Genomic DNA, 72,089 nt, shown 5'->3' on the forward strand with positions numbered 1-72,089 from the left:
GAGTGTGTGTGTCAGACTGAGAGCCACGACGGTAAGAGTGCAGACTGTGTGCAGACTGAGAGCCACGACGGTAAGAATGCGTGTGTCAGACTGAGAGCCACGACGGTAAGAGTGCGTGTGTCAGACTGAGAGCTGAGAGCACGACGGTAAGAGTGCGTGTGTCAGACTGAGAGCCACGACGGTAAGAGTGTGTGTGTCAGACTGAGAGCCACGACGGTAAGAGTGTGTGTGTCAGACTGAGAGCCACGACGGTAAGAGTGCGTGTGTCAGACTGAGAGCCACGACGGTAAGAGTGCAGACTGAGAGCCACGACGGTAATAGTGCGTGTGTCAGACTGAGAGCCACGACGGAAAGAGTGCGTGTGTCAGAGTGAGAGCCACGACGGTAAGAGTGCAGACTGAGAGCCACGACGGTAAGAGTGCGTGTGTCAGACTGAGAGCCACGACGGTAAGAGTGCGTGTGTCAGACTGAGAGCCACGACGGTAAGAGTGCGTGTGTCAGACTGAGAGCCACGACGGTAAGAGTGCGTGTGTCAGACTGAGAGCCACGACGGTAAGAGTGAGTGTGTCAGACTGAGAGCCACGACGGTAAGAGTGCGTGTGTCAGACTGAGAGCCACGACGGTAAGAGTGAGTGTGTCAGACTGAGAGCCACGACGGTAAGAGTGCGTGTGTCAGACTGAGAGCCACGACGGTAAGAGTGCGTGTGTCAGACTGAGAGCCACGACGGAGTAGACTGAGAGCCACGACGGTAAGAGTGCGTGTGTCAGACTGAGAGCCACGACGGTAAGAGTGCGTGTGTCAGACTGAGAGCCACGACGGTAAGAGTGCGTGTGTCAGACTGAGAGCCACGACGGTAAGAGTGCGTGTGTCAGACTGAGAGCCACGACGGTAAGAGTGCGTGTGTCAGACTGAGAGCCACGACGGTAAGAGTGCGTGTGTCAGACTGAGAGCCACGACGGTAAGAGTGCGTGTGTCAGACTGAGAGCCACGACGGTAAGAGTGCGTGTGTCAGACTGAGAGACACTACGGTAAGAGTGCGTGTGTCAGACTGAGAGCCACGACGGTAAGAGTGGCGTGTGTCAGACTGAGAGCCACGACGGTAAGAGTGCGTGTGTCAGACTGAGAGCCACGACGGTAAGAGTGCGTGTGTCAGACTGAGAGCCACGACGGTAAGAGTGCGTGTGTCAGACTGAGAGCCACGACGGTAAGAGTGCGTGTGTCAGACTGAGAGCCACGACGGTAAGAGTGCGTTTGTCAGACTGAGAGTCACGACGGTAAGTGTGTGTCAGACTGAGAGCCACGACGGTAAGAGTGTGTGTCAGACTGAGAGCCACGACGGTAAGAGTGTGTGTGTCAGACTGAGAGCCACGACGGTAAGAGTGCGTGTGTCAGACTGAGAGCCACGAAGAGTGCGTGTGTAAGAGAGCCACGACGGTAAGAGTGTGTGTCAGACTGAGAGCCACGACGGTAAGAGTGCGTGTGTCAGACTGAGAGCCACGACGGTAAGAGTGCGTGTGTCAGACTGAGAGCTAGGACGGTAAGAGTGCGTTTGTCAGACTGAGAGTAACGACGGTAAGAGTGCGTGTGTCAGACTGAGAGCCACGACGGTAAGAGTGCGTGTGTCAGACTGAGAGCCACGACGGTCAGACTGAGAGCCACGACGGTAAGAGTGCGTGTGTCAGACTGAGAGCCACGACGGTAAGAGTGCGTGTGTCAGACTGAGAGCCACGACGGTAAGAGTGCGTGTGTCAGACTGAGAGCCACGACGGTAAGAGTGCGTGTGTCAGACTGAGAGCCACGACGGTAAGAGTGCGTGTGTCAGACTGAGAGCCACGACGGTAAGAGTGCGTGTGTCAGACTGAGAGCCACGACGGTAAGAGTGCGTGTGTCAGACTGAGAGCCACGACGGTAAGAGTGCGTGTGTCAGACTGAGAGCCACGACGGTAAGAGTGCGTGTGTCAGACTGAGAGCCACGACGGTAAGAGTGCGTGTGTCAGACTGAGAGCCACGACGGTAAGAGTGCGTGTGTCAGACTGAGAGCCACGACGGTAAGAGTGCGTGTGTCAGACTGAGAGCGACGACGGTAAGAGTGCGTGTGTCAGACTGAGAGCCACGACGGTAAGAGTGCGTGTGTCAGACTGAGAGCCACGACGGTAAGAGTGCGTGTGTCAGACTGAGAGCCACGACGGTAAGAGTGCGTGTGTCAGACTGAGAGCCACGACGGTAAGAGTGCGTGTGTCAGACTGAGAGCCACGACGGTAAGAGTGCGTGTGTCAGACTGAGAGCCACGACGGTAAGAGTGCGTGTGTCAGACTGAGAGCCACGACGGTAAGAGTGCGTGTGTCAGACTGAGAGCCACGACGGTAAGAGTGCGTGTGTCAGACTGAGAGCCACGACGGTAAGAGTGTGTGTGTCAGACTGAGAGCCACGACGGTAAGAGTGCGTGTGTCAGACTGAGAGCCACGACGGTAAGAGTGCGTGTGTCAGACTGAGAGCCACGACGGTAAGAGTGAGTGTGTCAGACTGAGAGCCACGACGGTAAGAGTGCGTGTGTCAGACTGAGAGCCACGACGGTAAGAGTGCGTGTGTCAGACTGAGAGCCACGACGGTAAGAGTGTGTGTGTCAGACTGAGAGCCACGACGGTAAGAGTGCGTGTGTCAGACTGAGAGCCACGACGGTAAGAGTGCGTGTGTCAGACTGAGAGCCACGACGGTAAGAGTGCGTGTGTCAGACTGAGAGCCACGACGGTAAGAGTGCAGACTGAGAGCGACGTAAGAGTGCGTGTGTCAGACTGAGAGCCACGACGGTAAGAGTGTGTGTGTCAGACTGAGAGCCACGACGGTAAGAGTGAGAGCCACGACGGTAAGAGTGCGTGTGTGCCACGACGGTAAGAGTGCGTGTGTCAGACTGAGAGCCACGACGGTAAGAGTGCGTGTGTCAGACTGAGAGCCACGACGGTAAGAGTGCGTGTGTCAGACTGAGAGCCACGACGGTAAGAGTGTGTGTGTCAGACTGAGAGCCACGACGGTAAGAGTGCGTGTGTCAGACTGAGAGTCACGACGGTAAGAGTGCGTGTGTCAGACTGAGAGCCACGACGGTAAGAGAAGAGTGCGTGTGTCAGACTGAGAGCTACGACGGTAAGAGTGCGTGTGTCAGACTGAGAGCCACGACGGTAAGAGTGCGTGTGTCAGACTGAGAGCCACGACGGTAAGAGTGCGTGTGTCAGACTGAGAGCCACGACGGTAAGAGTGCGTGTGTCAGACTGAGAGCCACGACGGTAAGAGTGCGTGTGTCAGACTGAGAGCCACGACGGTAAGAGTGCGTGTGTCAGACTGAGAGCCACGACGGTAAGAGTGCGTGTGTCAGACTGAGAGCCACGACGGTAAGAGTGCGTGTGTCAGACTGAGAGCCACGACGGTAAGAGTGCGTGTGTCAGACTGAGAGCCACGACGGTAAGAGTGCGTGTGTCAGACTGAGAGCCACGACGGTAAGAGTGCGTGTGTCAGACTGAGAGCCACGACGGTAAGAGTGCGTGTGTCAGACTGAGAGCCACGACGGTAAGAGTGCGTGTGTCAGACTGAGAGCCACGACGGTAAGAGTGCGTGTGTCAGACTGAGAGCCACGACGGTAAGAGTGCGTGTGGCAGACTCACGACGGTAAGAGTGCGTGTGTCAGACTGAGAGCCACGACGGTAAGAGTGCGTGTGTCAGACTGAGAGCAGACTGAGAGCCTCGACGGTAAAAGTGAGTGTGTGTCAGACTGAGAGCCACGACGGTAAGAGTGTGTGTGTCAGACTGAGAGCCACGACGGTAAGAGTGCGTGTGTCAGACTGAGAGCCACGACGGTAAGAGTGCGTGTGTCAGACTGAGAGCCACGACGGTAAGAGTGCGTGTGTCAGACTGAGAGCCACGACGGTAAGAGTGCGTGTGTCAGACTGAGAGCCACGACGGTAAGAGTGCGTGTGTCAGACTGAGAGCCACGACGGTAAGAGTGCGTGTGTCAGACTGAGAGCCACGACGGTAAGAGTGCGTGTGTCAGACTGAGAGCCACGACGGTAAGAGTGCGTGTGTCAGACTGAGAGCCACGACGGTAAGAGTGCGTGTGTCAGACTGAGAGCCACGACGGTAAGAGTGCGTGTGTCAGACTGAGAGCCACGACGGTAAGAGTGCGTGTGTCAGACTGAGAGCCACGACGGTAAGAGTGCGTGTGTCAGACTGAGAGCCACGACGGTAAGAGTGTGTCAGTGTGTCAGACTGAGAGCCACGACGGTAAGAGTGCGTGTGTCAGACTGAGAGCCACGACGGTAAGAGTGTGTGTGTCAGACTGAGAGCCACGACGGTAAGAGTGCGTGTGTCAGACTGAGAGCCACGACGGTAAGAGTGCGTGTGTCAGACTGAGAGCCACGACGGTAAGAGTGCGTGTGTCAGACTGAGAGCCACGACGGTAAGAGTGCGTGTGTCAGACTGAGAGCCACGACGGTAAGAGTGCGTGTGTCAGACTGAGAGCCACGACGGTAAGAGTGCGTGTGTCAGACTGAGAGCCACGACGGTAAGAGTGCGTGTGTCAGACTGAGAGCCACGACGGTAAGAGTGCGTGTGTCAGACTGAGAGCCACGACGGTAAGAGTGCGTGTGTCAGACTGAGAGCCACGACGGTAAGAGTGCGTGTGTCAGACTGAGAGCCACGACGGTAAGAGTGCGTGTGTCAGACTGAGAGCCACGACGGTAAGAGTGCGTGTGTCAGACTGAGAGCCACGACGGTAAGAGTGCGTGTGTCAGACTGAGAGCCACGACGGTAAGAGTGCGTGTGTCAGACTGAGAGCCACGACGGTAAGAGTGCGTGTGTCAGACTGAGAGCCACGACGGTAAGAGTGCGTGTGTCAGACTGAGTGCCTCGACGGTGAGAGTCAGACTGAGAGCGACGGTAAGAGTGTCAGACTGTGGTAAGAGTGCAGACTGAGAGCCACGACGGTAAGAGTGCGTTTGTCAGACTGAGAGCCACGACGGTAAGAGTGAGTGTGTCAGACTGAGAGCCACGACGGTAAGAGTGCGTGTGTCAGACTGAGAGCCACGACGGTAAGAGTGTGTGTGTCAGACTGAGAGCCACGACGGTAAGAGTGTGTGTGTCAGACTGAGAGCCACGACGGTAAGAGTGTGTGTCAGACTGAGAGCCACGACGGTAAGAGTGCGTGTGTCAGACTGAGAGCCACGACGGTAAGAGTGCGTGTGTCAGACTGAGAGCAGACTGAGAGCCACGACGGTAAGAGTGTGTGTGTCAGACTGAGAGCCACGACGGTAAGAGTGTGTGTCAGACTGAGAGCCACGACGGTAAGAGTGCGTGTGTCAGACTGAGAGCCACGACGGTAAGAGTGCGTGTGTCAGACTGAGAGCCACGACGGTAAGAGTGCGTGTGTCAGACTGAGAGCCACGACGGTAAGAGTGTGTGTGTCAGACTGAGAGCCACGACGGTAAGAGTGCGTGTGTCAGACTGAGAGCCACGACGGTAAGAGTGCGTGTGTCAGACTGAGAGCCACGACGGTAAGAGTGCGTGTGTCAGACTGAGAGCCACGACGGTAAGAGTGTGTGTGTCAGACTGAGAGCCACGACGGTAAGAGTGCGTGTGTCAGACTGAGAGCCACGACGGTAAGAGTGCGTGTGTCAGACTGAGAGCCACGACGGTAAGAGTGCGTGTGTCAGACTGAGAGCCACGACGGTAAGAGTGCGTGTGTCAGACTGAGAGCCACGACGGTAAGAGTGCGTGTGTCAGACTGAGAGCCACGACGGTAAGAGTGCGTGTGTCAGACTGAGAGCCACGACGGTAAGAGTGTGTGTGTCAGACTGAGAGCCACGACGGTAAGAGTGCGTGTGTCAGACTGAGAGCCACGACGGTAAGAGTGTGTGTGTCAGACTGAGAGCCACGACGGTAAGAGTGCGTGTGTCAGACTGAGAGCCACGACGGTAAGAGTGCGTGTGTCAGACTGAGAGCCACGACGGTAAGAGTGTGTGTGTCAGACTGAGAGCCACGACGGTAAGAGTGCGTGTGTCAGACTGAGAGCCACGACGGTAAGAGTGTGTGTGTCAGACTGAGAGCCACGACGGTAAGAGTGTGTGTGTCAGACTGAGAGCCACGACGGTAAGAGTGTGTGTGTCAGACTGAGAGCCACGACGGTAAGAGTGTGTGTGTCAGACTGAGAGCCACGACGGTAAGAGTGTGTGTGTCAGACTGAGAGCCACGACGGTAAGAGTGCGTGTGTCAGACTGAGAGCCACGACGGTAAGAGTGCGTGTGTCAGACTGAGAGCCACGACGGTAAGAGTGTGTGTGTCAGACTGAGAGCCACGACGGTAAGAGTGCGTGTGTCAGACTGAGAGCCACGACGGTAAGAGTGCGTGTGTCAGACTGAGAGCCACGACGGTAAGAGTGCGTGTGTCAGACTGAGAGCCACGACGGTAAGAGTGCGTGTGTCAGACTGAGAGCCACGACGGTAAGAGTGCGTGTGTCAGACTGAGAGCCACGACGGTAAGAGTGCGTGTGTCAGACTGAGAGCCACGACGGTAAGAGTGCGTGTGTCAGACTGAGAGCCACGACGGTAAGAGTGTGTGTGTCAGACTGAGAGCCACGACGGTAAGAGTGCGTGTGTCAGACTGAGAGCCACGACGGTAAGAGTGTGTGTGTCAGACTGAGAGCCACGACGGTAAGAGTGTGTGTGTCAGACTGAGAGCCACGACGGTAAGAGTGCGTGTGTCAGACTGAGAGCCACGACGGTAAGAGTGCGTGTGTCAGACTGAGAGCCACGACGGTAAGAGTGCGTGTGTCAGACTGAGAGCCACGACGGTAAGAGTGCGTGTGTCAGACTGAGAGCCACGACGGTAAGAGTGTGTGTGTCAGACTGAGAGCCACGACGGTAAGAGTGCGTGTGTCAGACTGAGAGCCACGACGGTAAGAGTGTGTGTGTCAGACTGAGAGCCACGACGGTAAGAGTGCGTGTGTCAGACTGAGAGCCACGACGGTAAGAGTGAGAGCCACGACGGTAAGAGTGTCAGACTGAGAGCCACGACGGTAAGAGTGTGTGTGTCAGACTGAGAGCCACGACGGTAAGAGTGTGTGTGTCAGACTGAGAGCCACGACGGTAAGAGTGCGTGTGTCAGACTGAGAGCCACGACGGTAAGAGTGCGTGTGTCAGACTGAGAGCCACGACGGTAAGAGTGTGTGTGTCAGACTGAGAGCCACGACGGTAAGAGTGCGTGTGTCAGACTGAGAGCCACGACGGTAAGAGTGCGTGTGTCAGACTGAGAGCCACGACGGTAAGAGTGTGTGTGTCAGACTGAGAGCCACGACGGTAAGAGTGTGTGTGTCAGACTGAGAGCCACGACGGTAAGAGTGTGTGTGTCAGACTGAGAGCCACGACGGTAAGAGTGCGTGTGTCAGACTGAGAGCCACGACGGTAAGAGTGAGTGTGTCAGACTGAGAGCCACGACGGTAAGAGTGAGTGTGTCAGACTGAGAGCCACGACGGTAAGAGTGTGTGTCAGACTGAGAGTTACGACGGTAAGAGTGCGTGTGTCAGACTGAGAGCCACGACGGTAAGAGTGTGTGTCAGACTGAGAGCCACGACGGTAAGAGTGCGTGTGTCAGACTGAGAGCCACGACGGTAAGAGTGCGTGTGTCAGACTGAGAGCCACGACGGTAAGAGTGTGTGTGTCAGACTGAGAGCCACGACGGTAAGAGTGCGTGTGTCAGACTGAGAGCCACGACGGTAAGAGTGCGTGTGTCAGACTGAGAGCCACGACGGTAAGAGTGTGTGTGTCAGACTGAGAGCCACGACGGTAAGAGTGCGTGTGTCAGACTGAGAGCCACGACGGTAAGAGTGTGTGTGTCAGACTGAGAGCCACGACGGTAAGAGTGCGTGTGTCAGACTGAGAGCCACGACGGTAAGAGTGTGTGTGTCAGACTGAGAGCCACGACGGTAAGAGTGCGTGTGTCAGACTGAGAGCCACGACGGTAAGAGTGTGTGTGTCAGACTGAGAGCCACGACGGTAAGAGTGCGTGTGTCAGACTGAGAGCCACGACGGTAAGAGTGCGTGTGTCAGACTGAGAGCCACGACGGTAAGAGTGCGTGTGTCAGACTGAGAGCAGACTGAGAGCCACGACGGTAAGAGTGTGTGTGTCAGACTGAGAGCCACGACGGTAAGAGTGTGTGTGTCAGACTGAGAGCCACGACGGTAAGAGTGCGTGTGTCAGACTGAGAGCCACGACGGTAAGAGTGCGTGTGTCAGACTGAGAGCCACGACGGTAAGAGTGTGTGTGTCAGACTGAGAGCCACGACGGTAAGAGTGTGTGTGTCAGACTGAGAGCCACGACGGTAAGAGTGCGTGTGTCAGACTGAGAGCCACGACGGTAAGAGTGTGTGTGTCAGACTGAGAGCCACGACGGTAAGAGTGTGTGTGTCAGACTGAGAGCCACGACGGTAAGAGTGTGTGTGTCAGACTGAGAGCCACGACGGTAAGAGTGCAGACTGTGTGCGTGTGTCAGACTGAGAGCCACGACGGTAAGAGTGTGTGTGTCAGACTGAGAGCCACGACGGTAAGAGTGCGTGTGTCAGACTGAGAGCCACGACGGTAAGAGTGTGTGTGTCAGACTGAGAGCCACGACGGTAAGAGTGTGTGTGTCAGACTGAGAGCCACGACGGTAAGAGTGTGTGTGTCAGACTGAGAGCCACGACGGTAAGAGTGTGTGTGTCAGACTGAGAGCCACGACGGTAAGAGTGTGTGTGTCAGACTGAGAGCCACGACGGTAAGAGTGTGTGTGTCAGACTGAGAGCCACGACGGTAAGAGTGTGTGTGTCAGACTGAGAGCCACGACGGTAAGAGTGTGTGTGTCAGACTGAGAGCCACGACGGTAAGAGTGTGTGTGTCAGACTGAGAGCCACGACGGTAAGAGTGTGTGTGTCAGACTGAGAGCCACGACGGTAAGAGTGTGTGTGTCAGACTGAGAGCCACGACGGTAAGAGTGCGTGTGTCAGACTGAGAGCCACGACGGTAAGAGTGCGTGTGTCAGACTGAGAGCCACGACGGTAAGAGTGCGTGTGTCAGACTGAGAGCCACGACGGTAAGAGTGCGTGTGTCAGACTGAGAGCCACGACGGTAAGAGTGTGTGTGTCAGACTGAGAGCCACGACGGTAAGAGTGCGTGTGTCAGACTGAGAGCCACGACGGTAAGAGTGCGTGTGTCAGACTGAGAGCCACGACGGTAAGAGTGCGTGTGTCAGACTGAGAGCCACGACGGTAAGAGTGTGTGTGTCAGACTGAGAGCCACGACGGTAAGAGTGCGTGTGTCAGACTGAGAGCCACGACGGTAAGAGTGCGTGTGTCAGACTGAGAGCCACGACGGTAAGAGTGCGTGTGTCAGACTGAGAGCCACGACGGTAAGAGTGCGTGTGTCAGACTGAGAGCCACGACGGTAAGAGTGTGTGTGTCAGACTGAGAGCCACGACGGTAAGAGTGTGTGTGTCAGACTGAGAGCCACGACGGTAAGAGTGCGTGTGTCAGACTGAGAGCCACGACGGTAAGAGTGCGTGTGTCAGACTGAGAGCCACGACGGTAAGAGTGCGTGTGTCAGACTGAGAGCCACGACGGTAAGAGTGCGAGACTGAGAGCCACGACGGTAAGAGTGCGTGTGTCAGACTGAGAGCCACGACGGTAAGAGTGCGTGTGTCAGACTGAGAGCCACGACGGTAAGAGTGCGTGTGTCAGACTGAGAGCCACGACGGTAAGAGTGCGTGTGTCAGACTGAGAGCCACGACGGTAAGAGTGTGTGTGTCAGACTGAGAGCCACGACGGTAAGAGTGCGTGTGTCAGACTGAGAGCCACGACGGTAAGAGTGCGTGTGTCAGACTGAGAGCCACGACGGTAAGAGTGTGTGTGTCAGACTGAGAGCCACGACGGTAAGAGTGCGTGTGTCAGACTGAGAGCCACGACGGTAAGAGTGTGTGTGTCAGACTGAGAGCCACGACGGTAAGAGTGCGTGTGTCAGACTGAGAGCCACGACGGTAAGAGTGCGTGTGTCAGACTGAGAGCCACGACGGTAAGAGTGTGTGTGTCAGACTGAGAGCCACGACGGTAAGAGTGTGTGTGTCAGACTGAGAGCCACGACGGTAAGAGTGCGTGTGTCAGACTGAGAGCCACGACGGTAAGAGTGCGTGTGTCAGACTGAGAGCCACGACGGTAAGAGTGTGTGTGTCAGACTGAGAGCCACGACGGTAAGAGTGCGTGTGTCAGACTGAGAGCCACGACGGTAAGAGTGTGTGTGTCAGACTGAGAGCCACGACGGTAAGAGTGTGTGTGTCAGACTGAGAGCCACGACGGTAAGAGTGCGTGTGTCAGACTGAGAGCCACGACGGTAAGAGTGCGTGTGTCAGACTGAGAGCCACGACGGTAAGAGTGTGTGTGTCAGACTGAGAGCCACGACGGTAAGAGTGCGTGTGTCAGACTGAGAGCCACGACGGTAAGAGTGTGTGTGTCAGACTGAGAGCCACGACGGTAAGAGTGAGAGCCACCAGTGTTTCACTTCTCAATGACTTGCCAGCTGCTGTTCACTTTTGAATGACTTACCAGCTGCTGTTCACTTCTCAATGACTTGCCAGCTGCTGTTCACTTCTCAATGACTTACCAGCTGCTGTTCACTTCTCAATGACTTACCAGCTGCTGTTCACTTCTCAATGACTTACTAGCTGCTGTTCACCTCTCAATGACTTACCAGCTGCTGTTCACTTCTCAATGACTTACCAGCTGCTGTTCACTTCTCAATGACTTACCAGCTGCTGTTCACTTCTCAATGACTTACCAGCTGCTGTTCACTTCTCAATGACTTACCAGCTGCTGTTACTTCTCAGTGACTTACCAGCTGCTGTTCACTTCTCAATGACTTACCAGCTGCTGTTCACTTCTCAATGACTTACCAGCTGCTGTTCACTTCTCAATGACTTACCAGCTGCTGTTCACTTCTCAATGACTTACCAGCTGCTGTTCACTTCTCAATGACTTACCAGTTGCTGTTCACTTCTCAATGACTTACCAGCTGCTGTTCACTTCTCAATGACTTACCAGCTGCTGTTCACTTCTCAATGACTTACCAGCTGCTGTTCACTTCTCAATGACTTACCAGCTGCTGTTACTTCTCAATGACTTACCAGCTGCTGTTACTTCTCAATGACTTACCAGCTGCTGTTCACTTCTCAATGACTTACCTGCTGCTGTTCACTTCTCAATGACTTACCAGCTGCTGTTACTTCTCAATGACTTACCAGCTGCTGTTCACTTCTCAATGACTTACCAGCTGCTGTTCACTTCTCAATGACTTACCAGCTGCTGTTACTTCTCAATGACTTACCAGCTGCTGTTACTTCTCAATGACTTACCAGCTGCTGTTCACTTCTCAATGACTTACCAGCTGCTGTTCACTTCTCAATGACTTACCAGCTGCTGTTACTTCTCAATGACTTACCAGCTGCTGTTCACTTCTCAATGACTTACCAGCTGCTGTTCACTTCTCAATGACTTACCAGCTGCTGTTCACTTGTGTAACTCGATACAGTTAATCCATCAGATATGTAAAAAAAAAAAAAAATAGGCACTTCTACTGAAAATTAATTTATTTGACAAAAAAATATATGATGTAGTATTAGTTTATCATTTGATGGAGTCAACACTTCAACTCGATGCTGAGGGACTGACTGCCTCAAACTCCTCCTCGTCTTCCACCGTTCATCTATGTACCGGACTGAGGATCCCACTTGTTGAGAAAACGTTTCCACAACAGTAGGATTCTGTCACATACAGAACAATAACTTTATCATACCTTAATAACACTAACACCATCAACACGTATTAAACGACTGTAATTACATCATTATCTGGTACCAGCAATTAGTCAGGTGGAAAAAATGCCCTGAATATTTCGTAATTTCGCCTGTGATTTATGGTTTCCGCGGAGAGACAATTTATTATCATTGACAAGAGAATCATCAGGTGGGAGTAATCCCACGCACATATAATGTATCACCCACAAATAAGCGATTAACTCGACCAGGAGGAAAATCCCCAACAGATTACTTATATAGAGATTATTTGGAAATGCTGACAGGTACAGATGTAAGTCGACTGATTGATAAACTGAAAGATATATATATATATATATATATATATATATATATATATATATATATATATATATATATATATATATATATATATATATATATATATATATATATATATATATATATATATATATATATATATTCGTCTATTTATTTATTTCATGTAACTTAAAATCAGTGATATATGTTTTTTGTTCGTGATGTACATATCGATTTTTGCCGATTTAAGGCAACAGAGACCAGAGCTATAACAACTGTCACAAAAATATAGCACCATTCAACAACAATTCCTACCACTATCAGCTACCCCTACAACAATTCCTATCACTCTCAGCTACCCCTACAACAATTCCTACCACTCTCAGCTACCCCTACAACAATTCCTATCACTCTCAGCTACCCCTACAACAATTACCCCAACAAACAGCTTCCTACAACAATTCCCACTACCTACCACCACCTTCTCCAGCAATTCCCACTACCTACCACCACCTTCTCCAACAATTCCCACTACCTACCACCACCTTCTCCAGCAATTCCCACTACCTACCACCACCTTCTCCAACAATTCCCACTACCTACCACCACCTTCTCCAACAATACCCAAAATCCACCTGTCGGTTCTTCTCCATGCACGTAAAACCTTCTATCCGGTTTCTTTCCTCCAGAAACAAAATTTCCCTGAGACCATTTTTTCTACCTCACTGTTTCCCTCTGTTTAAAAACTCGGTCCCTCACTTCAGTTAACAAACACGGTGAAGTTGAGGCCGGAAAATACCCACCTAGCTAGAGGGATTATCCTCGGCCACTCAGACGTCCTTGTCAGAGTACGTGGTATGAAATTCTGATTGGCTGGCTGGACCATTCTGATCATCCTCACGAAGAATAGAAAGGCACAATACCCTGACTGGAACAATACACAAATAACCCCTAAGTAGGAGAACAAAAGCTGTGACAACGCTTCGATCCGACTTGAACCATTAACTGGTTAATGGGTTATTTGTGTATCATGCTCACATAATGAAGAGGAAAAAAAATGAAGGAAGTGTTGCGTTACTTGCCATGGGTGTTCCAGCATCGCCAACACTCTGTCTGATGCTTCTCTGGAAGTTTTTCTAAAGAGCACAAGGGAAAAAGGGCCAATAACAGAGGAAAATTTATAAGGTAATGAGAGTTGTTAATGATTGTCATATATTCTAAGAAATCCTAAAGAGATTTGATTGAAATTTGCGTGTCAGGTTTTAAGCCTAACACGTACATGAGGGTAATTAAAACTGTGAATCACCAATAAACCACATGTAAGAAATATTAAGATTCTTAAACAAGTTTAAAGTAAACTACAAATAAAATACAAATATATGAAATATTATGCTACTTAGCTTAGAAAACCTGAGTTTTCAAATTCCTCAAAAATACGCAGTACATAAGGATCTTTAGATTAAATTTAAATTTCTGTGACTTAAGGTCCACTGTGACTTATTTATTTAACTGTTCGAAATGTAGTGTTTCATACATTGGTAATGCAACACTAAACATTTAAAAGCCGCCTCTCAGAATATGTGAATAGATCGTTCCTTACCAGTCTTCTCTTGTTTGAAAAACACTCTAATAACAATAACTTTTAAAATGGCGAAGGAGTAAGCCAGTGGAAGTTCTTGGTCAGATGACCAAAACCTCCAGTGGTGGGATATCGTATGATTAAGACACACGTCAGGATACACTTGTCCTGTTTCCTGACAAACTTTACCTATCTAAAAAAAAATCAGAAAACTCTAAGACGTAAAGGAATAAGAGAATCTTCCAGCAGATTTTTTATTTTATTTTTTTAAATATTCATAATTCGTTTCTTACCTAAAAAAAATAGCATAACTCAAAGAATGTTTTGGTGTTGAAAGCTTGTTTCTATGATTTTTCTAAGACGACTTTTCGGAAATTAGGAATTTCTGCTCGAACAGCCTCCCTGTGATCTCTGGGAGACTGACTCTTCTCAGCTCAACGTGACAGTGACTCACCATCATCTTCATCCTCGTTCTACACAGTGAAAATGATTCCTCAGCATCTCCACAACGTGACAGGGACTCACCATCATCTTCATCCTCGTTCTACACAGTGAAAATGATGTCTCAATACCACAACGTGACAGTGACTCACCATCATCTTCATCCTCGTTCTACACGGTGAAAATGATGCCTCAACACCTCCACAACGTGACAGTGACTCACCATCATCTTCATCCTTGTGAAGGCTTACTCAGCCCTGTAACAACTTCAGACAGTATTACCCAGGCTGGTTCCTCCTCAGGAAAATTAATGAACAGAAAAAGAAATAATAACAGACAAACATACACTTTATTATATATAAAATATAAAACACTTAAATATGAAATATTAATCCTACATTAAAGAAAATGAAAAATGAAAAATATAAATGATAACTAAATTCAACGCTAATTTAACACTTGGGTGTCTGGTGTTCGTGACACTGCTTGTTGAAATCGTAGCCGTTGCTGATGATGGGGGGGTGGGTCGCAGGTGTTGGTGACCACCACTGGCTAGTTCTTCACAGATTATCGCCGTGAGTAGTATCCCGATGACAGGAAAGCAGGTTCTTTACCGCTGCAATGATGTGGGGTTACGTCCTGCAATTTCATACAGGTGCACAGGTAATTAAATGCAAAATGGAGAAGTCTCTGGACGTTAGTCCTTCTCCTGTTCTTCTCGTTGATTGACAGGTGACCCTCATTGTCATCCAAGCTGAAAAGATAGACAGGTTACCCACTGCTTAAATAATCACTCTCCATGGCAGTGTACATTACTCAAAAGACGTGGTGATTATTACAACAGTCAACCTAGAGCAAGGCTGAAAGGACTAAGTTTATTATTGGTCAAAAGTGAAGCTTTTAACCAATAAATCCACTAGAATACAAGGCAGGCATGTAGTTACAGTAGAGTTGGGAGCTGTGAGTCTAGTGATTTACTGTTTAACCAGAGCCACACACGTCACCTTTCGGGGGGGGGAAGAGGGAGGGGAAGGGATAGCGGGAGCTAGACTGACCCTACGTTAACAAGCAGCCAACAGTCAAACTATCGCTTTAGGGGTGGGGGGGGGGAGAAAAGGCGGGAAAAACGGGAGCTTGACTTACCCTACCTTAACTAGTAGCCGGCAATGAATCTATTGTTACTATATTGCTACTCCTATCTATTGAACTTTTCCCTCACAATCTTCGTTCTACACAGTGAAACTGATGCCTCAACACCTCCACAACAACTATCCACTCCTTCACACATTCAATAATTATATTTTCAGCATGAGTTCAAGATTTGTATTTGGTGTTATGTTAATTTTTCAACTTAGTTACAATAATAACATAAGATTTAGGTGGAATATTTTGATTCAGATATACAACAGATTTACTGTCTAAAAAAATGTTCTTCTATATGTTATCTTAGTTTTGATATTGCCATTCTAAGATATCTAAAAATCTTAAAAGAAAAAAATATGATACATATATATATATATATATATATATATATATATATATATATATATATATATATATATATATATATATATATATATATATATATATATATATATATATATACTAGGTAGTAGGTTGGTAGACAGCAACCGCCCAGGGAGGTACTACCGTCCTGCCAAGTGAGTGTAAAACTGAAGCCTGTAATTGTTTTACACGATGATAAGATTGCTGGTGTCTTTTTTTTATCTGTCTCATACACATGCAAGATTTCAGGTATGTCTTGCTACTTCTACTTACACTTAGGTCACACTACACATACATGTACAAGCATATATATACACACTCCTTTGGGTTTTCTTCTATTTTCTTTCTAGTTCTTGTTCTTGTTTATTTCCTCTTACCTCCATGGGGAAGTGGAACAGAATTCTTCCTCCGTAAGCCATGCGTGTTGTAAGAGGCGACTAAAATGCCGGGAGCAAGGAGCTAGTAACCCCTTCTCCTGTATATATTACTAAATGTAAAAGGAGAAACTTTCGTTTTTCCTTTTGGGCCACCCCGCCTCGGTGGGATACGGCCGGTGTGTTGAAAGAAAGAAAGAAATATATATATATATATATATATGTTGTGCCGAATATGTAAAACTGGTCAGTTAGCAAGAACTCATTTAAAATTAAGTCCTTTCTAAAATTTTCTAGTATACGTTTAAAGATATATTTTTTTTCATTAATGTTGATGTAAAAATTTATAATTTTTCACCAAAAGGAACTTAGAAAACTTACCTAACCTTATTATAACAAGAAAAATTTATTTTAGTCTAACCCAACTAAATATATTTTAGATTTGTTTACATTAATTTAATACTAAACAAGCACAGTGAAATATATTTTTTTTCGTTAAGTTTAGAATGATTTTGGCGAAATTATTGCATACACAAATTTTCACTTGTCTTATATGGCAAGATGAGCGTTGCTATTTAAGCCAAGATCGCAAGTTCTTCCTATTCGGCACGACATATATATATACAGTACGCTGAGGTCAGTGGTCACCTGCGGTCATACCTGCCAAGGTCTTGGGAGTTAGCGTGGGGTGTTACCAAGCACCATGGCTTGTTGTAGTGTTTTAGAATCTCAGGTTCAAGTGTTGAAGAAGGAGATTCTACTTCTTCAGGAGGAAAATAGGAAGCTGAAGCTTCACATAGATGAGTTTGGGAGCGAGTGTGAGAAGGATTTAGCTGGTAAGGAAGGAATGGTCACATGCAGTGATAGTGACAGCCGCTTTAAGTGGCAAGTGGTTCACAGTTCAGGAAGAAGGAAGATGAGGAGAGTTAATAGAGATGTGAAGGTAGGAAATCGATTCTCTGTTCTCCAAGACGAGTGTACTTCAGTGGTTAGTGAGGTTGAAGGTACCACTGATTCCCCTGCTAATCAAGGTAAGAATATTTTAATAGTAGGCGATTCTCAGGTAAGATATATGGACCGTGCATTTTGTAACAGAGACAGAAAGGTCAGACAGAGAGTGTCTTCCTGGAGCTGGTGTTGGCGACATATTCAGCAGGTTGGATAATATTATGGCAGGTAATGGGAACAAGCCCATTATCTGTCTTAGTGCTGGTGATAATGACACTGGGAAGGGCAGGAGAGAGGAGCTGCTGGATAAGTAAAGGTCAGCCATAGAAATAGGTCTAAGGGAGGGATCCCAGTCATATGTAGCATCTTGCCTAGAAAGGGAGTGGGCAATGAATGGATGTCTTCGGAAATTGGTATAAATTGCTGGCTAGACAGGTACGGCAAGGAACTTGCAATCCCATTCATTGATAACTGGGACCTATTCTTTGGCAAACGTGATATGTATGCAAGGGATGGGGTTCATCTCTCTGGGGATGGAGTGGTTGCATTAGCCAGTTCAATTGAGAGAGAAATTGATGACTTGTCTAGGAATTTAAACTGATAGATTATAGAGGTATGGGTGTTTGTGGGAAACAATCAGGCTGCAGCATTAGGGTTAAAAACAGCAGTTATTACCGGGATACCTCAGGGATATGTTTAAAAGGCAATATTCAAAATAAAGTTGATAGTAATGGCAAATCAATTGATCAACAAACAAAGGGAGATAGTAGAGGGCAACGAGTGACTAGCCCCCTTAAGGATTACTATACAAATAGTAGGAGTCTAAGAAATAAGATAGATGAGCTAAGATTACTTGCAAGTGTAGGTAATATAGATATTTTTGGTACAACAGAGACCTGGTTCAACCTGAAAGATAGAGAAATGCCTTCTGAATGCAACATACAGGGTTATAAACAATTCCACACTGATAGGGTCAATAGGAAGGGTGGTGGTGTGGCGATATATGTCAGAGAAAATTTAAATTGTTGTCTTAGACATGATATAAGATTAGAAACATCGAACACAGAATCTGTTTGGCTACAGTTTCTCGAGGGACGTGACAAATTAATTTTGGGTGTGATTTATAAGCCCCCAAACCTTGATAGGGAGTGCAGTAAGCTGTTATGGGACGAAATTCATAAGGTATCTAGATATGAAAATGTTGTGATAATGGGAGATTTTAACTTAAGACAAATTGATTGGAACAATATGACAGGAAATTTTGAGTCTAGTGACTTTCGTGATACGGTTCAAGATTGCTTTCTAGAACAGGTTGTGACAGAACCAACTAGAGGAAACAATCTGTTTGACTTGATTCTTGCCAACAAAGATTCACTAATTAATATTCTTGAGGTTAATGATGAGCTTGGGGAAAGTGATCACAAATCACTTAGTTTCAATATATCATGGAATTACCCAGATAACTGCAATCAAATCTCTGTCCCAGATTTTCGCTTGGCCGACTTCATAGGACTGAAAAATTACTTATGTGGGCTAAATTGGGATGTCCAGACTATGGGTCAGGTAGGTGATCTTGGTTGCCAATATGACGTTTTTCAGAGCATAGTTCTAGCTGCCCAGACAACTTTTGTTCCGAGTAGGGAAATTAGATCTAACAAAAATGATCCCAAATGGATGAACAATAGATTAAAACATCTCATTGGTCAAAAGAGAGGCATATATACGCGTATCAAAAGAGGGGATGGGCAGTTAAGAAATCAATATATTCAATTAAAGAGAGAAATAAAGAAAGAGATAAGAAAAGCAAAAAGGGATTATGAGGCTAAGGTCGCAAGGGATTCAAAGATTAACCCAAAAAGGTTCTTTCAGGTATACAGAAGTAAGATTAGGGACAAGATTGGCCCACTTAAGAGTAATTCTGGTCAAATCACTGACAGTTATAATGATATGTGTGAAATTCTCAATACCTACTTCCTCTCAATTTTCACCCAGGAAAATACTAGCGATATTCCTGAAATAACAGATTATGTAGAACAGGATGATAATAAACTATGTACGATTGCGGTAACTAGTGACATGGTCCTCAGACAAATAGAGAAACTAAAACCTAACAAATCCCCAGGCCCTGATGAACTGTTTGCAAGGGTGTTAAAGGAATGTAAAGAGGAACTTAGCATACCTTTGGCTAATCTTTTTAACATATCACTACAAGCTGGCATATTGCGTGATAAGTGGAAAATGGCAAATGTAATACCTATTTACAAAGCAGGTGACAGGTCCTTGGCTTCGAACTATAGACCAATAAGCCTTACCTCCACAGTGGGAAAATTTATGGAATCAATAACTGCCGAAGCAATTCGTAGCCATCTTGACAGGCACACATTGATTAATGAATCTCAACACGGTTTTACAAAGGGGCGTTCCTGTCTTATGAATTTACTAACTTTTATCATTAAGGTGTTTGAGGAGGTAGATCATGGTAATGACTCACGAAATCGTAATGACACGATTGCAAACAAACAATACCACGGACGGGCCTTGAACCCGCGGTCAGAGAGTCTCAAAACTCCAGACCGTCGCGTTAGCCACTGGTCCAGCTAGCCACAATAAGATTCGTCCAACTAGGTATATTTCTACACCATAGGAAGGTTAGCACAGGCACCACTGTGACCACAAATGCAAGTTTTTACTGACGAATCTCCAGCTAGCGTGGCCATGACGAACTCTAGCTCAAGTCCCCTCAAAGCCGTTAACATGACTCACGAAATCGTAATGACACGATTGCAAACAAACCATACCACGGGTATGGTTTGTTTGCAATCTGACCGTGGGTTCAAGTCCCGTCCGTGGAATGGTTTATCATGGTAATGAATATGATATTGTGTATATGGACTTCAGTAAGGCTTTCGATAGAGTTCCACATCAGAGGCTATTGAGGAAATTAAGGCACACGGAATAGGAGGAGAAATTTTTTCCTGGGTAGAGGCATGGCTGACAAATAGACACCAGAGAGTTTGCATAAATGGGGAGAAATCAGAATGGGGGCACGTCAAAAGCGGTGTTCCTCAGGGGTCAGTGTTGGGCCCGTTGCTGTTCAAAATTTACATAAACGACATAGATGAGGGAATAAAGAGTGACATAAGCAAATTTTCTGATGATAACAAAATAGGCGGCCCAATTCATTCTAATGAGGACACTTGAGCACTCCAGGATGATTTGAATAGACTGATGCAATGGTCGGAGAAGTGGCAGATGCAGTGTAATATTGACAAATGCAAAGTTCTAAATGCTGGACAGTTAAATAACCATGCCACATATAAACTAAATAATGTAGATCTTAATACTACTGATTGCGAAAAGGATTTAGGAGTTCTGTTTAGCAGAAATCTAAAACCAAGATAAGAGTGCATTAGTGTTCGCAACAAAGCTAACAGAATTCTTGGTTTCATATCTAGAAGTATAAATAATAGAAGTCCTCAGGTTGTTCATCAACTCTATATATATATCCTTGGTTAGGCCTCATTTAGACTATGCTGCTCAGTTCTGGTCACCATATTACAGAATGGATATAAATGCTCTGGAAAACGTACAGAGGAGGATGACAAAGATGATCCCATGTATCAAAAATCTTCCATATGAAGATAGACTGAGGGCCCTGAATCTGTACTCTCACGAAAGGCGTAGAATTAGGTGGGATATGATCGAGGTGTATAAATGGAAAACAGGAATAAATAAAGGGGATGTAAATAGCGTGCTGGAATTTTCTGGCCAAGACAGGACTTGCAGCAATGGTTTCAAGTTGGAAAAATTCAGGTTCAGGAAGGATATAGGAAAGCACTGGTTTGGTAATAGAGTTGTGGATGAGTGGAACAAACTCCCGAGTACAGTTATTGAGGCTAAAACGTTGTGTAATTTTAAAAATAGGTTGGATAAATACATGAGTGGGTGTGGGTGGGTGTGAGTTGGACCTGACTAGCTTGTGCTGCAGGGTCTGGTACAGTGCTCCATCCTTGAGTAGAGGTGACCAGACTGGGTGGGTCATTGGGCTAATCCGGGGTGGATGGGTCATTGGTCTAATCCGGGGGGGGGCACATGGACCTGCTCCACATGGATCAGTAGGCCTGTTGCAGTGTTTCTTTTTTCTTATGTTCTTATGTATGTATGTATGTATGTATGTATGTATGTATATATGTATGTATGTATGTATGTATGTATGTACGTATGTATGTATGTATGTATATTGCAATGAAATCACGAAACAAGTGATTTTAAATCATTTACCAAACTGCGGCAGGCCAGGACTTGACCCTGCGAACCTTATAACGCCTCCAGAGACAGCACAATGTACGCATCGCCTTTCCACTTGAGCCAGCGATCCTACAAGAATCACGCATGCAGCTGAGCTATATGTTTTTCTCGTCATCCGAGGGCACTCGTGGCAGTGGTATATATTGTTGAGGTGGGTACTCAAACAGGGGGAGGCTGAAATTAATCCTAGAGATATCACTGCTACGCGTGTCCTCGGATCACGAGAATAACATGTAGCACAGCTGCATGCGTGATTCTTGTACAATCGCTAACTTAAGTGGTAAGGGACGTATAACAGGAATGGCACTGCAATGCATCAGAGAATACCTGACAGGGAGGTAACAACTAGTCATGGTACGTAACGATGTATCAGGGTGGGTGCTTGTGACAAGCGGGGTTCCACAGGAGCCAGTCCTGGGACCAGTGCTGTTTTTGGTGTATGTGAATGACATGACGGAAGGGATAGACTCAGAAGAGTCCTTGTTTGCAGATGATGTGAAGTTAATAAGGAAAATTAGATCGGATGAGGATCAGGCAGGACTACAAAGAGACCTGGATGGGCTGCATGACTGGTTCAGCAACTGGCTCCTAGAATTTAACCCTGCCAAATGGAAAGTCATGAAGATCAGGGATGGGCAAATAAGACCACTTCAAGGATCTTGAAGTGAGTATAACACCGAACATATCTCCTGAGGCGCACATCAACCAGATAACTGCTGCAACATATTGGCGCCTGGAAAACGTGAAAAAAGTATTCTGATTCCTCAGTAAGGAATCATTCAAGTCTCTGTACACCGTGTACGTCAGGCCCACACTGGAGTACGCAGCACCAGTTTGGAACCCACACCTGGTCAAGCACGTCAAGAAATTAGAGAAAGAGCAAAGGTTTGAAAAAGACTAGTTCCAAAGCTAAGGGGAATGTCCAACGAAGATAGGCCTGACGACACTGAAGGACAGGAGGGTTAAGGGAGACATGATAACTACATACAAAATACTGCAGAGACAGGATGTTCCAGAGATGGGACACGGAAACAAGGGGTCACGATTGGAAATTGAAGATTCAGATGAGTCATAGGGATGCTAGGAAGCTTTTCTTTAGCTTTACAGATGTCAAGAAATTAAATAATCTTGTGAGTGAAATAGTGGAGACAGGAACAATACATAGTTTTAAGAAGAGGAATGATAAAGCTCATGGAGCAGTGGGAGAGTGACTTAGTATCGCCCAGTGAAGAGGCGGGGCTAGAAGCTGACTTGACCCCTGCAACCACATATAGGTGAGTACACACACACACACACACACACACACACACACACACACACGCATACACACACACACACACACACACATACACACACACACATACACACACACACACATACACACACACACACATAAACACACACACACACACACACAAACACACACACACACACGCACACACAAGCTATAAATTAACCTAGAAAATGTTCCCAGGAAATTTACAATACAATTTTTCAATAGTTGTAATCTCTTCCTCACATGTTTCTCACTTTCTCTCTCTCTCAGTTTATCACCAAGTTCCCCCCCCCCCTGGACGATGTTAACACACCACTTTATTGATGTTAACCTACGTCTTAAGGATCATTAATGTAATTTATTGATGTTAGCGTACGTGTTAAGGATCATGTATGTACTTTATTGAATGATAAGGTAAATCTGAAGGATAATTGGTGTACTTATCATATTTTCTCTAATATTGTTCACTACGGAATCTTCAGTCTTGTCAGACAAGTAACTACGATATGTGAAGCAAGAGTGTAGCAGCGGCGGGGGCGCCGCTCCCTCTTCCTTAACTCACTTGTTTTGGTTTCAACAATAAAAGCATTGTTGGTAGTTGTCATTGGTGGCCCAATGTTGCCATTGTTGGTAGTTGTCATTGGTGGTCCAATGTTGCCATTGTTGGTAGTTGTCATTGGTGGTCCAATGTTGTCATTGTTGGTAGTTGTCATTGGTGGTCCAATGTTCCCATTGTTGGTAGTTGTCATTGGTGGTCCAATGTTGCCATTGTTGGTAGTTGTCATTGGTGGTCCAATGTTGCCATTGTTGGTAGTTGTCATTGGTGGTCCAATGTTGTCATTGTTGGTAGTTGTCATTGGTGGTCCAATGTTGCCATTGTTGGTAGTTGTCATTGGTGGTCCAATGTTGCCATTGTTGGTAGTTGTCATTGGTGGTCCAATGTTGCCATTGGTAGTTGTCATTGGTGGTCCAATGTTGCCATTGTTGGTAGTTGTCATTGGTGGTCCAATGTTGCCATTGTTGGTAGTTGTCATTGGTGGTCCAATATTGTCATTGTTGGTAGTTGTCATTGGTGGTCCAATGTTGCCATTGTTGGTAGTTGTTATTGGTGGTCCAATGTTCCCATTGTTGGTAGTTGTCATTGGTGGTCCAATGTTGTCATTGTTGGTAGTTGTCATTGGTGGTCCAATGTTGCCATTGTTGGTAGTTGTCATTGGTGGTCCAATGTTGCCATTGTTGGTAGTTGTCATTGGTGGTCCAATGTTGCCATTGGTAGTTGTCATTGGTGGTCCAATGTTGCCATTGTTGGTAGTTGTCATTGGTGGTCCAATGTTGCCATTGTTGGTAGTTGTCATTGGTGGTCCAATATTGTCATTGTTGGTAGTTGTCATTGGTGGCCCAATGTTGCCATTGTTGGTAGTTGTTATTGGTGGTCCAATGTTCCCATTGTTGGTAGTTGTCATTGGTGGTCCAATGTTGCCATTGTTGGTAGTTGTCATTGGTGGCCCAATGTTGCCATTGTTGGTAGTTGTCATTGGTGGTCCAATGTTGCCATTGTTGGTAGTTGTCATTGGTGGTCCAATGTTGCCATTGTTGGTAGTTGTCATTGGTGGTCCAATGTTGCCATTGTTGGTAGTTGTCATTGGTGGTCCAATGTTCCCATTGTTGGTAGTTGTCATTGGTGGTCCAATGTTCCCATTGTTGGTAGTTGTCATTGGTGGTCCAATGTTGCCATTGTTGGTAGTTGTCATTGGTGGTCCAATGTTGCCATTGTTGGTAGTTGTCATTGGTGGTCCAATGTTGCCATTGTTGGTAGTTGTCATTGGTGGCTCAATGTTGCCATTGTTGGTAGTTGTCATTGGTGGTCCAATGTTGTCATTGTTGGTAGTTGTCATTGGTGGCCCAATGTTGTCATTGTTGGTAGTTGTCATTGGTGGCCCAATGTTGTCATTGTTGGTAGTTGTCATTGGTGGCTCAATGTTGCCATTGTTGGTAGTTGTCATTGGTGGCTCAATGTTGCCATTGTTGGTAGTTGTCACTGGTGGCTCAATGTTGCCATTGTTGGTAGTTGTCACTGGTGGCTCAATGTTGCCATTGTTGGTAGTTGTCACTGGTGGCCCAATGTTGTCAATGTTGGTAGTTGTCATTGGTGGCTCAATGTTGCCATTGTTGGTAGTTGTCATTGGTGGCTCAATGTTGCCATTGTTGGTAGTTGTCATTGGTGGCCCAATGTTGTCATTGTTGGTAGTTGTCATTGGTGGCTCAATGTTGCCATTGTTGGTAGTTGTCATTGGTGGCTCAATGTTGTCATTGTTGGTAGTTGTCATTGGTGGCTCAATGTTGCCATTGTTGGTAGTTGTCATTGGTGGCTCAATGTTCCCATTGTTGGTAGTTGTCACTGGTGGCCCAATGTTGTCATTGTTGGTAGTTGTCATTGGTGGCTCAATGTTGCCATTGTTGGTAGTTGTCACTGGTGGCCCAATGTTGTCATTGTTGGTAGTTGTCATTGGTGGCTCAATGTTGCCATTGTTGGTAGTTGTCATTGGTGGCCCAATGTTGTCATTGTTGGTAGTTGTCATTGGTGGCTCAATGTTGCCATTGTTGGTAGTTGTCATTGGTGGCCCAATGTTGTCATTGTTGGTAGTTGTCATTTGTGGCTCAATGTTGCCATTGTTGGTAGTTGTCATTGGTGGCTCAATGTTGTCATTGTTGGTAGTTGTCATTGGTGGCTCAATGTTGCCATTGTTGGTAGTTGTCACTGGTGGCCCGATGTTCCCATTGTTGGTAGTTGTCATTGGTGGCTCAATGTTGCCATTGTTGGTAGTTGTCATTGGTGGCTCAATGTTGCCATTGTTGGTAGTTGTCATTGGTGGTCCAATGTTGCCATTGTTGGTAGTTGTCATTGGTGGTCCAATGTTCCCATTGTTGGTAGTTGTCATTGGTGGTCCAATGTTGCCATTGTTGGTAGTTGTCATTGGTGGTCCAATGTTCCCATTGTTGGTAGTTGTCATTGGTGGTCCAATGTTCCCATTGTTGGTAGTTGTCATTGGTGGTCCAATGTTCCCATTGGTACATCACTGGTTATTTAATATTGACACCCAGTACCAATACAACACTGGTTATTTAATATTGACACCCAGTACCAGTACAACACTGCTCGATTAATAACTTAGTTTTTAATTAAGGAACCGCCTAAGTGGAATATAACACTCTCCTCTTACCCGACAGGAAAATAAAACTGACTGAAAAAAGAATCAGTGTAATATACACTGGAGGTGTTGAGGGGATTTTTTATATCCAGTTTTAACGACACTGAAATCGTACCAAGAGCCTAAAAAAATCATTGCATTTTTCTTGTGATTTCGAACACAGTTCCCGCGTCCGCGAATAATCGTTAAAAAAAAGGGGAAGCAGAGGAAACGGAAACTCAAAAAATGTGGAATGGAGTGTGTGTGCGAGAGAGAAAAAGGAGTGTGGCAGAAAGTAATGAATTTTGGTGGTGTGGGCCACAGTTTACGTGAGGGGAAGTTTGAACACAATTTCTGGTAAAGAAGATGGAAAATATTGCAGATGGTGATGAGACAAAAAATGTGAGGAAGGAAGGAAGGAAGGGAGAAGGGAAAGAAGGGACGAAGGGAAGGAAGGGAGGGAAGAAGGGAAGGAAGAAGGGGGGTAGGAAGGAGGAATAATTCGAGGGGAGAGAAGCAAGGAGAGGTTATCAAATGGAGGTCACGATGGTCGATTCTCTTCGTGAAGGGAAGGGAGGTGAGCAGAGATGGAGAGATTGAAGGAATGGGGGAGGAGGAGGTGGGGATGGTAGAAAGAATAAAGTGAATGAGGGAGGGACAGAAGAGGTAGGATAGATAGAGAGAACAGACACTGCAAAAAAGCTCCTGGGCCTGTAGGATGAGGCAGATGGTACCACTGTGGGTGTCACTCTGACAACCAATCATGTATATATATATATATATATATATATATATATATATATATATATATATATATATATATATATATATATATATATATATATATATATATCGGGAGTAGAAATACTCTGGGAAAACAGAGGTTAATCAGGTGCGACATGTCAGACGAAGAGATACATTTGGTGTCCTGGGCGGCGCCTGTGCAAAGCCTGTGAGGGGTAAAACCTAGGGTAGGTTTTAAGAAGGCTGAATGAACACTTATGAAGCTGAAGGGATCAGAATAGCCTATGTTTGGCCTGCCAAACATAGGCCAATAGGCCTCTTGCATTGCTGTTACATTATAAGTTTTTATGCTTATAATACTAAATGACCTCCTAGAGGCCATTTAGTATTACGGAGAGTGAAGTGAAAATGAGTTGGGCAAATGTAGTGTAGGGCAGGATAATTTGTATAAATGGCTTCGGATAACCAATAAATTCATAAATGAGAAGAAAACATTGAGAATGATTCTCTTAATACGTTATTAATTAGTGCTGCTGGCTACACGTGAATGCTGACTTCGGTGAAGAAGAAAGAAAAATAGTCAAGAATCAGGACGGTAGTACCTCCCTGTCTACCAACCTACTACCACAGGACGGTAGTACCTCCCTGGGTGGTTGCTGTCTACCAACCTACTACCACAGGACGGTAGTACCTCCCTGGGTGGTTGCTGTCTACCAACCTACTACCACAGGACGGTAGTACCTCCCTGGGTGGTTGCTGTCTACCAACCTACTACCACAGGAGAGTAGTACCTCCCTGGGTGGTTGCTGTCTACCAACCTACTACCACAGGACAGTAGTACCTCCCTGGGTGGTTGCTGTCTACCAACCTACTACCACAGGAGAGTAGTACCTCCCTGGGTGGTTGCTGTCTACCAACCTACTACCACAGGAGAGTAGTACCTCCCTGGGTGGTTGCTGTCTACCAACCTACTACCACAGGAGAGTAGTACCTCCCTGGGTGGTTGCTGTCTACCAACCTACTACCACAGGAGAGTAGTACCTCCCTGGGTGGTTGCTGTCTACCAACCTACTACCACAGGACAGTAGTACCTCCCTGGGTGGTTGCTGTCTACCAACCTACTACCACAGGACAGTAGTACCTCCCTGGGTGGTTGCTGTCTACCAACCTACTACCACAGGACAGTAGTACCTCCCTGGGTGGTTGCTGTCTACCAACCTACTACCACAGGACAGTAGTACCTCCCTGGGTGGTTGCTGTCTACCAACCTACTACCACAGGACAGTAGTACCTCCCTGGGTGGTTGCTGTCTACCAACCTACTACCACAGGACAGTAGTACCTCCCTGGGTGGTTGCTGTCTACCAACCTACTACCACAGGACAGTAGTACCTCCCTGGGTGGTTGCTGTCTACCAACCTACTACCACAGGACAGTAGTACCTCCCTGGGTGGTTGCTGTCTACCAACCTACTACCACAGGACAGTAGTACCTCCCTGGGTGGTTGCTGTCTACCAACCTACTACCACAGGACAGTAGTACCTCCCTGGGTGGTTGCTGTCTACCAACCTACTACCACAGGACAGTAGTACCTCCCTGGGTGGTTGCTGTCTACCAACCTACTACCACAGGACGGTAGTACCTCCCTGGGTGGTTGCTGTCTACCAACCTACTACCACAGGACAGTAGTACCTCCCTGGGTGGTTGCTGTCTACCAACCTACTACCACAGGACAGTAGTACCTCCCTGGGTGGTTGCTGTCTACCAACCTACTACCACAGGACAGTAGTACCTCCCTGGGTGGTTGCTGTCTACCAACCTACTACCACAGGACAGTAGTACCTCCCTGGGTGGTTGCTGTCTACCAACCTACTACCACAGGACAGTAGTACCTCCCTGGGTGGTTGCTGTCTACCAACCTACTACCACAGGACAGTAGTACCTCCCTGGGTGGTTGCTGTCTACCAACCTACTACCACAGGACAGTAGTACCTCCCTGGGTGGTTGTTGTCTACCAACCTACTACCACAGGACAGTAGTACCTCCCTGGGTGGTTGCTGTCTACCAACCTACTACCACAGGACAGTAGTACCTCCCTGGGTGGTTGCTGTCTACCAACCTACTACCACAGGACGGTAGTACCTCCCTGGGTGGTTGCTGTCTACCAACCTACTACCACAGGACGGTAGTACCTCCCTGGGTGGTTGCTGTCTACCAACCTACTACCACAGGACAGTAGTACCTCCCTGGGTGGTTGCTGTCTACCAACCTACTACCACAGGACAGTAGTACCTCCCTGGGTGGTTGCTGTCTACCAACCTACTACCACAGGACAGTAGTACCTCCCTGGGTGGTTGCTGTCTACCAACCTACTACCACAGGACGGTAGTACCTCCCTGGGTGGTTGCTGTCTACCAACCTACTACCACAGGACAGTAGTACCTCCCTGGGTGGTTGCTGTCTACCAACCTACTACCACAGGACGGTAGTACCTCCCTGGGTGGTTGCTGTCTACCAACCTACTACCACAGGACGGTAGTACCTCCCTGGGTGGTTGCTGTCTACCAACCTACTACCACAGGACGGTAGTACCTCCCTGGGTGGTTGCTGTCTACCAACCTACTACCACAGGACGGTAGTACCTCCCTGGGTGGTTGCTGTCTACCAACCTACTACCACAGGACGGTAGTACCTCCCTGGGTGGTTGCTGTCTACCAACCTACTACCACAGGACGGTAGTACCTCCCTGGGTGGTTGCTGTCTACCAACCTACTACCACAGGACGGTAGTACCTCCCTGGGTGGTTGCTGTCTACCAACCTACTACCACAGGACGGTAGTACCTCCCTGGGTGGTTGCTGTCTACCAACCTACTACCACAGGACGGTAGTACCTCCCTGGGTGGTTGCTGTCTACCAACCTACTACCACAGGACGGTAGTACCTCCCTGGGTGGTTGCTGTCTACCAACCTACTACCACAGGACGGTAGTACCTCCCTGGGTGGTTGCTGTCTACCAACCTACTACCACAGGACGGTAGTACCTCCCTGGGTGGTTGCTGTCTACCAACCTACTACCACAGGACGGTAGTACCTCCCTGGGTGGTTGCTGTCTACCAACCTACTACCACAGGACGGTAGTACCTCCCTGGGTGGTTGCTGTCTACCAACCTACTACCACAGGACGGTAGTACCTCCCTGGGTGGTTGCTGTCTACCAACCTACTACCACAGGACGGTAGTACCTCCCTGGGTGGTTGCTGTCTACCAACCTACTACCACAGGACGGTAGTACCTCCCTGGGTGGTTGCTGTCTACCAACCTACTACCACAGGACGGTAGTACCTCCCTGGGTGGTTGCTGTCTACCAACCTACTACCACAGGACGGTAGTACCTCCCTGGGTGGTTGCTGTCTACCAACCTACTACCACAGGACGGTAGTACCTCCCTGGGTGGTTGCTGTCTACCAACCTACTACCACAGGACGGTAGTACCTCCCTGGGTGGTTGCTGTCTACCAACCTACTACCACAGGACGGTAGTACCTCCCTGGGTGGTTGCTGTCTACCAACCTACTACCACAGGACGGTAGTACCTCCCTGGGTGGTTGCTGTCTACCAACCTACTACCACAGGACAGTAGTACCTCCCTGGGTGGTTGCTGTCTACCAACCTACTACCACAGGACGGTAGTACCTCCCTGGGTGGTTGCTGTCTACCAACCTACTACCACAGGACGGTAGTACCTCCCTGGGTGGTTGCTGTCTACCAACCTACTACCACAGGACGGTAGTACCTCCCTGGGTGGTTGCTGTCTACCAACCTACTACCACAGGACGGTAGTACCTCCCTGGGTGGTTGCTGTCTACCAACCTACTACCACAGGACGGTAGTACCTCCCTGGGTGGTTGCTGTCTACCAACCTACTACCACAGGACGGTAGTACCTCCCTGGGTGGTTGCTGTCTACCAACCTACTACCACAGGACGGTAGTACCTCCCTGGGTGGTTGCTGTCTACCAACCTACTACCACAGGACGGTAGTACCTCCCTGGGTGGTTGCTGTCTACCAACCTACTACCACAGGACGGTAGTACCTCCCTGGGTGGTTGCTGTCTACCAACCTACTACCACAGGACGGTAGTACCTCCCTGGGTGGTTGCTGTCTACCAACCTACTACCACAGGACGGTAGTACCTCCCTGGGTGGTTGCTGTCTACCAACCTACTACCACAGGACGGTAGTACCTCCCTGGGTGGTTGCTGTCTACCAACCTACTACCACAGGACGGTAGTACCTCCCTGGGTGGTTGCTGTCTACCAACCTACTACCACAGGACGGTAGTACCTCCCTGGGTGGTTGCTGTCTACCAACCTACTACCACAGGACGGTAGTACCTCCCTGGGTGGTTGCTGTCTACCAACCTACTACCACAGGACGGTAGTACCTCCCTGGGTGGTTGCTGTCTACCAACCTACTACCACAGGACGGTAGTACCTCCCTGGGTGGTTGCTGTCTACCAACCTACTACCACAGGACGGTAGTACCTCCCTGGGTGGTTGCTGTCTACCAACCTACTACCACAGGACGGTAGTACCTCCCTGGGTGGTTGCTGTCTACCAACCTACTACCACAGGACGGTAGTACCTCCCTGGGTGGTTGCTGTCTACCAACCTACTACCACAGGACGGTAGTACCTCCCTGGGTGGTTGCTGTCTACCAACCTACTACCACAGGACGGTAGTACCTCCCTGGGTGGTTGCTGTCTACCAACCTACTACCACAGGACGGTAGTACCTCCCTGGGTGGTTGCTGTCTACCAACCTACTACCACAGGACGGTAGTACCTCCCTGGGTGGTTGCTGTCTACCAACCTACTACCACAGGACGGTAGTACCTCCCTGGGTGGTTGCTGTCTACCAACCTACTACCACAGGACGGTAGTACCTCCCTGGGTGGTTGCTGTCTACCAACCTACTACCACAGGACGGTAGTACCTCCCTGGGTGGTTGCTGTCTACCAACCTACTACCACAGGACGGTAGTACCTCCCTGGGTGGTTGCTGTCTACCAACCTACTACCACAGGACGGTAGTACCTCCCTGGGTGGTTGCTGTCTACCAACCTACTACCACAGGACGGTAGTACCTCCCTGGGTGGTTGCTGTCTACCAACCTACTACCACAGGACGGTAGTACCTCCCTGGGTGGTTGCTGTCTACCAACCTACTACCACAGGACGGTAGTACCTCCCTGGGTGGTTGCTGTCTACCAACCTACTACCACAGGACGGTAGTACCTCCCTGGGTGGTTGCTGTCTACCAACCTACTACCACAGGACGGTAGTACCTCCCTGGGTGGTTGCTGTCTACCAACCTACTACCACAGGACGGTAGTACCTCCCTGGGTGGTTGCTGTCTACCAACCTACTACCACAGGACGGTAGTACCTCCCTGGGTGGTTGCTGTCTACCAACCTACTACCACAGGACGGTAGTACCTCCCTGGGTGGTTGCTGTCTACCAACCTACTACCACAGGACGGTAGTACCTCCCTGGGTGGTTGCTGTCTACCAACCTACTACCACAGGACGGTAGTACCTCCCTGGGTGGTTGCTGTCTACCAACCTACTACCACAGGACGGTAGTACCTCCCTGGGTGGTTGCTGTCTACCAACCTACTACCACAGGACGGTAGTACCTCCCTGGGTGGTTGCTGTCTACCAACCTACTACCACAGGACGGTAGTACCTCCCTGGGTGGTTGCTGTCTACCAACCTACTACCACAGGACGGTAGTACCTCCCTGGGTGGTTGCTGTCTACCAACCTACTACCACAGGACGGTAGTACCTCCCTGGGTGGTTGCTGTCTACCAACCTACTACCACAGGACGGTAGTACCTCCCTGGGTGGTTGCTGTCTACCAACCTACTACCACAGGACGGTAGTACCTCCCTGGGTGGTTGCTGTCTACCAACCTACTACCACAGGACGGTAGTACCTCCCTGGGTGGTTGCTGTCTACCAACCTACTACCACAGGACGGTAGTACCTCCCTGGGTGGTTGCTGTCTACCAACCTACTACCACAGGACGGTAGTACCTCCCTGGGTGGTTGCTGTCTACCAACCTACTACCACAGGACGGTAGTACCTCCCTGGGTGGTTGCTGTCTACCAACCTACTACCACAGGACGGTAGTACCTCCCTGGGTGGTTGCTGTCTACCAACCTACTACCACAGGACGGTAGTACCTCCCTGGGTGGTTGCTGTCTACCAACCTACTACCACAGGACGGTAGTACCTCCCTGGGTGGTTGCTGTCTACCAACCTACTACCACAGGACGGTAGTACCTCCCTGGGTGGTTGCTGTCTACCAACCTACTACCACAGGACGGTAGTACCTCCCTGGGTGGTTGCTGTCTACCAACCTACTACCACAGGACGGTAGTACCTCCCTGGGTGGTTGCTGTCTACCAACCTACTACCACAGGACGGTAGTACCTCCCTGGGTGGTTGCTGTCTACCAACCTACTACCACAGGACGGTAGTACCTCCCTGGGTGGTTGCTGTCTACCAACCTACTACCACAGGACGGTAGTACCTCCCTGGGTGGTTGCTGTCTACCAACCTACTACCACAGGACGGTAGTACCTCCCTGGGTGGTTGCTGTCTACCAACCTACTACCACAGGACGGTAGTACCTCCCTGGGTGGTTGCTGTCTACCAACCTACTACCACAGGACGGTAGTACCTCCCTGGGTGGTTGCTGTCTACCAACCTACTACCACAGGACGGTAGTACCTCCCTGGGTGGTTGCTGTCTACCAACCTACTACCACAGGACGGTAGTACCTCCCTGGGTGGTTGCTGTCTACCAACCTACTACCACAGGACGGTAGTACCTCCCTGGGTGGTTGCTGTCTACCAACCTACTACCACAGGACGGTAGTACCTCCCTGGGTGGTTGCTGTCTACCAACCTACTACCACAGGACGGTAGTACCTCCCTGGGTGGTTGCTGTCTACCAACCTACTACCACAGGACGGTAGTACCTCCCTGGGTGGTTGCTGTCTACCAACCTACTACCACAGGACGGTAGTACCTCCCTGGGTGGTTGCTGTCTACCAACCTACTACCTTGCTGTCTACCAGCCTACTACCACAGGACAGTAGTACCTTCCTGGGTGGTTGTTGTCTACCAATCTACTACCACAGGACAGTAGTACCTCCCTGGGTGGTTGCTGTCTACCAACCTACTACCACATGACAGTAGTACCTCCCTGGGTGGTTGCTGTCTACCAACCTACTACCACAGGACAGTAGTACCTCCCTGGGTGGTTGCTGTCTACCAACCTACTACCACAGGACAGTATTATCTCCCTGGGTGGTTGCTGTCTACCAACCTACTACCACAGGACAGTAGTACCTCCCTGGGTGGTTGCTGTCCACCAACCTACTACCACAGGACAGTAGTACATCCCTGGGTGGTTGCTGTCTACCAACATATTACCACAGGACAGTAGTACCTCCCTGGGTGGTTGCTGTCTACCAACCTACTTCCACAGAACAGTATTACCTCCCTGGCTGGTTGTTGTCTACCAACCTACTACCACAGGACAGTAGTACCTCCCTGGGTGGTTGCTGTCTACCAACCTACCACCACAGGACAGTAGTACCTCCCTGGGTGGTTGCTGTCTACCAACCTACTACCACAGGACAGTAGTACCTCCCTGGGCGGTTGCTGTCTACCAACCTACTACCACAGGACAGTAGTACCTCCCTGGGTGGTTGCTGTCTACCAACCTACTACCACAGGACAGTAGTGCCTCGCTGGGTGGTTGCTGTCTACCAACCTACTACCACAGAACAGTAGTACCTCCCTGGGTGGTTTCTGTCTACCAACACACTACCACAGGACAGTAGTACCTCCCTCGGCGGTTGCTGTCTACCAACCTACTACCACAGGAGAGTAGTACCTCCCTGGGTGGTTGCTGTCTACCAACCTACTAAGACAGGAGAGTGGTACCTCCCTGGGTGGTTGCTGTCTATCAACCTACTACGACAAGACAGTAGTACCTCCCTGGGTGGTTGTTGTCTACCAACCTACTACAACAGGACAGTATTACCTCCCTGGGTGGGTTCTGTCTACCAACCTACTACCAGAGGACGGTAGTACCTCCCTAGGTGGTTGCTGTCTACCAACCTACTACAACAGGCCGGTAGTACCTCTCTGGGTGGTGGCTGTCTAGCAACCTACTACGACAAGACAGTAGTACCTCCCTGGGTGGTTGCTGTCTATCTACCTACAATCACAGGACAGTAGTACCTCCCTGGGTGGTAGCTGTTTACCAACCTACTACCACAGGACAGTAGTACCTCTCTGGGTGGTTGCTGTCTACCAACCTACTACCAAAGGACAGTAGTACCTTCCTGGGTGGTTGTTGTCTACCAATCTACTACCACAGGACAGTAGTACCTCCCTGGGTGGTTACTGTCTACCAACCTTCTACAACAGGACAGTAGTACCTCCCTGGGTGGTTGCTGTCTACCAACCTACTACCACAGGACAGTAGTACCTCCCTGGGTGGTTGCTGTCTACCAACCTACTACCACAGGACAGTATTACCTCCCTGGGTGGTTGCTGTCTACCAACCTACTACCACAGGACAGTAGTACCTCCCTGGGTGGTTGCTGTCTACCAACCTACTACCACAGGACAGTAGTACCTCCCTGGGTGGTTGCTGTCTACCAACCTACTACCACAGGACACTAGTACGTCCCTGGGTGGTTGCTGTCTACCAACCAACTACCACAGGACAGTAGTACCTCCCTGGGTGGTTGCTGTCTACCAACCTACTACGACAGGAGAGTAGTACCTCCCTGGGTGGTTGCTGTCTACCAACCTACTACGACAAGACAGTAGTACCTCCCTGGGTGGTTGCTGTCTACCAACCTACTACAACAGGACAGTATTACCTCCCTGGGTGGGTGCTGTCTACCAACCTACTACCACAGGACGGTAGTACCTCCCTGGGTGGTTGCTGTCTACCAACCTACTACAACAGGACGGTAGTACCTCCCTGGGTGGTGGCTGTCTACCAACCTACTACGACAAGACAGTAGTACCTCCCTGGGTGGTTGCTGTCTATCTACCTACTTTCACAGGACTGTAATACCTCCCTGGGTGGTTGCTGTCTTCCAACCTACTACCACAGAACGGTAGTGTCTCCCTGGGTGGTTGCTGTCTACCAACCTACTACGCCAGGACAGTAGTACCTCCCTGGGTGGTTGCTGTCTACCAACCTACTACCACAGGACAGTAGTACCTCCCTGGGTGGTTGCTGTCTACCAACCTACTACCACAGGACAGTAGTACCTCCCTGGGTGGTTGCTGTCTACCAACCTACTACCACAGGACAGTAGTACCTCCCTGGGTGGTTGCTGTCTACCAACCTACTACCACAGGACAGTAGTACCTCCCTGGGTGGTTGCTGTCTACCAACCTACTACCATAGGACAGTAGTACCTCCCTGGGTGGTTGCTGTCTACCAACCAACTACCACAGGACAGTAGTACCTCCATGGGTGGTTGCAGTCTATCAACCTACTACCACAGGACAGTAGTACCTCCCTGGGTGGGTGCTGTCTACCAACCAACTACGACATTACACTAGTACCTCCCTGGGGGGTTGCTGTCTACCAACCTTCTACCACAGGACGGTAGTACCTCCCTGGGAGGTTGCTGTCTACCAACCTACTAACACAGGACTGTAGTACCTCACTGGGTGGTTGCTGTCTACCAACCTACTACGACAGAACAGTAGTACCTCCCTGGGTGGTTGCTGTCTATCAGCCTACTAAGACAGGACAGTAGTACCTCCCTGGGAGGTTGCTGTCTACCAACCTACTAACACAGGACAGTAGTACCTCACTGGGTGGTTGCTGTCTACCAACCTTCTACGACAGAACAGAAGTACCTACCTGGGTGGTTGCTGTCTCTCAGCCTACTAAGACAGGACAGTAGTTCCGCCCTGGGTGGTTGCTGTCTATCAACCTGTTACGACAGGACAGAAGTACATCCCTGGATGGTTGCTGCCTCCCAATCTACTACGACAGGACAGTAGTACCTCCCTGGGTGGTTGCTGTCTATGAACCTACTACGACAAGACAGTAGTACCTCCCAGGATGGTTGCTATCTACCAACCTACTACCACAGGACAATATTACCTTCCTGGGTGGTTGCTGTCTACCAATCTACTACGACAGGACAGTAGTACCTCCCTGAGTGGTTGCTGTCTACCAACCTACTACCACAGGACAGTAGTACCTCCCTGGGTGGTTGCTGTCTACCAACCTACTACGACAGGAGAGTAGTACCTCCCTGGGTGGTTGCTGTCTATCAACCTACTACGACAGTACAGTAGTACCTCCCTGGGTGGATGCTGTATCTCACCCTACTACGACAGGACAGTAGTACCTCCCTGGATCGTTGCTATCTATTAACCTACTACGACAGTACAGTAGTACCTCCCTGGGTGGTTGCTGTCTATTAACCTACTACGACAGTACAGTAGTACCTCCCTGGGTGGTTGCTGTCTATCAACCTACTACGACAGTACAGTAGTACCTCCCTGGGTGGATGCTGTATCTCACCCTACTACGACAGGACAGTAGTACCTCCCTGGGTGGTTGCTGTCTACCAACCAACTACCACAGGAGAGTGGTACCTCCCTGGGTGGTTGCTGTCTACCAACCTACTACCACAGGGCAGTATTACCTCCCTGGGTGGTTGCAGTCTATCAACCTGCTACCACAGGACAGTAGTACCTCCCTGGGTGGGTGCTGTCTACCAACCTACTACGACAGTACACTAGTACCTCCCTGGGGGGTTGCTGTCTACCAACCTACTACCACAGGACAGTAGTACCTCCCTGAGTGGTTGTTGTATATTAACCTACTACCACAGGACGGTAGTACCTCCCTGGGTGGTTGTTGTCTACCAACCTACTACCACAGGACAGTAGTACCTCCCTGGGTGGTTGTTGTCTACCAATCTACTTCCACAGGACAGTAGTACCTCCCTGGGTGGTTACTGTCTACCAACCTACTACCACAGGACAGTAGTACCTCCCTGGGAGGTTGTTGTCTACCAACCTACTACCACAGGACAGTAGTACCTCCCTGGGTGGTTGCTGTCTACAAACCTACTACCACAGGACAGTAGTACCTCCCTGGGTGGTTGCTGTCCACCAACCTACTACCACAGGACAGTAGTACATCCCTGGGTGGTTGCTGTCTACCAACATAATACCACAGGACAGTAGAACCTCCCTGGGTGGTTGCTGTCTACCAACCTACTTCCACAGAACAGTATTACCTCCCTGGGTGGTTGTTGTCTACCAACCTACTACCACAGGACAGTAGTACCTCCCTGGGTGGTTGCTGTCTACCAACCTACTACCACAGGACAGTAGTACCTCCCTGGGTGGTTGCTGTCTACCAACCTACTACCACAGGACAGTAGTACATCCCTGGGTGGTTGCTGTCTACCAACATAATACCACAGGACAGTAGTACCTCCCTGGGTGGTTGCTGTCTACCAACCTACTACGACAGGAGAGTGATACCTCCCTGGGTGGTTGCTGTCTATCAACCTACTACGACAAGACAGTAGTACCTCCCTGGGTGGTTGTTGTCTACCAACCTACTACAACAGGACAGTATTACCTCCCTGGGTGGGTTCTGTCTACCAACCTACTACCAGAGGACGGTAGTACCTCCCTAGGTGGTTGCTGTTTACCAACCTACAACAACAGGACGGTAGTACCTCTCTGGGTGGTGGCTGTCTACCAACCTACTACGACAAGACAGTAGTACCTCCCTGGGTGGTTGCTGTCTATCTACCTACAATCACAGGACAGTAGTACCTCCCTGGGTGGTAGCTGTTTACCAACCTACTACCACAGGACAGTAGTACCTCCCTGGGTGGTTGCTGTCTACCAACCTACTACCAAAGGACAGTAGTACCTTCCTGGGAGGTTGTTGTCTACCAATCTACTACCACAGGACAGTAGTACCTCCCTGGGTGGTTACTGTCTACCAACCTACTACCACAGGACAGTAGTACCTCCCTGGGTGGTTGCTGTCTACCAACCTACTACCACAGGACAGTAGTACCTCCCTGGGTGGTTGCTGTCTACCAACCTACTTCCACAGGACAGTATTATCTCCCTGGGTGGTTGCTGTCTACCAACCTACTACCACAGGACAGTAGTACCTCCCTGGGTGGTTGCTGTCTACCAACCTACTACCACAGGACAGTAGTACATCCCTGGGTGGTTGCTGTCTACCAACATAATACCACAGGACAGTAGTACCTCCCTGGGTGGTTGCTGTCTACCAACCTACTTCCACAGAACAGTATTACCTCGCTGGGTGGTTGTTGTCTACCAACCTACTACCACAGGACAGTAGTACCTCCCTGGGTGGTTGCTGTCTACCAACCTACTACCACAGGACAGTAGTACATCCCTGGGTGGTTGCTGTCTACCAACATAATACCACAGGACAGTAGCACCTCCCTGGGTGGTTGCTGTCTACCAACCTACTACCACAGAACAGTAGTACCTCCCTGGGTGGTTGCTGTCTACCAACCTACTACCACAGGACAGTAGTGCCTCGCTGGGTGGTTGCTGTCTACCAACCTACTACCACAGAACAGTAGTACCTCCCTGGGTGGTTTCTGTCTACCAACCCACTACCACAGGACAGTAGTACCTCCCTGGGCGGTTGCTGTCTACCAACCTACTACCACAGGACAGTAGTACCTCCCTGGGTGGTTGCTGTCTACCAACCTACTACCACAATACAGTAATACCTCCCTGAGCGGTTGCTGTCTACCAACCTACTACCACAGGAGAGTAGTACCTCCCTGGGTGGTTGCTGTCTACCAACCTACTACGACAGGAGAGTGGTACCTCCCTGGGTGGTTGCTGTCTATCAACCTACTACGACAAGACAGTAGTACCTCCCTGGGTGGTTGTTGTCTACCAACCTACTACAACAGGACAGTATTACCTCCCTGGGTGGGTTCTGTCTACCAACCTACTACCAGAGGACGGTAGTACCTCCCTAGGTGGTTGCTGTCTACCAACCTACTACAACAGGACGGTAGTACCTCTCTGGGTGGTGGCTGTCTACCAACCTACTACGACAAGACAGTAGTACCTCCCTGGGTGGTTGCTGTCTATCTACCTACAATCACAGGACAGTAGTACCTCCCTGGGTGGTAGCTGTTTACCAACCTACTACCACAGGACAGTAGTACCTCTCTGGGTGGTTGCTGTCTACCAACCTACTACCAAAGGACAGTAGTACCTTCCTGGGTGGTTGTTGTCTACCAATCTACTACCACAGGACAGTAGTACCTCCCTGGGTGGTTACTGTCTACCAACCTTCTACCACAGGACAGTAGTACCTCCCTGGGTGGATGCTGTCTACCAACCAACTACCACAGGACAGTAGTACCTCCCTGGGTGGTTGCTGTCTACCAACCTACTACCACAGGACAGTATTACCTCCCTGGGTGGTTGCTGTCTACCAACCTACTACCACAGGACAGTAGTACCTCCCTGGGTGGTTGCTGTCTACCAACCAACTACCACAGGAGAGTGGTACCTCCCTGAGCGGTTGCTATCTACCAACCTACTACCACAGGAGAGTATTACCTCCATGGGTGGTTGCTGTCTACCAACCTACTACCACAGGACAGTAGTACCTCCCTGGGTGGTTGCTGTCTACCAACCTACTACGACAGGAGAGTAGTACCTCCCTGGGTGGTTGCTGTCTACCAACCTACTACGACAAGACAGTAGTACCTCCCTGGGTGGTTGCTGTCTAACAACCTACTTCAACAGGACAGTATTACCTCCCTGGGTGGGTGCTGTCAACCAACCTACTACCACAGGACGGTAGTACCTTCCTGGGTGGTTGCTGTCTACCAACCTACTACAACAGGACGGTAGTACCTCCCTGGGTGGTGGCTGTCTACCAACCTACTACGACAAGACAGTAGTACCTCCCTGGGTGGTTGCTGTCTATCTACCTACTTTCACAGGACTGTAATACCTCCCTGGGTGGTTGCTGTCTTCCAACCTACTACCACAGAACGGTAGTGTCTCCCTGGGTGGTTGCTGTCTACCAACCTACTACGCCAGGACAGTAGTACCTCCCTGGGTGGTTGCTGTCTACCAACCTACTACCACAGGACAGTAGTACCTCCCTGGGTGGTTGCTGTCTACCAACCTACTACCACAGGACAGTAGTACCTCCCTGGGTGGTTGCTGTCTACCAACCTACTACCACAGGACAGTAGTACCTCCCTGGGTGGTTGCTGTCTACCAACCTACTACCACAGGACAGTAGTACCTCCCTGGGTGGTTGCTGTCTACCAACCTACTACCACAGGACAGTAGTACCTCCCTGGGTGGTTGCTGTCTACCAACCAACTACCACAGGACAGTAGTACCTCCCTGGGTGGTTGCAGTCTATCAACCTACTACCACAGGACAGTAGTACCTCCCTGGGTGGGTGCTGTCTACCAACCAACTACGACATTACACTAGTAACTCCCTGGGGTGTTGCTGTCTACCAACCTTCTACCACAGGACGGTAGTACCTCCCTGGGAGGTTGCTGTCTACCAACCTACTAACACAGGACTGTAGTACCTCACTGGGTGGTTGCTGTCTACCAACCTACTACGACAGAACAGTAGTACCTCCCTGGGTGGTTGCTGTCTATCAGCCTACTAAGACAGGACAGTAGTTCCGCCCTGGGTGGTTGCTGTCTATCAACCTGTTACGACAGGACAGAAGTACATCCCTGGATGGTTGCTGCCTCCCAATCTACTACGACAGGACAGTAGTACCTCCCTGGGTGGTTGCTGTCTATCAACCTACTACGACAGGACAGTAGTACCTCCCTGGATGGTTGCTATCTACCAACCTACTACCACAGGACAATAGTACCTTCCTGGGTGGTTGCTGTCTACCAATCTACTACGACAGGACAGTAGTACCTCCCTGAGTGGTTGCTGTCTACCAACCTACAACCTGAGGAAAGTAGTACCTTACTGGGTGGTTGCTGTCTACCAACCTACTACGACAAGACAGTAGTTCCTCCCTGGGTGGTTGCTGTCTATCAACCTACTACGACAGTACAGTAGTACCTCCCTGGTTGGTTGCTGTCAATCACCCTACTACGACAGGACAGTAGTACCTCCCTGGATCGTTGCTATCTATCAACCTACTACGACAGTACAGTAGTACCTCCCTGGGTGGTTTCTGTCTATCAACCTTCTACGACAGTACAGTAGTACCTCCGTGGGTGGTTTCTGTCTATTAACCTACTACGACAGTACAGTAGTACCTCCCTGGGTGGTTTCTGTCTATCAACCAACTACGAGAGTACAGTAGTACCTCCCTGGGTGGTTGCTGTCTATTAACCTACTAAGACAGTACAGTAGTACCTCCCTGGGTGGTTGCTGTCTATTAACCTACTACGACAGTACAGTAGTACCTCCCTGGGTGGTTTCTGTCTATCAACCAACTACGACAGTACAGTAGTACCTCCCTGGGTGGTTGCTGTCTACCAACCTACTACCACAGGACAGTAGTACCTCCCTGGGTGGTTGCTGTCTACCAACCAACTACCACAGGACAGTAGTACCTCCCTGGGTGGTTGCAGTCTATCAACCTACTACCACAGGACAGTAGTACCTCCCTGGGTGGGTGCTGTCTACCAACCTACTACGACAGTACACTAGTACCTCCCTGGGGGGTTGCTGTCTACCAACCTTCTACCACAGGACGGTAGTACCTCCCTGGGAGGTTGCTGTCTACCAACCTACTAACACAGGACAGTAGTACCTCACTGGGTGGTTGTTGTCTACCAACCTACTACCACAGGACAGTAGTACCTCCCTGGGTGGTTGTTGTCTACCAATCTACTACCACAGGACAGTAGTACCTCCCTGGGTGGTTACTGTCTACCAACCTACTACCACAGGACAGTAGTACCTCCCTGGGTGGTTGTTGTCTACCAACCTACTACCACAGGACAGTAGTACCTCCCTGGGTGGTTGCTGTCTACCAACCTACTACCACAGGACAGTAGTACCTCCCTGGGTGGTTGCTGTCTACCAACCTACTACCACAGGACAGTAGTACATCCCTGGGTGGTTGCTGTCTACCAACATAATACCACAGGACAGTAGTACATCCCTGGGTGGTTGCTGTCTGCCAACCTACTTCCACAGAACAGTATTACCTCCCTGGGTGGTTGTTGTCTACCAACCTACTACCACAGGACAGTAGTACCTCCCTGGGTGGTTGTTGTCTACCAACCTACTACCACAGGACAGTAGTACCTCCCTGGGTGGTTGCTGTCTACCAACCTACTACCACAGGACAGTAGTACATCCCTGGGTGGTTGCTGTCTACCAACATAATACCACAGGACAGTAGTACCTCCCTGGGTGGTTGCTGTCTACCAACCTACTACCACAGAACAGTAGTACCTCCCTGGGTGGTTGCTGTCTACCAACCTACTACCACAGGACAGTAGTACCTCCCTGGGTGGTTGCTGTCTACCAACCTACTACCACAGAACAGTAGTACCTCCCTGGGTGGTTGCTGTCTACCAACCTACTACCACAGGACAGTAGTACCTCCCTGGGTGGTTGCTGTCTACCAACCTACTACCACAGGACAGTAGTACCTCCCTGGGTGGTTGCTGTCTACCAACCAACTACCACAGGACAGTAATACCTCCCTGAGCGGTTGCTGTCTACCAACCTACTACCACAGGAGAGGAGTACCTCCCTGGGTGGTTGCTGTCTACCAACCTACTACGACAGGAGAGTGGTACCTCCCTGGGTGGTAGCTGTCTACCAACCTACTACGACAAGACAGTAGTACCTCCCTGGGTGGTTGTTGTCTACCAACCTACTACAACAGGACAGTATTACCTCCCTGGGTGGGTGCTGTCTACCAACCTACTACCAGAGGACGGTAGTACCTCCCTAGGTGGTTGCTGTCTACCAACCTACTACAACAGGACGGTAGTACCTCTCTGGGTGGTGGCTGTCTACCAACCTACTACGACAAGACAGTAGTACCTCCCTGGGTGGTTGCTGTCTATCTACCTACTATCACAGGACAGTAGTACCTCCCTGGGTGGTTGCTGTTTACCAACCTACTACCACAGGACAGTAGTACCTCTCTGGGTGGTTGCTGTCTACCAACCTACTACCAAAGGACAGTAGTACCTCCCTGGGTGGTTGTTGTCTACCAATCTACTACCACAGGACAGTAGTACCTCCCTGGGTGGTTACTGTCTACCAACCTACTACCACAGGACAGTAGTACCTCACTGGGTGGTTGCTGTCTACCAACCTACTAACACAGGACAGTAGTACCTCCCTGGGTGGTTGCTGTCTACCAACCTACTACCACAGGACAGTAGTACCTCCCTGGGTGGTTGCAGTCTACCAACCTACTACCACAGGACGGTAGTACCTTCCTGGGTGGTTGCTGTCTACCAACCTACTATCACAGGACAGTAGTACCTCCCTGGGTGGTTGTTGTCTACCAACCTACTACCACAGGACAGTAGTACCTCCCTGGGTGGTTGCTGTCTACCAACCAACTACCACAGGACAGTAGTACCTCCCTGGGTGGTTGCTGTCTACCAACCTACTACGACAGGAGAGTAGTACCTCCCTGGGTGGTTGCTGTCTACCAACCTTCTACGACAAGACAGTAGTATCTCCCTGGGTGGTTGCTGTCTACCAACCTACTACAACAGGACATTATTACCTCCCTGGGTGGGTGTTGTCTACCAACCTACTACCACAGGACGGTAGTACCTACCTGGGTGGTTGCTGTCTACCAACCTACTACAACAGGACGGTAGTACCTCCCTGGGTGGTGGCTGTCTACCAACCTACTACGACAAGACAGTAGTACCTCCCTGGGTGGTTGCTGTCTATCTACCTACTTTCCCAGGACTGTAATACCTCCCTGGGTGGTTACTGTCTTCCAACCTACTACCACAGAACGGTAGTGTCTCCCTGGGTGGTTGCTGTCTACCAACCTACTACGACAGGACAGTAGTACCTCCCTGGGTGGTTGCTGTCTACCAACCTACTACCACAGGACAGTAGTACCTCCCTGGGTGGTTGCTGTCTACCAACCTACTACCACAGGACAGTAGTACCTCCCTGGGTGGTTGCTGTCTACCAACCTACTACCACAGGACAGTAGTACCTCCCTGGGTGGTTGCTGTCTACCAACCTACTACCACAGGACAGTAGTACCTCCCTGGGTGGTTGCTGTCTACCAACCAACTACCACAGGACAGTAGTACCTCCCTGGGTGGTTGCAGTCTATCAACCTACTTCCACAGGACAGTAGTACCTCCCTGGGTGGGTGCTGTCTACCAACCTACTACGACAGTACACTAGTACCTCCCTGGGGGGTTGCTGTCTACCAACCTTCTACCACAGGACGGTAGTACCTCCCTGGGAGGTTGCTGTCTACCAACCTACTAACACAGGACAGTAGTACCTCACTGGGTGGTTGCTGTCTACCAACCTACTACGACAGAACAGTAGTACCTCCCTGGGTGGTTGCTGCCTCCCTATCTACTACGACAGGACAGTAGTACCACCCTGGGTGGTTGCTGTCTATCAACCTACTACAACAAGACAGTAGTACCTCCCAGGAAGGTTGCTATCTACCAACCTACTACCACAGGACAATATTACCTTCCTGGGTGGTTGCTGTCTACCAATCTACTACGACAGGACAGTAGTACCTCCCTGAGTGGTTGCTGTCTACCAACCTACAACCTGAGGAAAGTAGTACCTTACTGGGTGGTTGCTGTCTACCAACCTACTACGACAAGACAGTAGTTCCTCCCTGGGTGGTTGCTGTCTATCAACCTACTACGACAGTATAGTAGTAGCTCCCTGGTTGGTTGCTGTCAATCACCCTACTACGACAGGACAGTAGTACCTCCCTGGATCGTTGCTATCTATCAACCTACTACGACAGTACAGTAGTACATCCCTGGGTGGTTTCTGTCTATCAACCTTCTACGACAGTACAGTAGTACCTCCCTGGGTGGTTTCTGTCTATTAACCTACTACGACAGTTCAGTAGTACCTCCCTGGGTGGTTTCTGTCTATCAACCAACTACGACAGTACAGTAGTACCTCCCTGGGTGGTTTCTGTCTATTAACCTACTACGACAGTACAGTAGTACCTCCCTGGGTGGTTGCTGTCTATTAACCTACTACGACAGTACAGTAGTACCTCCCTGGGTGGTTGCTGTCTATTAACCTACTACGACAGTACAGTAGTACCTCCCTGGGTGGTTTCTGTCTATCAACCAACTACGACAGTACAGTAGTACCTCCCTGGGTGGTTGCTGTCTACCAACCTATTACCACAGGACAGTAGTACCTCCCTGGGTGGTTGCTGTCTACCAACCAACTACCACAGGACAGTAGTACCTCCCTGGGTGGTTGCAGTCTATCAACCTACTACCACAGGACAGTAGTACCTCCCTGGGTGGGTGCTGTCTACCAACCTACTACGACAGTACACTAGTACCTCCCTGGGGGGTTGCTGTCTACCAACCTACTACCACAGGACGGTAGTACCTCCCTGGGAGGTTGCTGTCTACCAACCTACTAACACAGGACAGTAGTACCTCACTGGGTGGTTGCTGTCTACCAACCTACTACGACAGAACAGTAGTACCTCCCTGGGTGATTGCTGTCTATCAGCCTACTAAGACAGGACAGTATTACCGCCCTGGGTGGTTGCTGTCTATCAACCTGTTACGACAGGGCAGAAGTACATCCCTGGATGGTTGCTGCCTCCCAATCTACTACGACAGGACAGTAGTACCTCCCTGGGTGGTTGCTGTCTATCAACCTACTACGACAAGACAGTAGTACCTCCCAGGATGGTTGCTATCTACCAACCTACTACCACAGGACAATATTACCTTCCTGGGTGGTTGCTGTCTACCAATCTACTACGACAGGACAGTAGTACCTCCCTGTGTGGTTGCTGTCTACCAACCTACAACCTGAGGAAAATAGTACCTTACTGGGTGGTTGCTGTCTACCAACCTACTACGACAAGACAGTAGTTCCTCCCTGGGTGGTTGCTGTCTATCAACCTACTACGACAGCACAGTAGTACCTCCCTGGTTGGTTGCTGTCAATCACCCTACTACGTCAGGACAGTAGTACCTCCCTGGATCGTTGCTATCTATCAACCTACTACGACAGTACAGTAGTACCTCCCTGGGTGGTTTCTGTCTATCAACCTACTACGACAGTACAGTAGTACCTCCCTGGGTGGTTTCTGTCTATCAACCAACTACGACAGTACAGTAGTACCTCCCTGGGTGGTTTCTGTCTATCAACCAACTACGACAGTACAGTAGTACCTCCCTGGGTGGTTTCTGTCTATTAACCTACTACGACAGTACAGTAGTACCTCCCTGGGTTGTTGCTGTCTATTAACCTACTACGACAGTACAGTAGTACCTCCCTGATTGGTTTCTGTCTATCAACCAACTACGACAGTACAGTAGTACCTCCCTGGGTGGTTGCTGTCTACCAACCTACTACGACAGTAAAGTAGTACCTCCCTGGGTGGTTGCTGTCTACCAACCAACTACCACAGGACAGTAGTACCTCCCTGGGTGGTTGCTGTCTATCAACCTTCTACGACAGTACAGTAGTACCTCCCTGGGTGGTTTCTGTCTATCAACCAACTACGACAGTACAGTAGTACCTCCCTGGGTGGTTTCTGTCTATCAACCAACTACGACAGTACAGTAGTACCTCCCTGGGTGGTTTCTGTCTATCAACCAACTACGACAGTACAGTAGTACCTCCCTGGGTGGTTGCTGTCTATTAACCTACTACGACAGTACAGTAGTACCTCCATGGGTGGTTTCTGTCTATTAACCTACTACGACAGTACAGTAGTACCTCCCTGGGTGGTTTCTGTCTACCAACCAACTACGACAGTACAGTAGTACCTCCATGGGTGGTTGCTGTCTATCAACCTACTACGAGAGTACAGTAGTACCTCCCTGGGTGGTTGCTGTCTACCAACCTACTACGACAGTACAGTAGTACCTCCCTGGGTGGTTTCTGTCTATCAACCTACTACGACAGTACAGTAGTACCTCCCTGAGTGGTTGCTGTCTATCAACCAACTACGACAGTACAGTAGTACCTCCCTGGGTGGTTTCTGTCTATTAACCTACTACGACAGTACAGTAGTACCTTCCTGGGTGGTTGCTGTCTATCAACCAACTACGACAGTACAGTAGTACCTCCCTGGGTGGTTGCTGTCTACCAACCTACTACGACAGTACAGTAGTACCTCCCTGGGTGGTTTCTGTCTATCAACCAACTACGACAGTACAGTAGTACCTCCCTGGGTGGTTGAGACGTCTCGGATAGAAAACCAATATATCATCAACGTATCTTAGCCAGGTTACGGTGTTGAGAATGAGAGTTGTAAATTTCCTTATCTTTAGGTTTTCCATGAAGAGGCTGGCAAGCACAGCACTGAGCGAGCTGAACATTGCCATCCAAAAGCACTGTTTGTAACAGTTGTCCTGGTACGTGAAGAACTTGAAATTAACACAAAGATCCACTTGACTGATGAAATCTAGGAGAGGTAAAGGGAGGTCGTGGTTTTCAGTGAGCCTCTGTCTCAGAATGTTTATTGCAGCATCAGTAGGAACGTTGGTAAAGAGGGCTGTGACATCGAAGGAAGCCATGCTTTTGATTTTAACATTCAGGTTGGAAATTCGAGAAAGTTGACCTGAGTGTTTCAGGTGGGCTTGACTGATGGTTCCCCAGAAGTGCTGAAAGTTATTTGGCAAGGTGGCCGGCTAGTGTGTGTGGTGCATTCCCGGTGCCCGAAGTGAGAGGACATAGCGGGATGCCAGGCTTATGTGTCTTAGGAAAGCCATACAGGCGTGCTGGTTTCCGTTGATCTGGTAAAAGTTTAAGTATTTTTTTGCCTTGTTCTGATTTTCGTAAGACGCTACGACGCTTTTGAAGATAAGTCTGGGTCGGTATTTATTACCAAGGTTGACACCATTCTATTTGACACTGCAACAATAGTACCTCCCAGGGCGGTTACTGTCTACGAACTTACCACAGGACGGTAGTACCTCCCAGGGTGGTTCCTCTCAACCAACCTACTACCCCAGGAAAGCAGTACCTCCATAGGTGGTTGCTGTCTACCAACCTACTACATAAGGAGAGTAGTACCTCACTGGGTGGTTGCTGTCTACCAACCTACTACGACAGGACAGTAGTACCTCCCTGGGTGGTTGCTGTCTATCACCCTACCACGACAGGACAGAAGTACCTCTCTGGGTGGTTGCTGTCCATCAACCTACTAGGACTGGACAGTAGTACCTCCCTGCGTGGGTGCTGTCTACCAACCTTCTACCACAGGACGGTAGTACCTCCCTGGGTGGTTGCTGTCTATCACCCTACAACGACAGGACAGTAGTACCTCCCTGGGTGGTTTCTGTCTATCAACCTACTACGACAGTACAGTAGTACCTCCATGGGTGATTGCTGTCTATCACCCTACTACGACAGGACAGTAGTACCTCCCTGGGTGGTTGCTGTCTATCACCCTACTACGATAGGACAGTAGTACCTCCCTGGTTGGGTGCTGTCTACCAACCTTCTACGACAGTACAGTAGTACCTCCCTGGGTGGTTGCTGTCTACCAACCTTCTACGACAGTACAGTAGTACCTCCCTGGGTGGTTGCTGTCTACCAACCTTCTACGACAGTACAGTAGTACCTCCCTGGGTGGTTGCTGTCTACCAACCTACTACGACAGGACACTAGTACCTCCATGGGTGGTTGCTGTCTACCAATCTACTACGACAGGACAGTAGTCCCTCCCTGGGTGGTTGCTGTCTACCAACCTACTACCTGAGGAAAGTAGTACCTTACTGGGTGGTTGCTGTCCAACAACCTACTACTACAGGACACTAGTTCCTCCCTGGGTGGTTGCTGTCTATCAACCTACTACGACAGTACAGTAGTACCTCCCTGGGTGGTTGCTGTCTACCAACCTACTACGACAGTAGAGTAGTACCTCCCTGGGTAGTTGCTGTCTACCAACCTACTACGACAGTACAGTAGTACCTCCCTGGGTGGTTGCTGTCTACCAACCTACTGCGACAGTACAGTAGTACCTCCCTGGGTGGTTGCTGTCTACCAACCTACTACGACAGTACTGTAGTACCTCCCTGGGTGGTTGGTGTCTACCATCCTACTACGACAGTACAGTAGTACCTCCCTGGGTGGTTTCTGTCTATTAACCTACTACGACAGTACAGTAGTACCTCCCTGGGTGGTTGCTGTCTATCAACCAACTACGACAGTACAGTAGTACCTCCCTGGGTGGTTGCTGTCTATCACCCTACTACGACAGTACAGTAGTACCTCCCTGGGTGGTTTCTGTCTATCAACCTACTACGACAGTACAGTAGTACCTCCATGGGTGGTTGAGACGTCTCGGATAGAAAACCAATATATCATCAACGTATCTTAGCCAGGTTACGGTGTTGAGAATGAGAGTTGTAAATTTCTTTATCTTGAGGTTTTCCATGAAGAGGCTGGCAAGCACAGCACTGAGCGAGCTGAACATTGCCATCCCAAAGCTCTGTTTGTAACAGTTGTCCTGGTACGTGAAGAACTTGAAATTAACACAAAGATCCACTTGACTGATGAAATCTAGAAGAGGTAAAGGGAGGTCGTGGTTTTCAGTGAGCCTCTGTCTCAGAATGTTTATTGCAGCATCAGTAGGAACGTTGGTAAAGAGGGCTGTGACATCGAAGGAAGCCATGCTTTTGATTTTAACATTCAGGTTGGAAATTCGAGAAAGGTGACCTGAGTGTTTCAGGTGGGCTTGACTGATGGTTCCCCAGAAGTGCTGAAAGTTATTTGGCAAGGTGGCCGGCTAGTGTGTGTTGTGCATTCCCGGTGCCCGAAGTGAGAGGACATAGCGGGATGCCAGGCTTATGTGTCTTAGGAAACCCATACAGGCGTGCTGGTTTCGGTTAATGTGGTAAAAGTTTAAGTAGTTTTTTGCCTTGTTCTGATTTTCGTAAGACGCTACGACGCTTTTGAAGAAAAGTCTGGGTCGGTATTTATTACCAAGGTTGATACCATTCTGTTTGACACTACAACAATAGTACCTCCCTGGGCGGTTACTGTCTACGAACTTACCACAGGACGGTAGTACCTCCCAGGGTGGTTCCTCTCAACCAACCTACTACCGCAGGACAGCAGTACCTCCATGGGTGGTTGCTGTCTACCAACCTACAACCACAGGACAGTAGTACCTCCCTGGGTGGTTGCTGTCTACCAACCTTCTACCTAAGGAGAGTAGTACCTCACTGGGTGGTTGCTGTCTACCAACCTACTACGACAGGACAGTATTACCTCCCTGGGGGGTTGCTCTCTATCACCCTACTACGACAAGACAGTAGTACCTCCCTGGGGGGTTGCTGTCTATCACCCTACTACGACAGGACAGAAGTACCTCCCTGGGTGGTTGCTGTCTATGAACCTACTAGGACTGGACAGTAGTACCTCCCTGCGTGAGTGCTGTCTACCAACCTTCTACCACAGAACGGTAGTACCTCCCTGGGTGGTTGCTGTCTATCACCCTACTACGACAGGACAGTAGTACCTCCCTGGGTGGGAGCTGTCTACCAACCTACTACGACAGGACAATAATACCTCCCTGGGTGGGTGTTGTCTATCAACCTACTACGGCAGGACAGTAGTACCTCCCTGGGTGGTTGAGACATCTCTGATAGAAAACCAATATATCATCAGCGTATCTTAGCCAGGTTACGGTGTTGGGAATGAGGGTGGTTAATTTCTTCATCTAGGTTTTCCATGAAGAGGCTGGCAAGCACAGCACTGAGTGAGCTGCCCATTGCCATCCCAAAGCACTGTTTGTAACAGTTGTCCTTGTACGTGAAGAACTTGAAATATACATAAAGATCCACAAGACTGATGAAATCTAGAAGAGGTAAAGGGAGGTCGTGGTTTTCAGTGAGCCTCTGTCTCAGAATGTTTATTGCAGCATCAGTAGGAACGTTGGTAAAGAGGGCTGTGACATCGAAGGAAGCCATGCTTTTGATTTTAACATTCAGGTTGGAAATTCGAGAAAGGTGACCTGAGTGATTCAGGTGGGCCTGACTGATGGTTCCCCAGAAGTGCTGAAAGTTATTTGGCAAGGTGGCCGGCTAGTGTGTGTGGTGCATTCCCTGTGCCCGAAGTGAGAGGACATAGCGGGATGCCAGGCTTATGTGTCTTAGGAAAGCCATACAGGCGTGCTGGTTTCCGTTGATCTGGTAAAAGTTTAAGTATTTTTTTGCCTTGTTCTGATTTTCGTAAGACGCTACGACGCTTTTGAAGAAAAGTCTGGGTGGGTATTTATTACCAAGGTTGATACTATTCTGTTTGACACTGCAACAATAGTACCTCCCTGGGCGGTTACTGTCTATGAACTAACCACACGACGGTAATACCTCCATGGGTGGTTGCTGTCTACCAATTTTATACCAAAGGACAGTAGTTCCTCCCTGCTAGGTTGCTGTCTACCATCCTACAACCACAGGACAGTAGTACGTCCTTGGGTGGTTGTTGTCTACCAACCTAATACTTAGGACAGTAATACCTCCATGGGCGGTTACTCTCTACGTACTTACCACACGACGGTAGTACCTCCCTTGGAGGTTGCTGTCTACCAACTTACTACAACAGGACAGAAGTACCTCCCTGGGTTTGTTGCTGTCTACCAACCTACTACGACAGGACAGTAGTACCTCCCTGGGTGGTTGCTGTCTACCAACCTACTACGACAGGACAGTAGCACGTCCTTGGCTGGGTGCTGTCTATCAACCTACTAACACAGGACAGTAGTACCTCCGTGGGTGGTTGCTGTCTACCAACCTAATACTTAGGACAGTAATACCTCCATGGGCGGTTACTCTCTACGTACTTACCACACGACGGTAGTACCTCCCTTGGAGGTTGCTGTCAACCAACTTACTACCACAGGACAGTAGTACCTCCCTGGGTTTTTGCTGTCTACCAACCTACTACCACAGGACGGTAGTACCTCCCGGGATGGTGGCTGACCTACCAACCTACTACGACAGGACAGTAGTACCTCCCTGGGTGGTTGCTGTCTACCAGCCTACTACAACAGGACAGTAGTACCTCCCTGGGTTAGTTGCTGTCTACCAACCTTTTACGACAGGAGAGTAGTACCTCTTTGGGTGGTTGCAGAAGGTGGAGAGAAGGAAGAGAATGGGAAGCAGGGGGAGAAGGAAGAGAATGGGAAGCAAGGAGAGAAGGAAGAGAATGGGAAGCAGGGAGAGAAGGAAGATAATGGGAAGCAGGGAGAGAAGGAAGAAAATGGGAAGCAGGGAGAGAAGGAAGAGAATGGGAAGCAGGGAGAGAAGGAAGAGAATGGGAAGCAGGAAGAGAAGGTGGAGAATGTGAAGCAGGGAGAGAAGGAAGAGAATGGGAAGCAGGGAGAGAAGGAAGAGAATTTGAAGCAGGGAGAGAAGGAAGATAATGAGAAGCAGGAGAGAAGGTGGAGAATGGGAAGCAGGGAGAGAAGGAAGAGAATGGGAAGCAGGGAGAGAAGGAAGAGAATGGGAAGCAGGGAGAGAAGGAAGAGAATGGGAAGCAGGGAGAGAAGGAAGAGAATGGGAGGCAGGGAGAGAAGGAAGATAATGGGAAGCAGGGAGAGAAGGTGGAGAATGGGAAGCAGGGAGAAAAGGAAGAGAATGGGAAGCAGGGAGAGAAGGAAGAGAATGGGAGGCAGGGAGAGAAGGAAGATAATGGGAAGCAGGGAGAGAAGGTGGAGAATGGGAAGCAGGGAGAGAAGGAAGAGAATGGGAAGCAGGGAGAAAAGGAAGAGAATGGGAAGCAGGGAGAGAAGGATGAGAATGAGAAGCAGGAGAGAAGGTAGAGAATGGGAAGCAGGGAGAGAAGGAAGAGAATGGGAAGCAGGGAGAGAAGGAAGAGAATCGGAAGCAGGGAGAGAAGGAAGAGAATGGGAGGCAGGGAGAGAAGGAAGATAATGGGAAGCAGGGAGAGAAGGTGGAGAATGGGAAGCAGGGAGAGAAGGAAGAGAATGGGAAGCAGGGAGAGAAGAAAGAGAATGGGAGGCAGGGAGAGAAGGAAGATAATGGGAAGCAGGGAGAGAAGGTGGAGAATGGGAAGCAGGGAGAGAAGGATGAGAATGAGAAGCAGGAGAGAAGGTGGAGAATGGGAAGCAGGGAGAGAAGGAAGAGAATGGGAAGCAGTTAGAGAAGGAAGAGAATGGGAAGCAGGGAGAGAAGGAAGAGAATGAGAAGCAGGAGAGAAGGTGGAGAATGGGAAGCAGGGAGAGAAGGAAGAGAATGGGAAGCAGGGAGAGAAGGAAGAGAATGGGAAGCAGGGAGAGAAGGAAGAGAATGGGAAGCAGGGAGAGAAGGAAGAGAATGGGAGGCAGGGAGAGAAGGAAGATAATGGGAAGCAGGGAGAGAAGGTGGAGAATGGGAAGCAGGGAGAGAAGGAAGAGAATGGGAAGCAGGGAGAGAAGGAAGAGAATGGGAAGCAGGGAGAGAAGGAAGAGAATGGGAAGCAGGGAGAGAAGGAAGAGAATGGGAAGCAGGGAGAGAAGGAAGAGAATGGGAAGCAGGGAGAGAAGGAAGAGAATGGGAAGCAGGGAGAGAAGGAAGAGAATGGGAAGCAGGGAGAGAAGGAAGAGAATTTGAGGCAGAGAGAGAAGGAAGATAATGGGAAGCAGGGAGAGAAGGTGGAGAATGGGAAGCAGGGAGAGAAGGAAGAGAATGGGAAGCAGGGAGAGAAGGAAGAGAATGGGAAGCAGGGAGAGAAGGATGAGAATGAGAAGCAGGAGAGAAGGTGGAGAATGGGAAGCAGGGAGAGAAGGAAGAGAATGGGAAGCAGGGAGAGAAGGAAGAGAATGGGAAGCAGGGAGAGAAGGAAGAGAATGGGAAGCCGGGAGAGAAGGAAGAGAATGGGAGGCAGGGAGAGAAGGAAGATAATGGGAAGCAGGGAGAGAAGGTGGAGAATGGGAAGCAGGGAGAGAAGGAAGAGAATGGGAAGCAGGGAGAGAAGGAAGAGAATGGGAAGCAGGGAGAGAAGGAAGAGAATGGGAAGCAGGGAGAGAAGGAAGAGAATGGGAAGCAGGGAGAGAAGGAAGAGAATGGGAAGCAGGGAGAGAAGGAAGAGAATGGGAAGCAGGGAGAGAAGGAAGAGAATGTGAAGCAGGGAGAGAAGGAAGAGAATGGGAAGCAGGGAGAGAAGGAAGAGAATGGGAAGCAGGGAGAGAAGGAAGAGAATGAGAAGCAGGAGAGAAGGTGGAGAATGGGAAGCAGGGAGAGAAGGAAGAGAATGGGAAGCAGGGAGAGAAGGAAGAGAATGGGAAGCAGGGAGAGAAGGAAGAGAAGGGGAAGCAGGGAGAGAAGGAAGAGAATGGGAAGCAGGGAGAGAAGGTGGAGAATGGGAAGCAGGGAGAGAAGGAAGAGAATGGGAAGCAGGGAGAGAAGGAAGAGAATGGGAAGGAGGGAGAGAAGGAAGAGAATGGGAAGCAGGGAGAGAAGGAAGAGAATGGGAAGCAGGGAGAGAAGGTGGAGAATGGGAAGCAGGGAGAGAAGGAAGAGAATGGGAAGCAGGGAGAGAAGGAAGAGAATGAGAAGCAGGAGAGAAGGTGGAGAATGGGAAGCAGGGAGAGAAGGAAGAGAATGGGAAGCAGGGAGAGAAGGAAGAGAATGGGAAGCAGGGAGAGAAGGAAGAGAAGGGGAAGCAGGGAGAGAAGGAAGAGAATGGGAAGCAGGGAGAGAAGGTGGAGAATGAGAAGCAGGGAGAGAAGGAAGAGAATGGGAAGCAGGGAGAGAAGGAAGAGAATGTGAAGCAGGGAGAGAAGGAAGAGAATGGGAAGCAGGGAGAGAAGAAAGAGAATGGGAAGCAGGGAGAGAAGGTGGAGAATGGGAAGCAGGGAGAGAAGGAAGAGAATGGGAAGCAGGGAGAGAAGGAAGAGAATGAGAAGCAGGAGAGAAGGTGGAGAATGGGAAGCAGGGAGAGAAGGAAGAGAATGGGAAGCAGGGAGAGAAGGAAGAGAATGGGAAGCAGGGAGAGAAGGAAGAGAATGGGAAGCAGGGAGAGAAGGAAGAGAATGGGAAGCAGGGAGAGAAGGTGGAGAATGGGAAGCAGGGAGAGAAGGAAGAGAATGGGAAGCAGGGAGAGAAGGAAGAGAATGAGAAGCAGGAGAGAAGGTGGAGAATGGGAAGCAGGGAGAGAAGGTGAAGAATGGGAAGCAGGGAGAGAAGGTGGAGAATGGGAAGCAGGAGAGAAGGTGGAGAATGGGAAGCAGGGAGAGAAGGAAGAGAATGGGAAGCAGGGAGAGAAGGAAGAGAATGAGAAGCAGGAGAGAAGGTGGAGAATGGGAAGCAGGGAGAGAAGGAAGAAAATGGGAAGCAGGGAGAGAAGGAAGAGAATGGGAAGCAGGGAGAGAAGGTGGAGAATGGGAAGCAGGGAGAGAAGGTGGAGAATGGGAAGCAGGGAGAGAAGGTGGAGAATGGGAAGCAGGAGAGAAGGTGGAGAATGGGAAGCAGGGAGAGAAGGTGGAGAATGGGAAGCAGGGAGAGAAGGTGGAGAATGGGAAGCAGGAGAGAAGGTGGAGAATGGGAAGCAGGGAGAGAAGGAAGAGAATGAGAAGCAGGAGAGAAGGTGGAGAATGGGAAGCAGGGAGAGAAGGAAGATAATGGGAAGCAGGGAGAGAAGGAAGAGAATGGGAAGCAGGGAGAGAAAGTGGAGAATGGGAAGCAGGGAGAGAAGGAAGAGAATGGGAAGCAGGGAGAGAAGGTGGAGAATGGGAAGCAGGAGAGAAGGTGGAGAATGGGAAGCAGGGAGAGAAGGTGGAGAATGGGAAGCAGGAGAGAAGGTGGAGAATGGGAAGCAGGAGAGAAGATGGAGAATGGGAAGCAGGGAGAGACTCATATTAGTAACACAAACCACACAAGATGAGAGAGACAGTCAGGTCCAGCAGTGAAGCAGTTGTGAGACAGTCAGGTCCAGCAGTGAAGCAGCTGTGACACAGTCAGGTCCAGCAGTGAAGCAGCTGTGAGACAGTCAGATCCAGCAGTGAAGCAGCTGTGAGACAGTCAGGTCCAGCAGTGAAGCAGCTGTGAGACAGTCAGGTCCAGCAGTGAAGCAGCTGTGAGACAGTCAGGTCCAGCAGTGAAGAGGTCCAGCTGTGAGACAGTCAGGTCCAGCAGTGAAGCAGCTGTGAGACAGTCAGGTCCAGCAGTGATCAGTCAGGTCCAGCAGTGAACAGTCAGGTTCAGCAGTGAACAGTCAGGTCCAGCAGTGAACAGTCAGGTCCAGCAGTGAAGCAGCTGTGAGACAGTCAGGTCCAGCAGTGAAGCAGTGGTGAGACAGTCAGGTCCAGCAGTGAAGCAGCTGTGAGACAGTCAGGTCCAGCAGTGAAGCAGCTGTGAGACAGTCAGGTCCAGCAGCGAAGCAGCTGTGAGACAATCAGGTCCAGCAGTGAAGCAGTCAGTCAGCAGTGAACAGTCAGGTCCAGCAGTGAAGCAGCTGTGAGACAGTCAGGTCCAGCAGTGAAGCAGCTGTGAGACAGTCAGGTCCAGCAGTGAAGCAGCTGTGAGACAGTCAGGTCCAGCAGTGAACAGTCAGGTCCAGCAGTGAACAGTCAGGTCCAGCAGTGAAGCAGCTGTGAGACAGTCAGGTCCAGCAGTGAAGCAGCTGTGAGACAGTCAGGTCCAGCAGTGAAGCAGCTGTGAGACAGTCAGGTCCCGCAGTGAACAGTCAGGTCCAGCAGTGAAGCTGCTGTGAGACAGTCAGGTCCTGCAGTGAACAGTAGGTCCAGCAGCGAACAGTCAGGTCCAGCAGCGAAGCAGCTGTGAGACAGGTCCTGCAGTGAAGCAGCTGTCAGTCAGGTACAGCAGTGAACAGTCAGGTCCAGCAGTGAACAGTCAGATCCAGTAATGAAGCAGCTGTGAGACAGTCAGGTCCAGCAGTGAAGCAGCTGTCAGACATTCAGGTCCAGCAGTCCAGCAGTGAACAGTGAGCACAGAAGGTCAGCTGTGAGACAGTCAGGTCCAGCAGTGAAGCAGCTGGGAGACAGTCAGGTCCAGCAGTGAAGCAGCTGTCAGAGAGTCAGCAGCTGTGAGACAGTCAGGTCCAGCAGTGAAGCAGCTGTGAGACAGTCAGGTCCAGCAGTCAGAAGCAGTGAAGCAGCTGTGAGACAGTCAGGTCCAGCAGTGAAGCAGCTGTGAGACAGTCAGGTCCAGCAGTGAAGCAGCTGGGAGACAGTCAGATCCAGCAGTGAAGCAGCTGCAGTGAACAGTCAGTGCAGTGAAGCAGCTGTGAGACAGTCAGGTCCAGCAGTGAAGCAGCTGTGAGACAGTCAGGTCCAGCAGTGAACAGTCAGGTCCAGCAGTGAACAGTCAGGTCCAGCAGTGAAGCTGCTGTGAGACATTCAGGTCCAGCAGTGAAGCAGCTGTGAGACAGTCAGGTCCAGCAGTGAACAGTCATGTCCAGCAATGAAGCAGTCAGGTCCAGCAATGAAGCAGCTGTGAGACAGTCAGGTCCAGCAGTGAAGCAGCTGTGAGACAGTCAGGTCCAGCAGTGAAGCAGCTGTGAGACAGTCAGGTCCAGCAGTGAACAGTCATGTCCAGCAATGAAGCAGCTGTGAGACAGTCAGGTCCAGCAGTGAAGCAGCTGTGAGACAGTCAGGTCCAGCAGTGAAGCAGCTGTGAGACAGTCAGGTCCAGCAGTGAAGCAGCAGTGAGACAGTCAGGTCCAGCAGTGAAGCACCTGCGAGACAGACAGGTCCACAAGTGAAGCAGTCAGACAGTCAGGTCCAGCAGAAGTCAGCTGAACAGTCAGGTCCAGCAGTGAAGCAGCAGACAGTCCAGCAGAGACAGTCAGGTCCAGCAGTGAACAGTCAGGTCAGTCAGCAGTGAAGTCAGTCAGTGAACCAGCAATGAAGCAGCTGTGAGACAGTCAGGTCCAGCAGTGAAGCAGCTGTGAGACAGTCAGGTCCAGTAGTGAAGCAGCTGTCAGACAGTCAGGTGCAGCAGTGAACAGTCAGGTCCAGCAGTGAACAGTCAGGTCCAGCAATGAAGCAGCTGTGAGACAGTCAGGTCCAGCAGTGAAGCAGCTGTGAAACATTCAGGTCCAGTTGTGAAGCAGCTGTGAGACAGTCAGGTCCAGCAGTGAACAGTCAGGTTCAGCAGTGAAGTAGCTGTGAGACAGTCAGGTCCAGCAGTGAAGCAGCTGGGAGACAGTCAGGTCCAGCAGTGAAGCAGCTGGGAGACAGTCAGATCCAGCAGTGAACAGTCAGGTCCAGCAATGAAGCAGCTGTGAGACAGTCAGGTCCAGCAGTGAAGCAGCTGTGAGACAGTCAGGTCCAGTAGTGAAGCAGCTGTGAGACAGTCAGGTCCAGCAGTGAACAGTCAGGTCCAGCAGTGAAGCAGCTGTGAGACAGTCAGGTCCAGCAGTGAAGCAGCTGTGAGACAGTCAGGTCCAGCAGTGAAGCAGCTGTGAGACAGTCAGGTCCAGCAGTGAACAGTCATGTCCAGCAGTGAAGCAGCTGTGAGACAGTCAGGTCCAGCAGTGAAGCAGCTGTGAGACAGTCAGATCCAGCAGTGAAGCAGCTGTGAGACAGTCAGGTCCAGCAGTGAAGCAGCTGTGAGACAGTCAGGTTCAGCAGTGAACAGTCAGGTCCAGCAGTGAACAGTCAGGTTCAGCAGTGAAGCACCTGTGAGACAGCCAGATCCAGCAGTGAACAGTCAGGTCCAGCAGTGAACAGTCAGGTCCAGCAGTGAAGCAGCTGCGAGACAGTCAGGTCCAGCAGTGAAGCAGCTATGAGACAGTCAAGTCCAGCAGTGAAAAGCCAGGTCCAGCACTGAAGCCGCTGTGAGACAGTCAGGTCCAGCAGTGAACAGTCAGGTCCAGCAATGAATCAGCTGTGAGACAGTCAGGTCCAGCAGTGAAGCAGCTGTGAGACAGTCAGGTCCAGCAGTGAAGCAGCTGTGAGACAGTCAGGTCCAGCAGTGAAGCAGCTGTGAGACAGTCAGGTCCAGCAGTGAAGCAGCTGTGAGACAGTCAGATCCAGCAGTGAAGCAGCTGTGAGACAGTCAGGTCCAGCAGTGAAGCAGCTGTGAGACAGTCAGGTTCAGCAGTGAACAGTCAGGTCCAGCAGTGAACAGTGAAGCAGCTGTCAGACAGTCAGGAACAGCAGTGAACTGTCAAGTCCAGCAGTGAACAGTCAGGTCCAGCAATGAAGCAGCTGTGAGACAGTCAGGTCCAGCAGTGAACAGTCAGGTCCAGCAGTGAACAGTCAGGTCCAGCAATGAAGCAGCTGTGAGACAGTCAGGTCCAGCAGTGAAGCAGCTGTGAGACAGTCAGGTCCAGCAGTGAAGCAGCTGTGAGACAGTCAGGTCCAGCAGTGAACAGTCAGGTCCAGCAGTGAACAGTCAGGTCCAGCAATGAAGCAGCTGTGAGACAGTCAGGTCCATCAGTGATGCAGCTGTGAGACAGTCAGGTCCAGCAGTGAAGCAGCTGTGAGACAGCCAGGTCCAGCAGTGAACAGTCAGGTCCAGCAGTGAACAGTCAGGTCCAGCAGTGAACAGTCAGGTTCAGCAGTGTGCAGTCAGGTCCAGCAATGAAGCTGCTGTTAGACAGTCAAGACCAGCAGTGACGCAGCTGTGAGACAGTCAAGTCCAGCAGTGAACAGTCAGGTTCAGCAGTAAAGCAGCTGGGAGACAGTCAGCAGTGAAGCAGCTGTGAGACAGTCAGGTCCAGCAGTGAAGCAGCTGTGAGACAGTCAGGTCCAGCAGTGAAGCAGCTGTGAGACAGTCAGGTCCAGCAGTGAAGCAGCTGTGAGACAGTCAGGTCCAGCAGTGAACAGTCAGGTCCAGCAGTGAACAGTCAGGTCCAGCAGTGAAGCAGCTGTGAGACAGTCAGGTCCAGCAGTGAAGCAGCTGTGAGACAGTCAGGTCCAGCAGTGAACAGTCAGGTCCAGCAGTGAACAGTCAGGTCCTGCAGAGAAGCTGCTGTGAGACAGTCAGGTCCAGCAGTGAAGCAGCTGTGAGACAGTCAGGTCCAGCAGTGAAGCAGCTGTGAGACAGTCAGGTCCAGCAGTGAACAGTCAGGTCCAGCAGTGAACAGTCAGGTCCAGCAATGAAGCAGCTGTGAGACAGTCAGGTCCAGCAGTGAAGCAGCTGTGAGACAGTCAGGTCCAGCAGTGAAGCAGCTGTGAGACAGTCAGGTCCAGCAGTGAAGCAGCTGTGAGACAGTCAGATCCAGCAGTGAAGCAGCTGTGAGACAGTCAGGTCCAGCAGTGAAGCAGCTGTGAGACAGTCAGGTCCAGCAGCGAAGCAGCTGTGAGACAGTCAGGTCCAGCAGTGAAGCAGCTGTGAGACAGTCAGGTCCAGCAGTGAAGAGTCAGGTCCAGCAGTGAACAGTCAGATTCAGCAGTGAAGCACCTGTGAGACAGCCAGATCCAGCAGTGAACAGTCAGGTCCAGCAGTGAACAGTCAGGTCCAGCAGTGAAGCAGCTGCGAGACAGTCAGGTCCAGCAGTGAAGCAGCTATGAGACAGTCAAGTCCAGCAGTGAAAAGCCAGGTCCAGCACTGAAGCCGCTGTGAGACAGTCAGGTCCAGCAGTGAACAGTCAGGTCCAGCAATGAATCAGCTGTGAGACAGTCAGGTCCAGCAGTGAAGCAGCTGTGAGACAGTCAGGTCCAGCAGTGAAGCAGCTGTGAGACAGTCAGGTCCAGCAGTGAAGCAGCTGTGAGACAGTCAGGTCCAGCAGTGAAGCAGCTGTGAGACAGTCAGGTCCAGCAGTGAAGCAGCTGTGAGACAGTCAGGTCCAGCAGTGAAGCAGCTGTGAGACAGTCAGGTCCAGCAGTGAAGCAGCTGTGAGACAGTCAGGTCCAGCAGTGAACAGTGTCCAGCACAGTCAGTCCAGCAGTGAACAGTCAGGTTAAGCAGTGAAGCAGCTGTGAGACAGTCAGGTCCAGCAATGAAGCAGCTGTGAGACAGTCAGGTCCAGCAGTGAACAGTCAGGTCCAGCAGTGAACAGTCAGGTCCAGCAATGAAGCAGCTGTGAGACAATCAGGTCCAGCAGTGAAGCCGCTGTGAGACAGTCAGGTCCAGCAGTGAAGCAGCTGTTAGACAGTCAGGTTCAGCAGTGAACAGTCAGGTTCAGCAGTGAACAGTCAGGTCCAGCAATGAAGCAGCTGTGAGACAGTCAGGTCCATCAGTGATGCAGCTGTGAGACAGTCAGGTCCAGCAGTGAAGCAGCTGTGAGACAGCCAGGTCCAGCAGTGAACAGTCAGGTCCAGCAGTGAACAGTCAGGTCCAGCAGTGAACAGTCAGGTTCAGCAGTGAAGCTGCTGTTAGACAGTCAAGTCCAGCAGTGAAGCAGCTGTGAGACAGTCAAGTCCAGCAGTGAACAGCCAGGTCTAGCACTGAAGCAGCTGTGAGACAGTCAGGTCCAGCAGTGAAGCAGCTGTGAGACAGTCAGGTACAGCAAAGAAGCAGCTGTGAGACAGTCAGGTCCAGCAGTGAACAGTCAGGTCCAGCAGTGAACAGTCAGGTCCAGCAATGAAGCAGCTGTGAGACAGTCAGGTCCAGCAGTGAAGCAGCTGTGAGACAGTCAGGTCCAGCAGTGAACCAGCTGTGAGACAGTCAGGTCCAGCAGTGAAGCAGCTGTGAGACAGTCAGGTCCAGCAGTGAAGCAGCTGTGAGACAGTCAGGTCCAGCAGTGAAGCAGCTGTGAGACAGTCAGGTCCAGCAGTGAACAGTCAGGTCCAGCAGTGAACAGTCAGGTCCAGCAGTGAAGCAGCTGTGAGACAGTCAGGTCCAGCAGTGAAGCAACTGTGAGACAGTCAGGTCCAGCAGTGAAGCAGCTGTCAGACAGTCAGGAACAGCAGTGAACTGTCAAGTCCAGCAGTGAACAGTCAGGTCCAGCAATGAAGCAGCTGTGAGACAGTCAGGTCCAGCAGTGAAGCAGCTGTGAGACAGTCAGGTACAGCAGTGAACAGTCTGGTCCAGCAGTGAACAGTCAGGTCCTGCAGTGAAACAGCTGTGAGACAATCAGGTCCAACAGTGAAGCCGCTGTGAGACAGTGAGGTGCAGAAGTGAACAGTCAGGTCCAGCAATGAAGCAGCTGTGAGACAGTCAGGTCCAGCAGTGAAGCAGCTGTGAGACAGTCAGGTCCAGCAGTGAAGCAGCTGTGAGACAGTCAGGTCCAGCAGTGAAGCAGCTGTGAGACAGTCAGGTCCAGCAGTGAACAGTCAGGTCCAGCAGTGAACAGTCAGGTCCAGCAGTGAACAGTCAGGTTCAGCAGTGAAGCAGCTGTGAGACAGTCAGATCCAGCAGTGAAAAGTCAGGTCCAGCAGTGAACAGTCAGGTCCAGCAGTGAACTGTCACGTCCAGCATTGAAGCAGCTGTGAAACAGTCAGGTCCAGCAGTGAAGCAGCTGTGAGACAGTCAGGTCCAGCAGTGAACAGTCAGGTCCAGCAGTGAGCAGTCAGGTCCAGCAGTGAAGCAGCTGTGAGACAGTCAGGTCCAGCAGTGAAGCAGCTGTGAGACAGTCAAGTCCAGCAGTGAACAGCCAGGTCTAGCACTGAAGCAGCTGTGAGACAGTCAGGTCCAGCAGTGAAGCAGCTGTGAGACAGTCAGGTCCAGCAGTGAAGCAGCTGTGAGACAGTCAGGTCCAGCAGTGAAGCAGCTGTGAGACAGTCAGGTCCAGCAGTGAAGCAGCTGTGAGACAGTCTGGTCCAGCAGTGAAGCAGCTTTGAGACAGTCAGGTCCAGCAGTGAAGCAGCTGTGAGACAGTCAGGCCCAGCAGTGAAGCAGCTGTGAGACAGTCAGGTCGAGCAGTGAAGCAGCTGTGAGACAGTCTGGTCCAGCATTGAACAGTGAGGTCCAGCAGTGAACAGTCAGGTTCAGCAGTGAAGCAGCTGTGAGAGAGTGAGATCCAGCAGTGAACAGTCAGGTCCAGCAGTGAACAGTCAGTTCCAGCAGTGAAGCAGCTGTGAAACAGTCATTTCCAGCAGCGAAGCAGCTGTGAGACAGTCAGGTCCAGCAGTGAACAGTCAGGTCCTGCAGTGAGCAGTCAGGTCCAGCAGTGAAGCAGCTGCGAGACAGTCAGGTCCAGCAGTGAAGCAGCTATGAGACAGTCAAGTCCAGCAGTGAAAAGCCAGGTCCATCACTGAAGCCGCTGTGAGACAGTCAGGCCCAGCAATGAATCAGCTGTGAGACAGTCAGGTCCAGCAGTGAAGCAGCTGTGAGACAGTCAGGTCCAGCAGTGAAGCAGCTGTGAGACAGTCAGGTCCAGCAGTGAAGCAGCTGTGAGACAGTCAGGTCCAGCAGTGAACAGTCAGGTCCAGCAGTGAACAGTCAGGTCCAGCAGTGAACAGTCAGGTTCAGCAGTGAAGCAGCTGGGAGACAGTCAGATCCAGCAATGAACAGTCAGGTCCAGCAGTGAACAGTCAGGTCCAGCAGTGAAGCTGCTGTGAGACAGTCAGGTCCAGCAGTGAAGCAGCTGTGAGACAGTCAGGTCCAGCAGTTAACAGTAGGTCCAGCAGCGAACAGTCAGGTCCAGCAGTGAAGCTGCAGTGATACAGTCAGGTCCAGCAGTGAAGCAGCTGTCAGACAGTCAGGTGCAGCAGTGAACAGTCAGGTCCAGCAGTGAACAGTCAGGTCCAGCAATGAAGCAGCTGTGAGACAGTCAGGTCCAGCAGTGAAGCGGCTGTGAGACATTCAGGTCCAGCAGTGAACAGTCAGGTCCAGAAGTGAACAGTCAGGTCCAGCAATGAAGCAGCTGTGAGACAGTCAGGTCCAGCAGTGAAGCAGCTGTGAGACAGTCAGGTCCAGCAGTGAACAGTCAGGTCCAGCAGTGAAGCAGCTGTGAGACAGTCAGGTCCAGCAGTGAAGCAGCTGTGAGACAGTCAGGTCCAGCAGTGAAGCAGCTGGGAGACAGTCAGATCCGGCAGTGAACAGTCAGGTCCAGTAGAATGAAGCAGCTGTGAGACAGTCAGGTCCAGCAGTGAAGCAGCTGTGAGACAGTCAGGTCCAGCAGTGAAGCAGCTGTGAGACAGTCAGATCCAGCAGTGAAGCAGCTGTGAGACAGTCAGGTCCAGCAGTGAAGCAGCTGTGAGACAGTCAGGTCCAGCAGTGAAAAGCAGTGAGCAGTGAACAGTCAGGTCCAGCAGTGAACAGTCAGGTTCAGCAGTGAACAGTCAGGTCCAGCAGTGAAGCAGCTGTGAGACAGCCAGGTCCAGCAGTGAACAGTCAGGTCCAGCAGTGAACAGTCAGGTCCAGCAGTGAACAGTCAGGTTCAGCAGTGTGCAGTCAGGTCCAGCAGTGAAGCTGCTGTTAGACAGTCAAGTCCAGCAGTGACGCAGCTGTGAGACAGTCAAGTCCAGCAGTGAACAGCCAGGTCTAGCACTGAAGCAGCTGTGAGACAGTCACGTACAGCAGTGAAGCAGCTGTGAGACAGTCAGGTCCAGCAGTCAACAGTCAGGTCCAGCATTGAACAGTCAGGTCCAGCAATGAAGCAGCTGTGAGACAGTCAGGTCCAGCAGTGAAGCAGCTGTGAGACAGTCAGGTCCAGCAGTGAAGCAGCTGTGAGACAGTCAGGTCCAGCAGTGAAGCAGCTGTGAGACAGTCAGGTCCAGCAGTGAAGCAGCTGTGAGACAGTCAGGTCCAGCAGTGAAGCAGCTGTGAGACAGTCAGGTCCAGCAGTGAACAGTCAGGTCCAGCAGTGAACAGTCAGGTCCAGCAGTGAAGCAGCTGTGAGACAGTCAGGTCCAGCAGTGAAGCAGCTGTGAGACAGTCAGGTCCAGCAGTGAAGCAGCTGTGAGACAGTCAGGTCCAGCAGTGAACAGTCAGGTCCAGCAGTGAACAGTCAGATTCAGCAGTGAAGCAGCTGGGAGACAGTCAGGTCCAGCAGTGAAGCAGTGTGAGACAGTCAGAAGCAGTGAAGCAGCAGTGAGACAGTCAGGCCCAACAGTGAACAGTCAGGTCCAGCAGTGAACAGTCAGGTTAAGAAGTGAAGCATTTGTGAGACAGTCAGGTCCAGCAGTGAAGCAGCTGTGAGACAGTCAAGTCCAGCAGTGAACAGCTGTGAGACAGTCAGGTCCAGTGAAACAGCTGAGACAGCAGGTCCAGCAGTGAACAGTCAGGTCCAGACAGTCAGGTCCAGCAGTGAAGCAGCTGTGAGACAGTCAGGTCCAGCAGTGAAGCAGCTGTGAGACAGTCAGGTCCAGCAGTGAAGCAGCTGTGAGACAGTCAGGTCCAGCAGTGAAGCAGCTGTGAGACAGTCAGGTCCAGCAGTGAACAGTCAGGTCCAGCAGTGAACAGTCAGGTTCAGCAGTGAAGCAGCTGTGAGACAGTCAGATCCAACAGTGAACAATCAGGTCCAGCAGTGAACAGTCAGGTCCAGCAGTGAACTGTCAGGTCCAGCAGTGAAGCAGCTGTGAAACAGGCAGCTCCAGCAGCGAAGCAGCTGTGAGACAGTCAGGTCCAGCAGTGAACAGTCAGGTCCAGCAGTGAGCAGTCAGGTCCAGCAGTGAAGCAGCTGTGAGACAGTCAGTTCCAGCAGTGAAGCAGCTGTGAGACAGTCAAGTCCAGCAGTGAACAGCCAGGTCCAGCACTGAAGCAGCTGTGAGACAGTCAGGTCCAGCAGTGAACAGTCAGGTGCAGCAATGAATCAGCTGTGAGACAGTCAGGTCCAGCAGTGAAGCAGCTGTGAGACAGTCAGGTCCAGCAGTGAAGCAGCTGTGAGACAGTCAGGTCCAGCAGTGAAGCAGCTGTGAGACAGTCAGGTCCAGCAGTGAAGCAGCTGTGAGACAGTCAGGTCCAGCAGTGAAGCAGCTGTGAGACAGTCAGATCCAGCAGTGAAGCAGCTGTGAGACAGTCAGGTCCAGCAGTGAAGCAGCTGTGAGACAGTCAGGTCCAGCAGCGAAGCAGCTGTGAGACAGTCAGGTCCAGCAGTGAAGAGTCAGGTCCAGCAGTGAAGCAGTGAACAGTCAGGTTAAGCAGTGAAGCAGCTGTGAGACAGTTAGGTCCAGCAGTGAACAGTCAGTCCAGCAGTGAACAGTCAGGTCCAGCAGTGAAGCAGTCAGGTCCAGCAGAGCTGTGAGACAGTCAGGTCCAGCAGTGAACAGTCAGGTCCAGCAGTGAACAGTCAGGTCCAGCAGTGAAGCAGCTGCGAGACAGTCAGGTCCAGCAGTGAAGCAGCTATGAGACAGTCAAGTCCAGCAGTGAAAAGCCAGGTCCAGCACTGAAGCCGCTGTGAGACAGTCAGGTCCAGCAATGAATCAGCTGTGAGACAGTCAGGTCCAGCAGTGAAGCAGCTGTGAGACAGTCAGGTCCAGCAGTGAAGCAGCTGTGAGACAGTCAGGTCCAGCAGTGAGGCAGCCAGGTCCAGCATTGAAGCAGCTCAGTCAGGTCCAGCAGTGAAGCAGTCAGTCAGGTCCAGCAGTGAAGCAGCTGTGAAACATTCAGGTCCAGTTGTGAAGCAGCTGTGAGACAGTCAGGTCCAGCAGTGAACAGTCAGGTTCAGCAGAGAAGTAGCTGTGAGACAGTCAGCTCCAGCACTGAAGCAGCTGGGAGACAGTCAGGTCCAGCAGTGAAGCAGCTGTGAGACAGTCAGGTCCAGCAGTGAAGCAGCTGTGAGACAGTCAGGTCCAGCAGTGAAGCAGCTGTGAGACAGTCAGGTCCAGCAGTGAACAGTCAGGTCCAGCAGTGAACAGTCAGGTCCAGCAGTGAACAGTCAGGTCCAGCAGTGAAGCAGCTGTGAGACAGTCAGGTCCAGCAGTGAAGCAGCTGTGAGACAGTCAGGTCCAGCAGTGAAGCAGCTGTGAGACAGTCAGGTCCAGCAGTGAACAGTCAGGTCCAGCAGTGAACAGTCAGGTCCAGCAGTGAAGCAGCTGTGAGACAGTCAGGTCCAGCAGTGAAGCAGCTGTGAGACAGTCAGGTCCAGCAGTGAAGCAGCTGTGAGACAGTCAGGTCCAGCAGTGAAGCAGCTGTGAGACAGTCAGGTCCAGCAGTGAAGCAGCTGTGAGACAGTCAGGTACAGCTGTGAGACAGTCAGCAGCAGTGAAGCAGCTGTGAGACAGTCAGGTCCAGCAGTGAAGCAGTCAGTCAGTCCAGCAGTGAAGCAGCAGTGAACAGTCAGGTTCAGCAGTGAAGCACCTGTGAGACAGCCAGATCCAGCAGTGAACAGTCAGGTCCAGCAGTGAACAGTCAGGTCCAGCAGTGAAGCAGCTGCGAGACAGTCAGGTCCAGCAGTGAAGCAGCTATGAGACAGTCAAGTCCAGCAGTGAAAAGCCAGGTCCAGCACTGAAGCCGCTGTGAGACAGTCAGGTCCAGCAGTGAACAGTCAGGTCCAGCAATGAATCAGCTGTGAGACAGTCAGGTCCAGCAGTGAAGCAGCTGTGAGACAGTCAGGTCCAGCAGTGAACAGTCAGGTCCAGCAGTGAACAGTCAGGTTCAGCAGTGAAGCAGCTGGGAGACAGTCAGATCCAGCAGTGAACAGTCAGGTCCAGCAGTGAACAGTCAGGTCCTGAAGAGAAGCTGCTGTGAGACAGTCAGGTCCAGCAGTGAAGCAGCTGTGAGACAGTCAGGTCCAGCAGTGAAGCAGCTGGGAGACAGTCAGATCCAGCAGTGAACAGTCAGGTCCAGCAGTGAACAGTCAGGTCCAGCAGTGAAGCTGCTGTGAGACATTCAGGTCCAGTAGTGAAGCAGCTGTGAGACAGTCAGGTCCAGCAGTGAACAGTCATGTCCAGCAATGAAGCAGCTGTGAGACAGTCAGGTCCAGCAGTGAAGCAGCTGTGAGACATTCAGGTCCAGTAGTGAAGCAGCTGTGAGACAGTCAGGTCCAGCAGTGAACAGTCATGTCCAGCAATGAAGCAGCTGTGAGACAGTCAGGTCCAGCAGTGAAGCAGCTGTGAGACAGTCAGGTCCAGCAGTGAAGCAGCTGTGAGACAGTCAGGTCCAGTAGTGAAGCAGCTGTGAGACAGTCAGGTCCAGCAGTGAAGCAGCTGTGAGACAGTCAGGTCCAGCAGTGAAGCAGCTGTGAGACAGTCAGGTCCAGCAGTGAAGCAGCTGTGAGACAGTCAGGTCCAGCAGTGAAGCAGCTGTGAGACAGTCAGGTCCAGCAGTGAAGCAGCTGTGAGACAGTCAGGTCCAGCAGTGAAGCAGCTGTGAGACAGTCAGTTCCAGCAGTGAGAGACAGTCAGGTCCAGCAGTGAAGCAGCTGTGAGACAGTCAGGTCCAGCAGTGAAGCAGCTGTGAGACAGTCAGGTCCAGCAGTGAACAGTCAGGTCCAGCAGTGAACAGTCAGGTCCAGCAGTGAAGCAGCTGTGAGACAGTCAGGTCCAGCAGTGAAGCAGCTGTGAGACAGTCAGGTCCAGCAGTGAAGCAGCTGTGAGACATTCAGGTCCAGTAGTGAAGCAGCTGTGAGACAGTCAGGTCCAGCAGTGAACAGTCATGTCCAGCAATGAAGCAGCTGTGAGACAGTCAGGTCCAGCAGTAAAGCAGCTGTGAGACAGTCAGGTCCAGCAGTGAAGCAGCTGTGAGACAGTCAGGTCCAGCAGTGAAGCAGCTGTGAGACAGTCAGGTCCAGCAGTGAAGCAGCTGTGAGACAGTCAGGTCCAGCAGTGAACCAGCTGTGAGACAGTCAGATCCAGCAGTGAAGCAGCTGTGAGACAGTCAGGTCCAGCAGTGAAGCAGCAGGTCCAGCAGTGAAGCAGTCAGGTCCAGCAGTGAAGCAGCTTTCAGACAGTCAGGTCCAGCAGTGAACAGTCAGGTCCAGCAGTGAACAGTCAGTGCAGTCAGGTCCAGCAGTGAAGCAGCAGTCAGGTCCAGCAGTGAAGCAGCTGTGAGACAGTCAGATCCAGCAGTGAACAGTCAGGTCCAGCAGTGAACAGTCAGGTTCAGCAGTGAAGCAGCTGGGAGACAGTCAGATCCAGCAGTGAACAGTCAGGTCCAGCAATGAAGCAGCTGTGAGACAGTCAGGTCCAGCAGTGAACAGTCAGGTCCAGCAGTGAACAGTCAGGTCCAGCAATGAAGCAGCTGTGAGACAATCAGGTCCAGCAGTGAAGCCGCTGTGAGACAGTCAGGTCCAGCAGTGAAGCAGCTGTGAGACAGTCAGGTCCAGCAGTGAAGCAGCTGTGAGACAGTCAGGTCCAGCAGTGAACAGTCAGGTCCAGCAGTGAACAGTCAGGTCCAGCAGTGAACAGTCAGGTTCAGCAGTGAACAGTCAGGTCCAGCAGTGAACAGTCAGGTCCAGCAGTGAACGGTCAGGCACAGCAGTGAACAGTCTGGTCCAGCAGTAAACAGTCAGGTCCAGCAGTGAAGCAGCTGTGAGACAGTCAGGTCCAGCAGTGAACAGTCAGGTCCAGCAGTGAACAGTCAGGTTCAGCAGTGAAGCAGCTGTGAGACAGTCAGATCCAGCAGTGAAGCAGCTGTGAGACAGTCAGATCCAGCAGTGAAGCAGTCAGTGGTCCAGCAGACAGTCAGGTCCAGCAGTGAAGCAGCTGTGAGACAGTCAGGTCCAGCAGCGAAGCAGCTGTGAGACAGTCAGGTCCAGCAGTGAAGCAGCTGTGAGACAGTCAGGTCCAGCAGTGAATAGTCAGGTCCAGCAGTGAACAGTCAGGTCCAGCAGTGAAGCAGCTGTGAGACAGTCAGGTCCAGCAGTGAAGCAGCAGTCCAGCAGTGAAGCAGTCAGGTCCAGCAGTGAAGCAGCTGTCCAGCAGTGAACAGTTAGGTCCAGCAGTGAAGCAGCTGTGAGACAGTCAGGTCCAGCAGTGAAGCAGCTGTGAGACAGTCATGTCCAGCAGTGAAGCAGCTGTGAGTCCAGCAGTGAAGCAGCTGTGAGACAGTCAGGTCCAGCAGTGAAGCAGCTGTGAGACAGTCAGGTCCAGCAGTGAAGCAGCTGTGAGACAGTCAGGTCCAGCAGTGAAGCAGCTGTGAGACAGTCAGATCCAGCAGTGAACAGTCAGGTCCAGCAGTGAACAGTCAGGTCCAGCAGTGAAGCAGCTGCGAGACAGTCAAGTCCAGCAGTGAACAGTCAGGTCCAGCAGTGAAGCAGCTGTGAGACAGTCAGGTCCAGCAGTGAAGCAGTGAACAGTCAGGTCCAGCAGTGAAGCAGCTCAGACAGTCAGTCCAGCAGTGAAGCAGCTGTGAGACAGTCAGGTCCAGCAGTGAAGCAGCTGTGAGACAGTCAGCAGTGAACAGTCAGCAGTGAAGCAGCTGTGGGACAGTCAGATCCAGCACTGAAGCAGCTGTGAGACAGTCAGGTCCAGCAGTGAAGCAGATGTGAGACAGTCAGCAGTGAAGCAGTCCAGCAGTGAACAGTCAGGTGCAGTGAGACAGTCAGGTCCAGCAGTGAAGCAGCTGTGAGACAGTCAGGTCCAGCAGTGAAGCAGCTGTGAGACAGTCAGGTCCAGCAGTGAACAGTCAGGTCCAGCAGTGAACAGTCAGGTTCAGCAGTGAAGCAGCTGTGAGACAGCCAGATCCAGCAGTGAACAGTCAGGTCCAGCAGTGAACAGTCAGGTCCAGCAGTGAAGCAGCTGCGAGACAGTCAGGTCCAGCAGTGAAGCAGCTATGAGACAGTCAAGTCCAGCAGTGAAAAGCCAGGTCCAGCACTGAAGCCGCTGTGAGACAGTCAGGTCCAGCAGTGAACAGTCAGGTCCAGCAGTGAGCAGTCAGGTCCAGCAGTGAAGCAGCTGTGAGACAGTCAGGTCCAGCAGTGAAGCAGCTGTGAGACAGTCAGGTCCAGCAGTGAAGCAGCTGTGAGACAGTCAGGTCCAGCAGTGAAGCAGCTGTGAGACAGTCAGGTCCAGCAGTGAAGCAGCTGTGAGACAAGCAGTCAGTCAGTCCAGCAGTGAAGCAGCAGACAGTCAGGTCCAGCAGTGAAGCTGCTGTGAGACAGTCAGGTCCAGCAGTGAACAGTCAGGTGAACAGTCCAGCAGTGAAGCAGCTCAGTGAAGCAGCTGTGAGACAGTCAGGTCCAGCAGTGAACAGTCAGGTCCAGCAGTGAACAGTCAGTCCAGGTCAGTCAGCAGCAGTGAAGCAGCTGTGAGACAGTCAGGTCCAGTAGTGAAGCAGCTGTGAGACAGTCAGGTCCAGCAGTGAAGCAGCTGTGAGACAGTCAGGTCAGCAGGTCCAGCAGAAGCAGCTGTGAGACAGTCAGGTCCAGCAGTGAAGCAGTCAGTCAGGTCCAGCAGTGAAGCAGGGTTGAGACAGTCAGGTCCAGCAGTGAAGCAGCTGTGAGACAGTCAGGTCCAGCAGTGAAGCAGCTGTGAGACAGTCAGGTCCAGCAGTGAACAGTCAGGTTCAGCAGTGAAGCAGTCAGGTCCAGCAGTGAACAGGTCCAGCAGTGAAGCAG

This window comes from Cherax quadricarinatus, chromosome 10, assembly GCF_038502225.1.
Source record: "Cherax quadricarinatus isolate ZL_2023a chromosome 10, ASM3850222v1, whole genome shotgun sequence".
NCBI lineage: Eukaryota > Metazoa > Arthropoda > Malacostraca > Decapoda > Parastacidae > Cherax > Cherax quadricarinatus.